Source organism: Triticum aestivum, chromosome 2A, assembly GCF_018294505.1.
Source record: "Triticum aestivum cultivar Chinese Spring chromosome 2A, IWGSC CS RefSeq v2.1, whole genome shotgun sequence".
In the NCBI taxonomy this organism is placed as follows: Eukaryota; Viridiplantae; Streptophyta; class Magnoliopsida; order Poales; family Poaceae; genus Triticum; species Triticum aestivum.
The window spans coordinates 425,336,735-425,408,823 of record NC_057797.1 but is presented as its reverse complement, the minus strand read 5'-3'; the positions used below and the strand labels follow the sequence as shown (position 1 = coordinate 425,408,823).

Genomic DNA, 72,089 nt, shown 5'->3' with positions numbered 1-72,089 from the left:
AGACAAACCCAACATATATTGCAGCAAAGAAGGCAAAACATCTTGAAGATAGCGACACAACCCCAAAGTCTTGTCTTGATGCAGTGCTCAAGTTACTTGAGACTAACAGTCAGACAAGCTCACAGAATTCGTTGTCTGAATCAGTTCGACTTCTTCAGTCCCAAGTTCTAGCAGAAAGGCATTCTGCAACTCAACTTCGACTTGAAGTCCTATCTCTAAGAAATGTTGCGGAGAACACCAATGAGAACCTCATCGCTAAACAGCTACACCTAGAAGCTATGACCGACATGCTAGGCTGGTCTCACAGCCTTGCTCAGCAGCTTGCGCAGCAGTTCCCCCGCAAGGCTAACCTTTCTTGAACTGTCTTGGAAGTGGTCTCGGTTCAGTATTATTTTGTTACGCTGCAATGGTGCCCAGTTTTTGTAATCTGCTTCTTCGTTGCGCTTTATGATCACTGGTGGCAAACTTCGATGCCCAGTGGATGTAATATACCTTAAATCCTTTATTGTATAGTGTAGGTTTATTCTTAGTTACTATGCTGTAATTTCTTTATTGTATAGAGTAGGTTTGTTCTTAATTCCTACTAGTTACTGCCATCATTAGCTATCTGGAAAAAAATCAGATGTAGTCGACCGGACCGAAACATTTGACTCTAACGGGCCAGGTTTTTAGCGGGCCACAATTGGGCCGGCCTGCATCTTTCTTGGGCCCGAATGATTGGGGCCTTCACACATTGCGCCAGGCCCAAACTTACACCGGCCTATATTTTAGTTGGGCCTTTTGTCGACCCAGCACTTAGTTTGGCCCAGGTAGCGTTGGGCCATTAACAGGCTGAATATTGTACTGGCCTGTCACGGCCGAGATGAAACCACGGGCCTTTAGCATGCCAAAATGCATGTTGGGCCTCAATTTTCACTAGTCGTCGACGGGCCTTCAGCAGGCCGAAATGTAGACCGAGCCGTTTTGGGCCCAGTTAGCTCATGGGCCGTTACCAGGCCGAAACATATGTCGGGCCTTAGTTGGCCCACTGATATCATGGGCCTTTAAGAGGCCGAAAGCTTAGCACATGCATCAACGGGCCGAATTACGCGACATGCCTTTAACAGGCCCAAAGTCACGTTGGGCTTAACTGTTGCCACCTTTAGCACAGGCCGTTAGTGGGCCCGATGTCCCGTCGGACCATATATGGACCATGGGCAGCATGGGCCATTCCCAGGCCGAAAGTCACACCGGGCTGAAATGGGCCCATGTCTACATCAGGCCTCTAACAGGCCGAAAGTCACTGGGCTGTAGTTGGGCCCAAATATTCGGCGAACAATTAACGGGCCAGATCTGGCTTCGGGCCACAAATGGGCCCAAATATTGGGCAAACAATTAACGGGCCAGATCTGGCTTCGGGCCGTAAATGGGCCCAAATATTGGGCGAACAATTAACGACCAGATCTGGCTTCGGGCCGTAAATGGGCCTTTATTAAGCAGGCCATTATTGGGCTAGCCCACTAGTACCTGATTAAGTTCTATGGGCCTTTGACTGGGCCGGCCTTTTAACCTATATGGGCCTCTATTGGGCCCAGCCACGTGTCGACGTATCATAGGCATATCTCCTCCAATGGACGGGCGACATCTGGCCCACTGACGAGCTGACAGGTGTTCCCTTCGGCCAATCAAAATTTTACACGTGGAAATTTCCCATTGGTCAGGGCTGTTAACGGGTTATCGGATCCAAAATCCGACCCGATAGCTTAACGGCGTTCCGTTATGGTGGATGCCATGTGTTGGTCACCCTTGACGAAAGCACTTCTGTGACGCATGATTTTTCATCATGGAAGTGGACACTTCCGTGATGATAATTTTGGTAATGTCATGGAACACTTCTACGACAACACATGTATGACTATCTTGATTCTGACATAAAATCGTCATGGATGTACATGCATGACAAAAAACGTGACCTATTGTGACAAACATGTATCATCACGGAAGTGTATTTTTTTTGTAGTGCATGGGCCGGACTGATGGGTCGTGAAGATACAAGATAGAGGGCATTCCCCCATGTCCGGATGGGACTCTCCTTTGCATGGATGGCAAGCTTTGGCATTCGGATATGAAGTTTCCTTTCTCTGTAAACCGACTTTGTACAAACCTAGGCCCCTCCGATGTCTATATAAACCGGAGGGTTTAGTCCGTAGAGGCGATCATAATCATACAGGCTAGACGTCTAGGGTTTAGCCATTACGATCTTGAGGTAGATCAACTCTTGTAACCCCTATACTCATTAAAGTCAATCAAACATGAAGTAGGGTATTACCTCCATTAAGAGGGCCTGAACCTAGGTAAACATCGTGTCCCCTGCCTCCTGTTACCTTCGATCCTCACACACACAGTTCGGGGCCCCCTACCCGAGATCGGCCGGTTTTGACACTGACATTGGTGCTTTCATTGAGAGTTCCACTATGCCGTCAACAGAAGGCTCGATGGCTCCTTCGATCATCTACAACGATGCCGTCTTCGGGGAATCTTACCTTCCCGGCCAGATTTTTCTATTCGGTGGCTTCGTTCTGTGTGCCAACTCAGTTGGCCACCTCGAACAGATCGACAGCTACGCCCCTGGTCATCAGATCAGTTTTGGGAACCTAAACTATGTCGCTGATATCCGAGGAGACTTGATCTTTGAAGGGTTCGCGGCCCCGATCACAGCTCTGGCCTTAGATCCGGAGCAAACCACCAGATCCGAAGATGGGAGTTTGGAGCCCACCGAACTCTTTGTCGCGAACCGCATTACTGAGGATCTGGAGGCGATTGTGTCCATGGCGAATTAGGGATTAGACCGGATTCCCCCTATCATTGAAAGGCTGGACTCGTCCCCGGATTTCGAATCCGAGCTCTCGAAGTCCGCGCCAAGCAAGCATGGCCAGGAGGCCTTTGCCCCGGCCAGCCCCACGGACTCTTGTTTCCCTATAAAAACCTCGCTATTAAACAAGGCCCTGGACTTAATGCGATCCCTCGCCATTACAGAGGAATCATTTTTAAACTACGCCCAACCCGGACTAGGGGTTGAGAGCAGGGAATTTTACGTCCCACCCACCACCCACTTCATAGCCACTGTCGAAGGTTTAACTGACATGATGGACTACGCCTCTGAAGATATCGACGACATGGAAGACGAACAAGGCCAAGACCCGCCGATTACCGGACGTTGGACGGCCACCTCCACATACGACGTATATATGGTGGACACACCCAAAGAGGATGATGATGCAAACAAGAAAGATCCGGAAGAGGACAAACCTGGTGAGGCACCACCGAAACGTTGACGCCAGCGACGCCACTCAAAATCGCATTGTGGCAAAGACAGTAATACCGGCACCAGAGACGATAACACTCCAGAGGGTGCCGAAGAGCCCGAAGCCCCCGTCGAGCCCACATCTGAACAAGATGATGTGGGAGAGGGGAAAGTCAACCCCGACGATACGGTCGAGAATGGGGACTCGGAAGACAGTAATTATCTACCGCTCTCTGAAGACGATGTGAGCCTCGGCGACGAAGACTTCATCGTGCCAGAGGAACCACTCGAGTAGGAGCGCTTTAAGCGCCAACTAATCGACACTGCATGAAGCCTAAAAAGCAGCAGATACACGCAACGACAGATGGACTCGGGTCCTAGCCGCCGAAGAATATGGCCTTTAGCACCCAACAAAGAGTTATCCGAAGTGTCGGCTATTACCACAATTTGACGACGAGGCCATTGGGCCCATACCGTCAAGACACGACCGTGCTGATGAACCAGACCGACCACCACACGGGCGAGATAAAGCGGCAACCTACGCCGAACACCAACCCGCACCGCCTCACCGCACAGGCAGAGAGACAGCGGCTCCAGGATGCACCTACGACCTACGGCATGACCTGGACAATAGAGCAGGCCAAGCCAGATCAATCTCTGGATCATGTGGGCGTGCCCCAACGCGAGAGGACGGCCATCAGGCCTGGTGCGATAGGCACAACTTCACATGGGCCGAAAACCACATATGAATGTCATCCGAACTCCGCCGAGACATCGCCAGATATAAAGCCGCCGCACACCCCCTATGCTTTAAGGATGAGGTAATGGAGCATCAGTTCCCAGAAGGGTTCAAACCCGTAAACATTGGATCATATGACGGCACGATAGATCCCGCGGTATGGATCGAAGATTTCCTTCTCCATATCCACATGGCCCACGGTGACGATCTCCATGCCATCAAATACCTTCCCTTAAAACTGAAGGGGCCAGCAAGACACTGGCTAAATAGCCTCCTAGAGAACTCCATTGGTAGCTGGGAGGACCTGGAAGATGCCTTTAGAGACAACTTCCAAGGTACCTATGTCCGGCCTCCGAACGCCGATGACCTCAGTCACATAGTCCATCAACCCAGAGAGTCAACCCGGAAACTCTGGACCAGGTTCTTAATTAAAAAGAACCACATTGTCGATTGTCCGGACGCCGAAGCCCTCGCGGCCTTTAAACACAACATCCGTGACGAGTGGCTCGCCCGACACCTCGGCCAAGAAAAACCGAAGTCCATGGAAGCCCTCGCCGCCCTTATGACCCGCTTTTGCGTGGGAGAAGATAGTTGGCTCGCTCATAGAAGCAACAACACCAGCAACCCTGGCACCTCCGAAGCCAGAGATGGCAATGGTAGGCCACGACGCAACAAACACAAGCGTCCAATCAACAATGCAGATACCGAAGACACGGCGGTCAACGCTGGATTCAGTGGTTCTTAACCCGGTCAGCAGAAGAAACCATTCAAAGGAAACAAAGATGGCCCATCTAGTCTGGACCAAATACTAGATCGGCCCTGCCAGATTCATGGCACCCCTGACAAGCCTGCCAATCATATAAACAGAGATTGTTGGGTCTTCAAACAAGCCAGTAAGCTAAACACCGGGCATAAGGGGAAGGGCCGCCTAGAGAGGACGGCGATGAAGAGCCTCGCCAACCGAACATAGGGGGACAAAAGAAATTTCCCCCCGAGGTCAAAACGGTGAATATGATATACGTCACTCACATCCCCAAGCGGGAGCGCAAGCGCGCACTAAGGGACGTCTATGCCATAGAGCCAGTCGCCCCAAAATTCAACCCTTGGTCATGTCCGATCACTTTTGATCACAGAGACCATCCAACTAGTATCTGTCATGGAGGTTCAGCAGCATTGGTCCTCGACCCTTATCGACGGATTCCATCTCACACGAGTCCTTATGGACGGCGGCAGCAGTATTAACCTGCTTTATCAGGACATTGCCCGCACAATGGGTATTGATCCGTCAAGAATCAAGCCCACCAGAATCACCTTCAAAGGAGTGATACCCGGCGTAGAGGCCCGCTGCACAGGTTCCATAACACTGGAGGTAGTCTTCGGCTCACCAGATAATTTCTGAAGTGAAGACTTGATCTTCTACATTGTCCCTTTCCGCAGTGGCTATCATGCACTGCTCGGACGAACCGCTTTCACCCGCTTCAATGTGGTCCCGCATTATGCTTACTTAAATCTCAAAATGCCCGGACCCCGCAGTGTTATAACAGTCAGTGGAAACAAGGAACGCTTCCTCCGTACTGAGGAGCACACTGCGCCCTCACAGCTGAAGTATAGGGTGGCCTTATCAAGCCGAATACTACATCGACAGTCAAGCCACCTGACATTGTCAAACGAGTCTGGTCTACCTTGCAGAATGACAGTCTGGCTCGTCAAGAGCTAGATTAGCAATTCAGCCTCCGTCATAGCCCCAACTGGATTGCGGCATATGTACCACGCATACATAACTACGCACTAAAGATACCATGGGCAAGGACGGAGGCATATTAAAGTCCACAATACGGCTCGATCCTACCTGGACCCTCATATTCTTCCTTTCTTTTTCATATTTTAATTTTTTCCAGGTTCTTTACAACCCACTTCACTTTTCGATGGTACCAAGGGCCCTTTTCCAGGCCCCTTAAGTGTACTCGATCGTCCATCCTCTCAAAGGATCACACATCAACGCGAAAAGCAGCGCAGACGTGCGGCGGAGTATCCAAAGGATCTTCAAGATCACCTTTTCATTTTTTAGGACCTGTATACAGCTTTCCCTTGTTCTCGGCGCGTAAAATAGCCTCGAGGCCTATGGCATCCTCTGTAAAAATACGTCTTGACATATCAATCAGGCTATAATGGAAACAGTTTTCGCCCAACCTATTCGGTCTTGTCTTATCTCCTAAACTGTATTCCCTCTTTTCGTCTGATTGTCATATACACCTCGGCACGACTTAAATCGCCAGGGCCTCTACCCAGCCACACATATTTTTCAAAAAAGAAGTGCGGACACTTTATAGTACACTTCGGTATCCCGAATATGGCGTTATATGCATCAGCTTCGAATCATGTCTTTGGTCAATAGTTGGGTTGCCCGGCTCCTGGTGGTTACCACCTTACGTTCCGCTTGTTCATCTAAGGTAGTAAATGGAGAATTACTGCGATTGAGTTTCTGGTTTGCCCGGTTAAACACCTTAGTAGAGAAAGCCAAAAACTGACTGTCATGGTACGACGAGAGTTGGTCAGCTATTCGGTGACTAAGTACAAATCTCTTGTGATTTCTTTCCGTATTATACGAAGGACGGGCTTCCACCCGGTCAGGCATCTAAAGCACCTAAGTTAGGAGAACCGAACAACACCAGGGGCTACGCCTATAATCTCATTGTCGAACTCCTATGGCTAAGTGAGGGTGATAAAGCCACACAGTCTGATTGCATGGTTCGCTGCACTGACACCTCCTTCAAGGACCAAGACGTTGGGTTAATTGTGCTCATGTGCTATTTCGAACACCCCTGTATATCTACGTGGGGGCTGAAGCCGATAACTGGCAAACTTTCATATACAGCAAATGGCCGCACAGGAGGAAAATAATCTAAGATAAAAACAAGCAAACATATTATACAAAAGTCTTGTTTCATAATACAAAGTTCGGGCAGCCCGGATACATCCATTCAAAAATAATATCCTTCAAACACTGGCCCTGTACAATGCGGGATCCTTCCAGGACTTCATCAAAATACCGCTACAGTGTGCAGTGCTCCTTGCCTGCGGGTGGTCCCTCGGTTGCAAGCTTGGTGGCATTCATCTTCTCCCACTGCACCTTGACACGGGCGAAGGACATCCGGGCACCTTCAATACAGACCGGCTGCTTTACGGCGTCAAGACGAGGGCAGGCATTGACTAGCCACTTCACGAGTCCGAAGTAGCTGCTGGGTATGGGCTCGGCTGGCCAAAGACGGACTATAACATCCTTCATGGCCAATCCGGCCATCCTATACAGTTCGGTCAACTACTTCAGCTGATCACTGAGGGGCACTGGATGCTCTGGCACAAGGTACTGCAACTAGAAAAACTTCTCCGTTGAGCTCTCCTCTTCGGCTCGGAAGAACTCTGCAGCATCAGCAACACTCCGGGCAGATCCACAAACGCTCCTAGAGAACTCCAAACCCGGGTCAGTAAGATGTATCTTCTCCTTACAAATTTGCTTTGCATATTAAAGGCCTTACCCACTGCTATCTGCCTTGCCTCTTGGATCTCCCGGCAGGCGCATTGGGCTTCAACCCGGGCCTCCTTCACGCTTTGGAGGACTTAGCAAGTTCGGAGTCTTGATCCGAAACCTTGCGCTCCAAGGACTCACATTTGCTTATGGCATCCTTCAGCTCTTGTTGGACTTCACCCAACCTCGCTTCATGTTTTTGGTGGGCGGCTCGTTCCTCCTCCGCCTCCTTTTTGGCTTCAGCCAGTGTGCTCTTGAGGGATTCGACCTCAGAAGCATTCACTATTAGTATAACCATAAAACTTAGCAAGATAACCAATCAGAGCTCATATCATTTCGGGTATGTATAGGTATCGCATACCTTACTCTTCCTCAAACTTCTTATTGATGTGGATGAGCTCTTCATCGGCCCGTGCTACCTCTTGAGCATGTGTTGGTTTTCCCTTCAAGAGGAAAGCGTGATGCAGCATAGTAGCGTAAGTATTTCCCTCAGTTTTTGAGAACCAAGGTATCAATCCAGTAGGAGGTAACACGCAAGTCACCTAGTACCTGCACAAACAAACAAGAACCTCGCAACCAACGTGATAAAGGGGTTGTCAATCCCTTCACGGTCACTTACGAAAGTGAGATCTGATAGAGATAATAAGATAAATATTTTTGGTATTTTTATGATATAGATTGGAAAATAAAGATTGCAAAATAAACGGTAATAGAAATAGCAAGTTGATATGGAAATAATATGATGGAAGATAGACCCGGGGGGCATAGGTTTCACTAGTGGCTTCTCTGAAGATAGCAAATTCTACGGTGGGTGAACAAATAACTGTCGAGCAATTGATAGAAAAGCGACTACTTATGATAATATCTAGGCATGATCATGTATATAGGCATCACGTCCGCGACAAGTAGACCGAAACGATTCTGCATCTACTACTGTTACTCCACACATCGACCGTTATCCAGCATGCATCTAGAGTATTAAGTTCATAAGAACACAGTAACGCATTAGGAAAGATGACATGATGTAGAGGGATAAACTTGATACGTCTCCAACGTATCTACTTTTCCAAACACTTTTGCCCTTGTTTTGGACTCTAACTTGCATGATTTGAATGGAACTAACCCGTACTGACGTTGTTTTCAGCAGAATTACCATGGTGTTATTTATGTGCAGGAGCAAACGTTCTCGGAATGACCTGAAACTTCACGGAGCGACTTTTCAAAAAATAAGAAAAATACCTGCAAAAGATGAAGGCCAGGGGGCCCACCACCTTGCCACGAGGGTAGGGGGCGCGCCTGCCCCCCTAGGGTGCGCCCCCTACCTCGTGTGCCCCCTGTTGCGTCTCCGACTCCAACTCCACCTCCATATATTGAGTTTCGATGAGAAAAAAATCAGAAAGAAGAAATCATCGCGTTTTACGATACGGAGCCGCTGCCAAGCCCTAAAACCTCTCAGGAGGGCTGATCTGGAGTCTGTTCGGGGCTCCGGAGAGGGGAATCCGTCGCCATCGTCATCATCAACCATCCTCCATCACCAATTTCATGATGCTCACCGCCGTGCATGAGTAATTCCATCATAGGCTTGCTGGATGGTGATGGGTTGGATGGGATCTATCATGTAATCAAGTTAGTTTTGTTAGGGTTTGATCCCTAGTGTCCACTATGTTTTGAGATTGATGTTGCTATGACTTTTCTATGCTTAATGCTTGTCACTAGGGCCCGAGTGCCATGATTTCAGATCTGAACCTATTATGTTTTCATCAATATATGATTGTTCTTGATCCTATCTTGAAAGTCTATAGTCACCTATTATGTGTTATGATCCGTTAACCCCGAAGTGATAATAATCGGGATACTTACCGGTGATGACCGTTGTTTGAGGAGTTCATGTATTCACTATGTGTTAATGCTTTGTTCCGGTTCTCCATTAAAAGGAGGCCTTAATATCCCTTAGTTTCCGTAAGGACCCCACTGCCACAGGAGGGTAGGACAAAAGATGTCATGCAAGTTCTTTTCCATAAGCACGTGTGACTATGTTCGGAATACATGCCTACATTATATCAATGAACTGGAGCTAGTTCTGTGTCACCCTAGGTTATGACTGTTACATGATGAACCGCATCCGGCATAATTCTCCATCAGTGATCCATTGCCTACGAGCTTTCCATATATTGTTCTTAGCTTATTTACTTTCCCCTTGCTATTGCTATCATCACTAAAAAATACCAAAAACATTGCTTTTACTACGGTTACCTTTTGCCCGTTACCACTACTATCATATTACTTTGCTACTAAATACTTTGCTGCAGATATTAAGTTTCCAGGTGTGGTTGAATTGACAACTCAGCTGCTAATACTTGAGAATATTCGTTGGCTCCCCTTGTGTCGAATCAATAAATTTGGGTTGAATACTCTACCCTCGAAAACTGTTGTGATCCCCTATACTTGTGGGTTATCAAGACTATTTTCTTGCACCGTTGCCGGGGAGCATAGCTCTATTCTTTGAGTCACTTGGGATTTATATCTGCTTATCATTATGAAGAACTTGAGAGATCCAAAAACCAAGATCTATCCCTCAACTACGAGGGAAGGTAAGGAACTGCCATCTAGCTCTGCACTTGATTCACCTTCTGTTATGAGTAAGTTTGCGACACCTACACCTGCTTCAGCTATTCGTTCTGATATGTCGTATGTTATTGATGATGCCACTTCTGCTATGCATGATACTTATGATGAAACTACCTCTATGCCCGATACTACTATGCCACTTAGTGATTTTCTTGATGAACAAATTGCTAGGGCTAGAGAGATTGAAAATATTGAATCTGATGATACTGATGAAAGTGATGATGAAGAATCACTTGTTATTCCTAAGGGTTATGTTTTTGATCAAGAATCTTCATTCGCTATCTTAGCTTGCGAAAATAGAAATGAACTTAAAAGGTTATTAGCTAAATGGAGTAAGCAATCTCTAAGTGCTAGAATAAAACCTGACCCTGCTTTTGCTACTTCACCTATCTGTGTTACTGATAAGGATTATGAATTCTCTGTTGATCCTGATATAATTACTTTAGTTGAATCTGATCCTTTTCATGGTTATGAATCTGAAACTGTTGTGGCACATCTTACTAAATTAAATGATATAGCCACCCTGTTCACTAAAGGTGAGAGAACTCGTTACTTTTACATCCTCAAAATATTTCCATTCTCATTGAAGGGTGATGCTGAGATATGGTTTAATTCTCTTGATCCTGGTTGTGTGCGTAGTACCCAAGATATGATTTATTACTTCTCTGCTAAATATTTCCCTGCTCATAAGAAACAAGCTGCTTTAAGGGATATATATTTTTTTATGCAAATTGAAGAAGAGAGTCTCCCACAAGCTTGGGGGAGGCTTCTCCAATTACTTAATGCTTTGCCTGATCATCCTCTTAAGAAAAATGAAATACTTGATATCTTTTATAATGGACTAACCAATGCCTCCAAAGATTACCTGGATAGTTGTGCTGGTTCTATTTTTAGGGCAAGAACACCAGATGAAGCTGAAATTCTATTGAACAATATGTTGACAAATGAAAATAATTGGACACCTCCGGAGCCAATTCCTGAGCCTATTCCTAAACCAACTCCGAAGAAGAGGGGTATTCTATTTCTCAGTCCTGAAGATATGCAAGAGGCAAAGAAATCTATGAAAGAAAAAGGTATTAAAGCTGAAGATGTTAATAATTTACCTCCTATTGAAGAAATACATGGTCTTAATTTACCGCCTGTTGAAGAAACATATAATCCAAATCCTTGTCCTATTGAAGAAACTCATGGTCTTGATAACCCGGCACAGGTAGTAAAGGTAAATTCTCTCTATAGATATGATAAAGCTGAAATCCCATTTACTAAGTTTGCTAGCCCATGCTTAGATGAGTTTGATAAATTTATGGCTAAGCAAGAAGACTTTAATGCTTATTTTGGTAGACAATTAAAATACAATTAAAATATGCTTGAACACTTGGGTGATTATATGGCTAATGTTAAAGGTGAACTTAAACTTATTAGTAAACATGCTTCTATGGTTACCACTCAAGTAGAACAAGTACTTAAAGCTCAAAATGGTTTGCTCAATGAATTGAATAATAAGAATAATGATAATGTTGTTAGAGTGGCTACTAGAACTGGTAGAATGACTCAGGAACCTTTGTATCCTGAAGGCCACACTAAGAGAATTGAGCAAGATTCTCACAGAAATAATATAGATGCACCTAGTCCTTCTAAAAGGAAGAAAAAGAAAAATGATAGGACTTTGCATGCTTCTAGTGATCCTATTGTTGAAACACCTGAGAATCCAAATGATATTTCTATTTCTGATGCTGAAACACAATCTGGTAATGAACCTGAAACTAGTGATAATGCTAATAATAATGTTCATGATGATGCTCAACCTAGTAATGATAATGATATAGAAATTGAACCTGTTGTTGATCTTGATAACCCACAATCAAAGAATCAACAATATGACAAGAAAGACTTTGTTGCTAGGAAACATGGTAAAGAAAGAGAGCCTTGGGTTCAGAAACCCATGCCTTTTCCTCCCAAACCATCCAAGAAAAAGGATGATTAGGATTTTGAGCGCTTTGCTGAAATGATTAGACCTATCTTTTTGCGTATGCGATTAACTGATATGCTCAAAACCAATCCTTATGCTAAGTATACGAAAGATATCATTACAAATAAAAGAAAGATACCGGAAGCTGAAATTTCCACCATGCTTGCTAATTATACTTTTAAGTGTGGAATACCAAAGAAACTTGGAGATCCAGGTGTACCAACTATACCATGCTCCATTAAAAGAAATTATGTTAAAACTGCTTTATGTGATCTTGGAGCCGGTGTTAGTGTTATGCCTCTCTATTTATATCGTAGACTTGATTTGAATAAGTTTACACCTACTGAAATATCTTTGCAAATGGTTGATAAATCAACTGCTATACCTGTCGGTATTTGTGAGGATGTGCCTGTAGTAGTTGCAAACGTTACTATTTTAACGGACTTTGTTATCCTTGATATTCCCGAGGACGATAGTATGTCTATTATTCTTGGAAGACCCTTTTTGAATACTGCAGGGGCTGTTATTGATTGCACTAAAGGCAATGTCACTTTTCATGTTAATGGTAATGAGCATACGGTACACTTTCCGAGGAAACAACCTCAAGTTCGTAGTATCAACTCTATTGGAAAAATTCCATCTATTATATTTGGAGGTTTTGAATTTCCTCTTCCTACTGTTAAGAAGAAATATGACATTCTTATTATTAGGGATGTGCATGTCCCCGTTGAGGTAACATAGTGTTATTCGAAATTTCTCCGGTTCCATGTTATTCGGAATGAGTTCGTTAACAAGACTTGATCAACCTTGTTAGTGGATTCCTTTTGATGATCATGAGATGGATGAAACTAGAAGGCACAACCCTCTGTACCCCACTTTTACTTTCTGTTATTTATATTAAATAAAATTAAAATAAATATTTTTCTGTCTGTTATCCGATTATCCGTACAATATAAAAATACCCCGAAAATAAAAGTTCTCCAAATGCCCTGAAACTTAAATATGATTTTTTTTCTAGAATATTTGGCACTAAGAACACAGCAGGGGGGCCAACCACCTGCCCATGAGGGTGGAGGGCGCGCCCTACCCCCCTGGGCGCACCCCCTGCCTCATGGGCCCACGGTGGCCCTCCTCCACTTATCCTTTCACCCATACACTTCTTCTTCCTCCCACAAACACGAATATCCAGCTCAAACCCGAGTCCAAGCTCGTTTGCTGCCATTTTCGATCTCCTTGCTCAAAGCACCTCTCACAAAACTACTTGGGGAGATTGTTCCTTGGTATGTGACTCCTCCGTTGGTCCAATTAGTTTTTGTTCTAGTGCTTTATTCATTGCAAATTTTTGCTGCTTAGGTGACCCTGTTATTGAGCTTGCATGTCAAATTTATATGGTCAAAAGTAGTTTTGATGCATGATATAGGCCCTAGGCACTTGTAGTAGTAGTTGCTATCAATATTATTGAGTTTGGTTTACTTTTATTTTGAAGTTACTAAAAATTTCAGAATTTTTCAGAAAATGATGAGGAGATTATTGAGGGGCTCGTCGAGCCAAAGCTCGAAGGAAAAGGCACCGAAGCCTAAGTATAATTTGTCGCGCACCATGGAGATTCGGGCGTGTGAATGGCCTTCTGATGATTTCTTGAGAGCAGCCGATATCTATGAAGATTTTCATGAAATGGCTAGGAATGCAGGCCTCACCGCTTTCCTCCACGACCAATGCGATCAGTATCTCTTACTCACAAATACCTTTGTGCAAAACTTTCATTTCCATTCTAGGAACTCGCCACCTACGGTGGAGTTTCATTTATATGATGAGCATAAGGAGATGTCACTTTATGATTTCTGTCGGATTTGTTTAGTCCCTTTTGAGGGCAAGACAGAAGAACCACATCGTGATGATGTGGAAGGGTTTATTGACACTATCACTGTAGGGGAAACAAGGAAGGTTTCTGATGCACGAATCACTAGCATACATTTTCCTGTTTTACGTTACTTTGCATTATTTGCTAGTCGTTGTTTAATTGGTCGCGGAAACTATGGAAACCTGAGCATCCCTGATAGTATTATTCTTCTCCATGGTTTATAAAGTGATAACACTTTTAGTATGGGCGGTATTATTGCCAAATGGTTAAGTCTGAACCATACCAAAGGCCCTATCTTTAGAGGCATCTATGTTTCACGCCTAGCTGCACATTTTAACATACCTATTAGGCATTTTGAGAAGGAAGAAAAGGTGTTGCCTCGTGTTTATCTAGATTATAAAAGTGTGGTGGCACATGATTTTATTGTTAAGAATAGGATAGGAGAGCTTAAATATCAATTGTTCTTTAATAAACATCATCCTGAGACTATTACTCTGCTTGCTCCTTTTTTGTTTGATTTATCTTCAAGCACGTACCTTGTTCCGTTGAAGGCTATTCAAGCCTACCAGAACCCTGCACCAGCTGAGGAGTCAGAGCCGGAACCACAATTTGATCCCTCACGACAGTCTAATTACCAGTGGGATCCGGAGATGATTGCCAGCCAGTGGCAATCGGAGCCTTCTTCTTCCTCATAGCAGTACGACCCCAACTATTATTATGGATATCCACCAGGCCAGCTGTGGCCATAGACCAACTTAGGCCAAAATCCTAAGCTTGGGGGAGTACGTATTTCCCACCGACATTACATTTATGTTCACACACTCATTGCTAGATGTTGGTGCTTATACTTTCTCATTGTATCATCCATGCTAGTTTATTTTCCTTTTTATGCTTTCCTCTTGTGTGTTTAATAAACCTTAAGAAAAACAAAAAAAATTAGTTGTAGCTTTTAATTAGTTTACTTTCCATGCTTGTAGTAGTAATTAAAAAGAAAACTCAAAAATATTTCCTGTTCTTCTTTTGCTTGTTGGGAGCTTTTCCGTGTAAATAGTTTTATTTCTTTTCTTTTCTTTCGGGGTCGATAGGATAAGACCATAATTAAATTATTGAAATGGCTCTTATATGTATTATTGTTTATCTGACAAAAGAGCTCATATTGCCTTGTCTTCTTCTGTTTATTGAATGCTTGCAGATTCCAGCTTAGTCCAATGCACGCGCACTATTATTATTATTCACACCATTCGATCGTGCAAGTGAAAGGCAATTATGATGATATATGATGGACTAGCTAAGATGAGAAAAGCTGGTATGAACTCGACCTCTTTTGTTTTTGTAAATATGATTAGTTCATCGTTCCTGATTCAGCCTATTATAAATAAACATGTTCGCAATAACAACTAGAGATCATAGTTTCTTGTGTCATGCTTGATTAGCTATGAGTTATAATGGTTTACCTTGCGTGCCAACATGCTATTGAGATAGTTATAATGTGGTATGATAGGGTGGTATCGTCCTTTGAATGATTTAAGTGACTTGACTCGGCACATGTTCACGCACGTAGTTGAAACAAAATCAACATAGCCTTCACGATATTTATGTTCATGGTGGATTATATCCTACTCATGCTTGCATTCGGTGTTGATTAATTTTAATGCATGTTCATGACTATTGTCGCTCTCTAGCTGGTCGCTTCCCAGTCTTTTGCTAGGATTCACTTGTACTAAGCAGGAATACTGCTTGTGCATCCAATCCCTTAAACCCCAAAGTTATTCCACATGAGTCCACTATACCTACCTATATACGGTATCTACCTGCCGTTCCAAGTAAATTTGTATGTGCCAAACTCTAAACCTTCAAATAAATATCCTTTTTTGTATTCTCGAATAGCTCATGTATCAACTAGGGTTGTCCGTATCTTCCATGTTAGGCGGGTTATTCTCAAGAGGAGTGGACTCCGCTCCTCACTCACGAGATAAATGGCTGGTCACCGGGATGCCCAGTCCCATGCTTTATGCAAACTAATTCAAAATAATTGCAAACGAAACTCCCCTTGGAACTCTTGTTAGTTGGAGGCACTCGTTGTTTCGAGCAAGCCATGGATTGATGCTTGTTGGTGGAAGGGGGAGTATAAACTTTACCATTCTGTTTGGGAACCGCCTATAATGTGTGTAGCATGGAAGATATCGCCATCTCTTGGTTGTTATGTTGACAATGAAAGTATACCGCTCAAAATATTATTAACCTCTATTTCAAAACCGAGCTCTAGCACCTCTACAAATCCCTGCTTCCCTCTGCGAAGGGCCTATCTATTTACTTTTATGTTGAGTCATCATCCTCTAATTTAATCGATGAAGAGAACAGAGTTTGGGATGAGCAGTTACTTAATGAATTGTTTTGGCCCATTGATGTGCAACGTATTCTGAACATTCCCTTGGCCCTGGGAATGATGAGTGATTTTGTCTCTTGGCACTTCAATAAGAATGGTATTTTCTCTGTAAGGTCAGCTTATTATGAAGAATGGGAACACCAACATGGACAAAAGTTGAGGACGACAAACTCGGTTCAATCCTCAAGTACTAGTCCTATTTGGAGAACCATTTGGAAATTATGTGTGCTGGCCAAGATAAAAATTCATGTGTGGAGAGCTTTACTTGGAGCTATCCCTTGCATGGGGGTTCTAGCTAACAGACATATGATTACTAGCTCGCAGTGTCCTCTCTGTACTGCTGATTGTGAAAGTATCAAACATGCCCTCTTCTTATGCCCTAGGGTCCAGGAAGTATGGCGCATTCTGGGGCTGGGACATATGGTAATTGAAGTATGTGCTGCTGCAGAGCACTAGCTGATTTATTTTTGTCCAGGAGCAGTTTGCAGCCTTCGATGTCAGGGGTCCAACGTAATGAACTAGTGGCCACTACTGTGTGGTACGTGTGGTGGGAACGACGTCGCTACGTTCATGAGGATCTCCTACAGGACCCAGCCAGATCAGCATAGGCCATTGCTGCATTAGCAAAGAATTTCACGAGAGCGAGATAAAAGAAGGCGAGGATTAGGAGACATGGCTGTGAGAAGCCACCTGAAGGCACTGTGAAACTTAATATAGATGTTGGTTTTGATCTGGATAGTGGCTCCGGGAGTACAGGAGCAATATTACATGATGACATGGAAATTTTCATGGCTGCTTCATGCGGTGATATTTCCTTTGCGGAGGACGCGGCGACGACGGAAGCAAGGGCCCTGAGAGATGGGCTGTTGTTAGCAAATGATCTGGGATGCAACAAACTATACGTCGAAGCAGATTGCATGGAGGTGATTGAGGTTATGCACAGCGGCGGGAACTCCCTCGGACCGGCGGCGGCCATCTATGAAGAGTGCTCTTTCTTAGCTCGTAATTTCAGTTTTATAGTATTTAATCATTGTCCTAGGGAAGCCAATATGGCAGCAGATGTTTTGGCTAGGAACTCGGAGACATCTCGAACTATTGTTTGGAAGACCGAGCCTCCAGGGCTTCTAGTGGATGTTTTATTGAACGATGTATCCTTATTTTTACATGAAATATAAACCGCCATGATGGCTTTCCCTAAAAAAAAGAGACTAACATAGCCGGTTGATAGGACACTTGAATTGTAAGAGTAGTCGGTTAGAGTTAGTGAGTGCATTCGCGAGCAAAGAATTTACCTGTCTAAAGTGTTCTATGTGAAAGAAGCGGCAAGAAGCCGGGTACAACGCTTTTCGGCCATTACAACACTAATCACTAGAATTAGAAGCCGCACACACCACGCGTACTATATGACATGCATCATCTAGACCAACCTCATGCCAATGACAATGAAGCAAACCATAGAGCAACCAAGCCGCGTCACAACCAACATCGAAGACCTCTACAACATGACCAAGACCCAAGACAACACAAACCAACTTACCCCCACCCATTGCGCAAGAGAAAGTCAGCAAGTGGATGGCAGGGCCTGGGCAGACCTAGAGAAAGAATTGTCGAGAGAGTGCTGGCGACGATGTACGTTGCGCCCCGAAGGCCCACGCCCAGAGCAGTAGCTGGCACAGATGGTGTCTTGTGTACGTATTTATTTTATTGAAGTCAATTTACCTTTGTGATGTATTATCTTCTACTCCCTCCATTCACATATATATATATATATATATGATGTTTTGAATATTTTAATATGGACTATATACGACAAAAATAAGTGAAACACACAACGTGTCTATATATGCCTGATTCAGAAAAAAAAATTAGAACGTCTTATATTTGTGAATGAATGAAGTATACGTGATAAAAAGATGTGTAGCCCATCAAATTACTGCTTGTATTTCATTGATTTGTAAGTGTGGTGCCTTCCATGCTTGCTTATGTATATGGTGTTGGCAGATCATTAGATGTTATCAGAAGAAAATTATGTTGCCTGCAATACTAAATTTACAACCTAATGTACCATGCTTATAGTGCTACTTAATTTTTTGTTTGAACATCACAACATAATAATTTATATATTGTTCTGCAAGGAAAAAAACATATGTTGTTACAAGGCACTACCAGTTAGCAATCCAAGGCAACGGTTCCCGGCGCGGCGAAGTACGTGTATCCATCTAGTATATATTATGCTGATCTGCAATCCCTTATAGTGAAGCCATAGTGAAACTTGACACCAAGAGGCAAAGCTAACGATTTGAGGGAAACAAGCCATTAACAAAGTCCCATAAGGCCAGAAGGCCAAGTGAAGAACAGCAATAAAAAGTGGACTTGCAGGTCCTATATAAAGTCATGTACCACAATGCACCACTTAGGCTATGTATGAAATCACTACAAGTCACTTCCACAGTTCCACCTTGATGAAGAAGCCCTGCTCCAGCATATAGAGTTTGTCATAGATTTAAAACACACTCTTTTGGCCCCTCAGCTGTAGAAGCTACTTCCATGTCTGCAGAAATACAAGAATTCAGAAATAAAAAAAGCTGCTTACCATCGACTAAAGGCCAACAAGTCTAACTCTCCAAAACATTAATAACTAGATGATGCTCCGCACGTTGTTGCGGGAATATTTACAATATATTTCAATGATATTGATTTTATGGAATGAGAATATTAGGAGAAACAATATAAGAGCTAAAACTAAAAATATATATATGATTTATTGTGTTTGATTATTGTACTTTTGTAAAATATCATGCATGTTTGCATGTTGAGATGAACCTTTTTCTATGACTCATTGAATGTTGAGGTGGCCATTTTCTAATGCATGTTGCTTGATGAGGTGTCACGCTTGCATGTCGAGCGAAATAGGTTAACGGGAGCTTGCTATTTAGATATAGAAGATAACCTATTGGCAGCAGCTTTGCCCACACATGCACAAAATCATTAAGAGAAGACAAACTTGCTACTATTCCGGATGGGAAATAAACCCTTTGTTTCTTGAGCACAAATATCACCGTCAAAGAAATTCTAGTGTATGAGAAGCCATGCATCCATATCGTTACGACTTAGAAAGTGATATACTACTTTGATTGAAAATGTAAGTGCCAACTGAAAAATCAAGGCGGGATACCTGGAATGTAGAAGCTCATGTAGGCGCAGACTCTCCCAAAGTCATCGAGCACCTTCCTGACCCGGCCTGACTTGAGTTCAATCATGTAGACGCAAGCAACGGTGCCAACAAAAATGGTATCAGTGCCCTCAGCAAAGCCGACCACAGATACAACGGGAATCCAACTATAGTATTTGATTCCGTTAATTGAGTGTGAGAGGGCATCTCCAGAAAGCAGCGTCTTGAGATCGATTACCCTGCGTTGCGTCCATATCTCTGCTCCCCCGGCGCCAGAGCCAGTCTCCCTTGCCCACAGGGTTATGATGGTGTTATCCACAGCGGCGAACCCCAGGCCTCCCATTACACTTGGCCAGCGCCTCCAACACGTACAGGCGGGCTGTCGTAAGTTGATACTCGATGGTGTAATTCTCGATGCCGCGGAAGTAGAGCGCGTCTCCCACATGGACGCTAGCCGCAAAGTGGGCACTGGCCTCGGGGTGATGAAGAGAGGTGATGTCGTTCCACGCGCCAGTCTCCGACGAGTACAGGCGGGCGGAGGTCACCCCCTTCCCCTTGTCGGTGGATACGAAGGCCACACGAAAGGGCCCACCCTCGCAGCCGCAGTGGTCGCAGCCTTCCGCGGCACAGAGCACCGCCGCTGCGTAGTCGACGTAGTCCTCCGGCTCCGGCGAGGGCTGCGGAACACGGCGTTGGTCGTCCGTCATGGGTTCCCAGACGACGAGGTCCAAGGTCCCCTCGATGCGCGGGTTTGTGGTGGCGAAGAGGGCCTGGCCGTGGCGGCAGTCGACAACCAACCAACATGGAAGGACGGGATCCACAACGCGAAAGACGGAGGTGGGGACGAATCGGGAGTAGTAAGGTTCATCGCCTTGCAGGATTTGGAGGACGCCCAGCAGGTGAGGTCTCCGGTGGAACTCGCGGTACCGGCGGCGGAAGGCGGGGCCGGCGACGAGGCGACGCCAGGGTTTGCAGACGAGCGACGCGCGCACGAGGCACGCGGGATCTTCCGGCGGGAGGCGGACAAGGATTTGCTCCACGAGGTCTTCCATTAGCGACGACGCCGACATGGTCGCAGATGCGCTTGTCGCGCGATGGAGCCGAGGGCTTTTGGTAGTCTCCACCTGGGATTGGGTTTGTGTACAAAAAATAGGGTAGACATATTTTATACCTAACTAGAAGAATGCCCGTGCGTTGCAACGGGGTCACATTAATTTTAAAAGTTCAATATCAATTATGTTAATATTACATTGAATATTCCCATACATATTAAGTGACATCGACGACCTTTTTTACCATCAAATTCTCACACACACACACCCTCTCCCTCCCTCTTCCTTACTCTCTCTCCCCCTCTCCCTCACTCGGAGGTGGGACGAAAATAAACCCGAAACGGAGACTACCAACTGAGACATTAGGAGTAGAGATCATTTAGTTGATAAGAATAAATAGAAAACGGTGTTAAAAAGGAGAAACAGATTAGAATACATTGAAAAACCAAAAGGACGATGTAAAAGGGGATTCGCCCTGCCCCCCGGGCCTTGCCACCAAACCGGCTCAGCGGTCCAGTCCCCACGCGGTCGTCTTCTCCTGTTCCCCGAGCCGCATCGCTACAGAGACGGGCTCCCGCCCGACCACCTCGCTGGCATCGAAGGGGAATGGATAAGGGTGACGCCCTGCCTTCCCTACCCCATGGCCTCACTCCTCCTTGACGCCCCCTCCCAAATCCACTTCTCCTCCTCGCTCGCTCGATCCCGTCGATCTGGAAGAAGTCAGACGCCACGGCCACCATGACCGACCCCGTCCACATGGCCACTGCCGTCCCTGCGGGCTAGGAGCTTGTCGAGGAGCTCTGAATGCCTTCGCTACTTCGTCTGCGCCAACGAGATCAAGTCCAGCACCCCCGCATCGATGTCGCTGCCGTCTTCCTCAACCTTGGGCCACCGCGACATTGCCGTTCGATCCGCGCCGCCCCGAGCTCCCATGTCTTCGCCTAAGGCGCCATTGACACCGCCATGATCTCCTCTTGCCTTTCCCTTGTCTCCCCTCTCGTTTGCTCTCGTTAGGTATTTCGCCGTGGCCGAGAACCGCCGTCCGCCATGGCCATTGCAGGGGTAGCCACCGAGCTCCTCGGATTGACCCCGTGGCACATGCCCGCTCCTATGCACGCCCATGCCCGAGCCTGCCGCTCTTCTTCCGCGCCCGCGGGGCCACTCCCTCTCCATGCCCACGCCCGTGCTACACCGCGTCGGTCGCGCCCGCCGCTGCCGTCGCGCTCGCCGCAGCCACCGCACCACTGTGCCCCACGCGACACACACCCTGGTCGCGCGCCACACTCTCGCTGGCTGCGCTCGCCCCGTCTGCTGCCCCCCTGCCTCGCGCCGTCTCCAGTCATGGCCATCTTCTGCCGGCCGCCCCCTCAGCCTCGCCTACTGCGTGTTGCTTCATGCTGCTATGCGCTGCTCTACCGCTGGTACGCTGCTGCACCATGCCCTCGACACCGCCGTGGACAAATGTGGCGGAGGGATTGTTAATGGAGTAGGAGAAGGAGGTGGCGGAGAAGTTGTGGAGAGGCAGGAGGTCTGGGGCGGTGTCACCTGGCTATGGTGGAGGTGTTTATCCGACAAGGAGCCGGAGTGAAAGGAGAGGTCACAATTGAAAAGAATCACAAAAAAAATCATAACCCGGAGATCTCAGTTCAAAAAAATGCTAATATCGATGGAAAACATAGAAAATGTTTGTTGTTATCAAGGAAAGGTAAAAATTTAGGAAAGTTAGGATTTTTGAACTGATTTCTATGCAAATGGGGTTTTATTGTTGGATAACGTGATATCAGTACCTGCCCGTTTGTGACGTGTCTGATTAGGAAAGTTTGCAAATGTTAAGAAACTATTTATTGGGAGGAAAGTTGTGACGTGATGACGTGTCTGTTATTTGTTTCCTAAAACAAATTTCACTAATAAGTTACGAAAGTTAGATTAAAATGTATTATTTGTTTCCTAAAAATCTGTTATTTGTTTCCTAAGACAAATTGAACCAATAAAAGGAATCAATTGATTTGCATAATTTAAGGAAGTTAGATTAAAATGTATTATTTGTTTTCTGAAAATCTGTTATTTGTTTCCTAAGACAAATTGAACCAATAAAAGGAATCGATTGATTTAGATAAGTTAGGAAAGTTAGATTAAAATGTATTATTTGTTTCCTGAAAATCTGTTATTTGTTTCCTAAGACAAATTGAACCAATAAAAGAAATCGATTGATTTGCATAATTTAAAGAAGTTAGATTAAAATGTATTATTTGTTTCCTGAAAATCTGTTATTTGTTTCTAAGACAAATTGAACCAATAAAAGGAATCGATTGATTTGCATAAGTTAGGAAAGTTAGATTAAAATGTATTATTTGTTTTCTAAAAATCTGTTATTTGTTTCCTAAGACAAATTGAACCAATAAAAGGAATCGATTGATTTACATAATTTAAAAAAGTTAGGTTAAAATGTATTATTTGTTTTCTGAAAATCTGTTATCTTCCCGGCCCAGAACGACGGAGATGCCACATGATAGTATGGCACCAACCCATCGTCTGTGCGCTGACGAGTGACAACAGAGACGACTGAGCCTGAAACTTAATCTGAGTACGAATAATCAACAGTGACGGCAACTGTTGCGGGCTTGTGGCGAGGTACCCTCACCTAGACAATGATCTTTGGTCGGAGCGCAGAGGTAAGTGGTGTTGTTGGCGACATGCAGGTCGTCCACTCAAGAGGCGGCGCTGGATATTAATGGAGATCGTGCAGGCAGACAACGAGGTGGGGTGGTTCATCTGTGCGGCCTGCTTCCGATCCAATCTGCGATATTCCCCCATGTGGATGCGACCCCATCACGTTGCCATACAAAACGATATAGGAACCATGATTAGATAAATATACAATGATCAATTGGACTATATTAGAATTGGAGAGAGAATGAATATACAGGAAACATGCAGGTCGAGCAAGCCAGCCTTTCCTATGGTCGTCTTGTTCCTGCAGATGTTAAGCTAATACCGAATCCAATGTTTAAAACCAATCAATCCCTAGTCTCTTTCTCTGCCAGCGAAAGTTAATCTCTGGCGTCCTTCGTCCAAATTGAATTATATCAAACTGAGCAGGACCGACATAATTATGGGAAAGCCATATAAGAGAGATTAGTGGGAAGGAGAGGATTACGTCCCAGATTTTCAGAAGAAATGTGTGTTAGTGTTAATAGGAAGGAGGGGATAGTGTCCTGATTTTTTTACTGGGGAGATGTGCATTAAAGGAAAGATAGATTGTGTCCTGATTTCCTGCATGAAAAAAGAAAACCGGAAACTTGGAGAAGATCGAGGGGTGGGGCTGGCTAGGGGGTGGAGGTGGGACGAAAAAAACCAGACAAAAATAAACTGTAGAGATTAGCCCATGATCATTAGGAGTAGAGATTAGCTCTTTCACCTTGTCAGACAGTCCCTTCAATCCAAGAATATACAACATCTAGAAGAAATAAAACCAATGACATAATTAGTAAACAATTTCAGCGACAAAAGGATAAACAAATTGGATTTTTAAAACAAAACCTGCACCTGCACAAGTATATGTTATATTAACAAAAGTGCAGATCCCGTCCCACTCTTCTTCCGAATAGCAATCTTGGTGAGTGATCTCGACCGGGTTCGATTGGGATGGCGTGTCGTTCCTCCAGGAGTGGGTGCTGAGAGGAAGGATGGCAAACCTCCATTGTCAATTGGCCGGAGCTACATCGTCATTTGGATCAGAGCATGGACGAAATGGAGATGGTAGAGGTTGAGGAATTTGTAGGACGTGAGGGTTTAGGGTGGGCATCACGAGAACTCACCCATATCTTGGGAGACGGCAGACCCGAGGTGCAGTCGTGTTCGTGCTTCAGGGGCTGCCACGTGCTGTCCTCGCTGCCATCGCCTGTCGATGCCACTTCAGCGCCACGAGCATGGGACTGAGGGACGAAGGGAAGGAAGCGAGCTAATGACGTACCTATGTTTGGTATGTAATACCCTCCATTAAGAGTAGATATTTTCTTAAAATCGGTTATTTTGTTTCCTAATTAATGTGATTGAGCAATTTAAGGTAAGGTTAATTAATTTAGATTTGATTTAGAGATTGATCGTGATTGATTCTTTCACATAAAGACATTACTAAAAATAACTTGCACCAGCATGGAAAGTTATGATCCGTTAAGATTTTTTTCGTTGTGTGAGAGGGTGATGCGAAACTAAACCGGTGGGGTGGGGGAGGGACGAAAAAAAACTAGCAAAATAAAACGGTTGAAAGTGGTGGGACGAAAATAAACCGTACAAGGCTACCAACTGCTCCATTAGAAGTAGAGATAACGACGGGAGTTTGGGCGTGTGCGGGACTCGATCGCGGGGTTTTTCTTAGTTTTTCACGGCTGAGGGGGAGGTGGGAGGAAGTACCAAAGAAGTACCAAAAAAGACCGGATGAGGTGGGACGAAAATAAAACCCGGAATGCGACCTACCAACTGAGACATTAGGAGTAGAGATAACCATCATAATTTACCATCCATTTTGATTTTGTTGTTAATTGATTATACTGTATATACCAAAATTGCAGTAGAATCCGTATCTATTTTAAATAACCAAAGTAATGATACTAGTTGACTTACCAAAGAAGAACATGATGATGTAGGCCTTGGCATACCTCGCATCAAGATTCTGAAGGATTTTAGAGCATCTTCAACCATTGTGCCCCAGGAGGTGTTTTTTCCGCCTCCTGAAAGGCACCGGCGGATTTTTTGTTCTGGGAACGACAAATTTTCCAGTCGTCAACGCCCTCCCAGCGCAGGCGACTCCTCCCAGATGGTCGTCGTTGCCGACATCGTCACCTACTATGGCTGGAGAGAGGTCACCGTCATCTACGTCGACAACGACTACGGCTGCGGCGTTGTCGACGCCCTCGGCGACGCACTCGAGGCCCAGCGCGCCAAGGTCTCCTTCAAGGCGCCCTTCCCTCCGGACGCCGACGCGGCCGCCATCGCCGACCTGCTCATGCGGGTCACCATGATGGAGTCCCGCGTCTATGTCGTCCACGTCAACCCGGACTCCGGACTCGCCGTCTTCGCCGCCGCGCGCTCCCTCGGCATGATAGCGTCGCGCAGCAGCTCGTCCTCCTCGGCGCCCGCGGCGACAACACTTGCGACTCCACCGCCACCTCCATGTGCGGCTGACCAAGAGGAAGAGCCACCGCTGGAGCTGCGCCCGTGTGCTTCTCCTGCTCTCCGCGCGGCCCAGCTCCCCTGCTGCAGCTTGCAGGAGACCGTCCTCCGGCGTGTTCGTGAAGCCCAGCGGCGGCTCCGCGGCAGGGCGTCGACACGGCTCGGCGAGGCGGAAGCAGGGCGCGCGCGGCCGGGCGTCGAGGTGGCGGAGAGGAAGCAGGGTGCGGCGTGAGTGCTCGTCGAGGAGGAAGCAGGGCGTGGAGATGCACCCGGGCGCCCCCTCACGCCGGCGAGCCTGCGAAGCATCCGCCCGAGGCGACCTCGTCAAGCACGCCGGACGCCGGCCACGCGACCTCGCTGCCCTGCACGCCGGACGCTGGCCTCGTTGCCTCGTTGGCGCGCTCGAGAGAGGGGGGCATGGGAGAGGAGAGAGCAAAAGAGAGGAGAGAGGGTGTGGGCACGTGGGTGGGGCCCAGTGTTGACACCTGATTTTGGCACAATGCAGAATGCAATGGAGATGGCCTCAAATGAAAAAATATTCTAAATAAGAAATTTCACATTGCCGAGTGGAACAACTTTGATGTTTGGACCATAATCATTCGGCATCATATCAAAGACCAAAACTACACTCAGATTGTCATGTTTAGGTGTTCTGAGTGCTTTTTGGTCAAGTACGCCTCCAGGACAATCTCGGATGAAGGAATGCTCTACATGAATTGTCTTCGTCTCGTTGAATCGGTTGATTTTGATATAAAAATTATTTCAATCCGAGTTCGTATGCAAAAGTTAGAGCTATCTGGATGCAGCCCTGTCAAGAGGCGAAATATGACGCGGAAGACCAGACATGTCTTGGCAAGTGTCTGATGTAATGCGTGAGTGTTTTGGCCCAGAAGATGGCCTCGAATCGGAAAACGTTCAACACGAAAGTTTTTCGTCTCGTCAAAACGGTCAACTTTGCTTTTGGACACATTTTCATCCGAGGTCGTTTACTGCCTCAAAAACCTTGCCGGGGGAGAGCTTGCCGCCGTGAACAGTAACCTACCGGGGGAGAGCTTGCCGCCGTGAACAGTAACCTGCCGGGGGAGAGCTTGCCGCCGTGAACAGTAACCTTGCCGGGGAGAGCTTGCCGCCGTGAACAGTAACCTGTCGGGGGAGAGCTTGCCGCCATGAACAGTAACCTTGCCGGGAAAGAGCCTGCCGCTGTGAATAGTAACCTGCCGGGGAAAGCTTGCCGCCGTGAACAGTAACCTTGCCGGGAAAGCTTGCTGCCGTGAACAGTAGAAACTATCGAGGCCAATCCGACCAGATGCTGAAGATGGGATCAAATACTTATCTAGATGGCTTCAGATGAAGAAGTGTTCAACATAGGAGTTGTTCGTAACGTCGAAAAAGTCAACTTTGCTTTTGGAGTCATCATCATCCAACGTAGTATACAACCTGCAGAGACGCTGCAAGAGTCGGACGGTCCAGTCAGCTACATGAACGAGTCCGACTCGAAATTAGAGATGACCCCGTGGAGTATTCAAGATGGCCTTATTTGGAAAAGTGATCAACATACGGATTGTTGGCCTCGTCGAAGCACACATAATTGATATTTGAACCGTCTCCATCGGAAGTCATATGCAGATTCCACAGCCCACGCAAGGAGCAAGACAAAAGATTGGACCAGATTCGGGCTGAATCTGAGTGGGACCAGAACTAGGATTCTAGGACGTGAATTGATGTAATTTTCTTGTAAGGAAAGCCTAGATAAATCCTTTGCTTGTACGGGAAGTCCAGCCGCCTCTTATATATGTTGGAGGTGACGGCCGATTGAACAACACACAATCGAACAAATCAATATACTACTTTTTCATCTACGTTTTATCTCTCCACTGTTTTTCTATCTCGTTCTTCGCTGTTCTTCGTGTTTGAGAGCTGTGAATGTTGGAAATATGCCCTAGAGGCAATAATAAAAGTATTATTATTATATTTCCTTGTTCATGATAATTGTCTTTTATTCATGCTATAACTGTATTATCCGGAAATCGTAATACACGTGTGAATACATAGACCACAATATGTCCCTAGTGAGCCTCTAGTTGACTAGCTCGTTGTGATCAACAGATAGTCATGGTTTCCTGGCTATGGACATTGGATGTCGTTGATAACGGGATCACATCATTAGGAGAATGATGTGATGGACAAGACCCAATCCTAAGACTAGCACAAAAGATCGTGTAGTTCATTTGCTAGAGCTTTGCCAATGTCAAGTATCTTTTCCTTAGACCATCAGATTGTGCAACTCCCGGATACCGTAGGAATGCTTTGGGTGTACCAAACGTCACAACGTAACTGGGTGGCTATAAAGGTGCATTACAGGTATCTCCGAAAGTGTCTGTTGGGTTGGCACGAATCGAGACTGGGATTTGTCACTCCGTGTAAACGGAGAGGTATCTCTGGGCCCACTCGGTAGGACATCATCATATGCGCAATGTGACCAAGGAGTTGATCACGGGATGATGTGTTACGGAACGAGTAAAGTGACTTGCCGGTAACGAGATTGAACAAGGTATTGGTATACCGACGATCGAATCTCGGGCAAGTAAAATACCGCTAGACAAAGGGAATTGTATACGGGATCGATTGAGTCCTTGACATCGTGGTTCATCCGATGAGATCATCATGGAACATGTGGGAGCCAACATGGGTATCCAGATCCCGCTGTTGGTTATTGACCGGAGAACATCTCGGTCATGTCTGCATGTCTCCCGAACCCGTAGGGTCTACACACTTAAGGTTCGATGACGCTAGGGTTATAAAGGAAGCTTGTATGTGGTTACCGAATGTTGTTCGGAGTCCCGGATGAGATCCCGAATGTCACGAGGAGTTCCGGAATGGTCCGGAGGTAAAGATTTATATATAGGAAGTCCTGTTTCGGCCATCGGGACAAGTTTCGGGGTCATCGGTATTGTACCGGGACCACCGGAAGGGTCCCGGGGGCCCACCGGGTGGGGCCACCTGCCCCGGGGGGCCACATGGGCTGTAGGGGGTGCGCCTTGGCCTACATGGGCCAAGGGCACCAGCCCCAAGAGGCCCATGCGCAAGGAAACTTGGGGAGGGAAGAGTCCTCAAGGGGGAAGGCACCTCCGAGGTGCCTTGGGGAGGATGGACTCCTCCCCATCCTTAGCCGCACCCCTTCCTTGGAGGAGGGGGCAAGGCTGCGCCCTCCCCCTCTCCCTTGGCCCTATATATAGTGGGGAAAAGGAGGAGCAATCAGACCTAAGGCCTTTGGTTGCCTCCCTCTCCCTCCCGTGACACATCTCCTCTCCCGTAGGTGCTCGGTGAAGCCCTGCAGGATTGCCACGCTCCTCCATCACCATCACGCCGTTGTGCTGCTGCTGGATGGAGTCTTCCTCAACCTCTCCCTCTTCCCTTGCTGGATCAAGGCGTGGGAGACGTCACCGGGCTGTACGTGTGTTGAACGCGGAGGTGCCGTCCGTTCGGCACTTGATCATCGGTGATCTGAATCACGACGAGTACGACTCCATCAACCCCGTTCACTTGAACGCTTCCGCTTAGCGATCTACAAGGGTATGTAGATGTAAACTCTCCTCCCTTTCTACTCGTTGCTGGTCTCTCCATAGATAGATCTTGGTGACACGTAGGAAAATTTTGAATTTCTGCTACGTTCCCCAACAGTGGCATCATGAGCTAGGTCTATTGCGTAGATTCTTTGCACGAGTAGAACACAAAGTAGTTGTGGGCGTTGATGTTGTTCAATATGCTTACCGTTACTAGTCCAATCTTGTTTCGACGGTATTGTGGGATGAAGCGGCCCGGACCGACCTTACACGTACTCTTACGTGAGACAGGTTCCACCGATTGACATGCACTTGGTGCATAAGGTGGCTAGCGGGTGCCAGTCTCTCCCACTTTAGTCGGAACGGATTCGATGAAAAGGGTCCTTATGAAGGGTAAATAGCAATTGGCATATCACGTTGTGGTCTTGCGTAGGTAAGAAACGTTCTTGCTAGAAACCCATAGCAGCCACGTAAAACATGCAACAACAATTAGAGGACGTCTAACTTGTTTTTGCAGGGTATGCTATGTGATGTGATATGGCCAAAAGGATGTGATGAATGATATATGTGATGTATGAGATTGATCATGTTCTTGTAATAGGATTCACGACTTGCATGTCGATGAGTATGACAACCGGCAGGAGCCATAGGAGTTGTCTTTATTTTTTGTATGACCTGCGTGTCATTGAAGAACGCCATGTAAACTACTTTACTTTATTGCTAAACGCGTTAGTCATAGAAGTAGAAGTAGTCGTTGGCGTGACAACTTCATGAAGACACGATGATGGAGATCATGATGATGGAGATCATGGTGTCATGCCGGTGACAAGATGATCATGGAGCCCCGAAGATGAAGATCAAAGGAGCTATATGATATTGGCCATATCATGTCACTACTCTATTTGATTGCATGTGATGTTTATCATGTTTATGCATCTTGTTTGCTTAGAACGACGGTAGTAAATAAGATGATCCCTTACAAAATTTCAAGAAGTGTTCTCCCCTAACTGTGCACCGTTGCTACAGTTCGTCGCTTCTAAGCACCACGTGATGATCGGGTGTGATGGATTCTTACGTTCACATACAACGGGTGTAAGACAGTTTTACACAGCGAAAACACTTAGGGTTAACTTGACGAGCCTAGCATGTGCAGACATGGCCTCGGAACACGGAGACCGAAAGGTCGAGCATGAGTCGTATAGCAGATACGATCAACATGAAAATGTTCACCGATGATGACTAGTCCGTCTCACGTGATGATCGGACACGGGCTAGTTGACTCGGATCATGTAATCACTTAGATGACTAGAGGGATGTCTATCTGAGTGGGAGTTCATAAGATGAACTTAATTATCCTGAACATAGTCAAAAGACCTTTTGCAAATTATGTCGTAGTTCACGCTGTAGTTCTACTGTTTTAGTTATGTTCCTAGAGAAAATATAGTTGAAAGTTGATAGTAGCAATTATGCGGATAGTAGAACGCTTATGTCCTTAATGCACCGCTCAGTGTGCCGAACCCCAAACGTCGTTTGTGGATGTTTCGAACATCGAACATACACGTTTTGATAACTACGTGATAGTTCAGTCAAATGGTTTAAGTAGAGGCACCAAAGACGTTTTCGAAACGTCGCGGAACATATGAGATGTTTCGAGGGCTGAAATTGGGATTTCAGGCTCGTGTCCACGTCAAGAGGTATAAGACCTCCGACGATTTTCTTAGCCTGCAAACTAAGGGAGAAAAGCTCAATCGTTGAGCTTGTGCTCAGATTGTCTGAGCACAACAATCACTTGAATCGAGTGGGAGTTGATCCTCCGGATGAGATAGTGATGTTTCCCCAAAGTCATTGCCACCGAGCTGCTAGAGCTTCGTGATGAACTATAACATATCAGGGATAAATAAGATGATCCTTGAGGTATTCACGATGTTTGACACCGCGAAAGTAGAAATCAAGAAGGAGCATCAATTGTTGATGGTTGATGAAACCACTAGTTTTAATAAGGGCAAGGGCAAGGAAGGGATACTTCATGAAACGGCAAATCAGCTGCTGCACCAATGAAGAAACCCGAGGTTGAACCCAAACCCGAGACTAAGTGCTTCTGTAATAAGGGGAACAACCACTGGAGCAGGATTACCCTAGATACTTGGTAGATGAGAAGGCTGGCAAGGTCGATAGAAGTATATTGGATATACATTGTGTTAATGTGTACTTTACTAGTACTCCTAGTAGCACCAGGGTATTAGATACCGGTTCGGTTGCTAAGTGTTAGTAACTCGAAATAAAAGCTACGGAATAAAACGGAGACTAGCTAAAGGTGAGCTGACGATATATGTTGGAAGTGTTTCCAAGGTTGATATGATCAAACATCGCACGCTCCCTCTACCATCAAGATTAGTATTAAACCTGAATGGTTTATTGAATCTCGATCATAGTGATACACATTTTCATGCCAAAAGATATAAGATAGTAATGATAGTACCACTTACTTGTGGCACTGCCATGTAAGTCATAATGGTATAAAACGCATGAAGAAGCTCCATGTTGATGGATCTTTGGACTCACTCATTTTTGAAAAGTTTGAGACATGCGAACCATGTCTATTGGTATATATGCATGAAGAAACTCCATGCAAATGGACCGTTTTGACTCACTTGATTTTGAATCACTTGGGACATGCAAATCATACCACATGGGCAAGATGACTGAAAAGCCTCGTTTTCAGTAAGATGGAACAAGATAGCAACTTGTTGGAAGTAACACATTTTGATGTGTGCAGTCCAATAAGTGCTGAGGCATGCAGTGAATATCGTTATGTTCTTACTTCACAGATGATTCGAGTAGATGTTGAGAATATTTACTTGATGAAACACAAGTCTGAATTATTGAATGGTTCAAGTAATTTCAGAGTGAAGTAGAAGATCATTGTGACAAGAGGATAAAATGTCTATGATATGATCATAGAGATGAATATCTGAGTTACGAGTTTTGGCACACAATTAAGACATTGTGGAAATTGTTTCGCAATTAATACCGCCTAGAACACCATAGTGTGATGGTGTGTCCGAACATCATAGTTGCACCCTATTGGATATGGTGCGTACCATGATGTCTCTTATCGAATTACCACTATCGTTCATGGGTTAGGCATTAGAGACAACCACATTCACTTTAAATAGGGCACCACGTAATTCCGATGAGATGACACCGTATGAATTATGGTTTAGAGAAACCTAAGTTGTCGTTTCTTAAAAGTTTGGGGCTGCGACGCTTATATGAAAAAGTTTCAGGTTGATAAGCTCGAACCCAAAGCGGATAAATTGCATCTTCATAGGACACCCAAAACAGTTGGGTATACCTCCTAATTCAGATCCGAAAGCAATATGGATTGTTTCTAGAATCGGGTCCTTTCTCGAGGAAAAGTTTCTCTCGAAAGAGTTGAGTGGGAGGATGGTGGAGACTTGATGAGGTTATTGAACCATCACTTCAACCAGTGTGTAGCAGGGCACAGGAAGTTGTTCCTGTGGCACCTACACCAATTGAAGTAGAAGCTTATGATAGTGATCATGAAACTTCAGATCAAGTCACTCCCAAACCTCGTAGGGTGACAAGGATACGTACTACTTCAGAGTGGTACAGTAGTCTTGTCTTGAAGGTCATGTTGCTACACAACAATGAACCTACGAGCTATGGAGAAGCAATTGTGGGCCCAAATTCCGACAAATGGTTAGAAGCCATGAAATCCGAGATAGGATCCATGTATCAAAACAAAGCATGGACTTTGGTGGACTTGCCCGATGATCGGCAAGCCATTGAGATAAATGGATCTTTAAGAAGAAGACGGACGTGGATGGTAATGTCACCGTCCATGAAGCTCGACTTGTGGCGAAAAGTTTTTCCACAAGTTCAAGGAGTTGACTACGATGAGATTTTCTCACTCGTAGCGATGCTTAAAGTCCGTCGGAATCATGTTAGCATTAGCTGCATTTATGAAATCTGGCAGATGGATGTCAAGACAAGTTTCCTTACTAGTTTTCGTAAGGAAAGGTTGTATGCAATACAATCAGAAAAGTTTTGTCGATCCTAAGGATGCTAAAAGGTATGCTAGCTCCAGCGATCCTTTTAAGGACTGGAGTAAGCATCTCGGAGTTGGAATGTGCGCTTTGATGAGATGATCAAAGATTTTGGATTTATACAAAGTTTATAAGAAACTTGTATTTCCAAAGAAGTGAGTGGGAGCACTATAGAATTTCTGATGAGTATATGTTGTTGACATATTGATGATCAGAGATGATGTAGAATTTCTAGAAAGCATATAGGGTTATTTTGAAAGTGTTTTTCAATGGAAAGCCCGGATTAAGCTGCTTGAGCATTGAGCATCAAGATCTATAAGGATAGATCAAAATGCTTAATAAATACTTTCAAATGAGCACATACCTTGACATGATCTTGAAGGTGTTCAAGATGGACCAGTCAAAGAAGGAGTTCTTGCCTGAGTTGTAAGGTACGAAGTTAAGACTTAAAGCTCGACCACGGCAGAATAGAGAGAAAGGACGAAGGTCGTCCCCTATGCTTAAGACGTAGGCTCTTCAGTATGCTATGCTGTGTACCGCACCTGAAGTGTGCCTTGCCATGAGTCAGTCAAGGGGTACAAGAGTGATCCAAGAATGGCTCACAGGACAGCGGTCAAAGTTATCCTTAGTAACTAGTGGACTAAGGAATTTTCTCGATTATGGAGGTGGTAAAAGAGTTCGTCGTAGAGGTTACGACGATGCAAGCTTGACACCTATCCGGATAGCTCTTAGTAGAGAGACCGGATACATATAATGGAGCAACAATTTAGAATAGCTCCAAGTAGAACAGTTATTTGGATTAGCTCCAAATAGAGCGTGGTAGCTGCATCTAGGAGATGACATAGAGATTTGTAAAGCACACACGGATCTGAAAGGTTCAGACCCGTTGACTAAAACCTCTCTCACAAGCAACATGATCAAACATAAAACTCATTGAGTGTTAATCACATAGTGATGTGAACTAGACTACTGACTCTAGTAAACTCTTGGGTATTAGTCACATGGCGATGTGACCTGTGAGTGTTAATCACATGGTGATGTGAACTAGATTATTGACTCTAGTGCAAGTGGGAGACTGTTGGAAATATGCCCTAGAGGCAATAATAAAAGTATTATTATTATATTTCCTTGTTCATGATAATTGTCTTTTATTCATGCTATAACTGTATTATCCGGAAATCGTAATACACGTGTGAATACATAGACCACAATATGTCCCTAGTGAGCCTCTAGTTGACTAGCTCGTTGTGATCAACAGATAGTCATGGTTTCCTGGCTATGGACATTGGATGTCGTTGATAACGGGATCACATCATTAGGAGAATGATGTGATGGACAAGACCCAATCCTAAGACTAGCACAAAAGATCGTGTAGTTCATTTGCTAGAGCTTTGCCAATGTCAAGTATCTTTTCCTTAGACCATGAGATTGTGCAACTCCCGGATACCGTAGGAATGCTTTGGGTGTACCAAACGTCACAACGTAACTGGGTGGCTATAAAGGTGCATTACAGGTATCTCTGAAAGTGTCTGTTGGGTTGGCACGAATCGAGACTGGGATTTGTCACTCCGTGTAAACGAAGAGGTATCTCTGGGCCCACTCGGTAGGACATCATCATATGCGCAATGTGACCAAGGAGTTGATCACGGGATGATGTGTTACGGAACGAGTAAAGTGACTTGCCGGTAACGAGATTGAACAAGGTATTGGTATACCGACGATCGAATCTCGGGCAAGTAAAATACCGCTAGACAAAGGGAATTGTATACGGGATCGATTGAGTCCTTGACATCGTGGTTCATCCGATGAGATCATCGTGGAACATGTGGGAGCCAACATGGGTATCCAGATCCCGCTGTTGGTTATTGACCGGAGAACATCTCGGTCATGTCTGCATGTCTCCCGAACCCGTAGGGTCTACACACTTAAGGTTCGATGACGCTAGGGTTATAAAGGAAGCTTGTATGTGGTTACCGAATGTTGTTCGGAGTCCCGGATGAGATCCCGGACGTCACGAGGAGTTCCGGAATGGTCCGGAGGTAAAGATTTATATATAGGAAGTCCTGTTTCGGCCATCGGGACAAGTTTCGGGGTCATCGGTATTGTACCGGGACCACCGGAAGGGTCCCGGGGGCCCACCGGGTGGGGCCACCTGCCCCGGGGGGCACATGGGCTGTAGGGGGTGCGCCTTGGCCTACATGGGCCAAGGGCACCAGCCCCAAGAGGCCCATGCGCAAGGAAACTTGGGAGGGAAGAGTCCTCAAGGGGGAAGGCACCTCCGAGGTGCCTTGGGGAGGATGGACTCCTCCCCATCCTTAGCCGCACCCCTTCCTTGGAGGAGGGGGCAAGGCTGCGCCCTCCCCCTCTCCCTTGGCCCTATATATAGTGGGGAAAAGGAGGAGCAATCAGACCTAAGGCCTTTGGTTGCCTCCCTCTCCCTCCCGTGACACATCTCCTCTCCCGTAGGTGCTCGGTGAAGCCCTGCAGGATTGCCACGCTCCTCCATCACCATCACGCCGTTGTGCTGCTGCTGGATGGAGTCTTCCTCAACCTCTCCCTCTTCCCTTGCTGGATCAAGGCGTGGGAGACGTCACCGGGCTGTACGTGTGTTGAACGCGGAGGTGCCGTCCGTTCGGCACTTGATCATCGGTGATCTGAATCACGACGAGTACGACTCCATCAACCCCGTTCACTTGAACGCTTCCGCTTAGCGATCTACAAGGGTATGTAGATGCAAACTCTCCTCCCTTTCTACTCGTTGCTGGTCTCTCCATAGATAGATCTTGGTGACACGTAGGAAAATTTTGAATTTCTGCTACGTTCCCCAACAGTGAATCCCGAGGCTCTAGGGGTGAGCGAATCGACCTAGAGCAGCCCATAGCCACCGCACTCCCTGACGGGGTCCCTCCCGGGGGTGTGGGGTTTTCTGGTCCGCAAAAGCGCCCGTCGACTGTCTTGTGTATCGCGCTGTCGGTCGGGTCTCCTTCGACGTGAGCTGCGGTGCATCACCCCCGGCGTCGAGGGTACACGTGACCTGTTCGTGTGTCAACACACTTTTTTGGCGACTCCGCTGGGGACGAAGCTTTGAACGGTCTCCAGCCCGTTCTTGCTACGAAGAGATCGTCATCTAGGGTTTGCAATCTACAAAGGTAATATGAATACCCAATTCACATATGTAGATGCAAATAATGCATATGTTGTTGCTAGATCATCTAATGAGAATAATGTATCGGCTAGCCCTAGCTTTATCAATCATATATCCAATTATGTGCAAGGGCCGATGCAACAAAATCTCCATGATTCTACTTCATATAATTTTAGCAACATGCAACATGTGTATCCCAACTCCCATGCATCGGCAACCCCAAAAATATATATGCCGATGAATAACATGATGAGTTTGGGCAATCAAGTTGAAACACCTCTTGTAGGAACTTCCAATATCATGCGACAAAGTGTTTCACCTTTTTATTCATCGGCAACTAATTTGCAATATACTAGTTCAACCATGCCGATGGATGGGAGAATCGGCCATGCTACTACTAGCTATTCGGCCAATTACTCTCAACCGTCATATGCTACATCCCATCTCAGTAATTTTTCAGCACCATACACAACTGTAGATGTTCATAATTCGGCTTCACACCTTCCTGGTCATAGCCGAATAAATGTAAATTTTACAGGAGAGGTTGTGCCCAATATTGTAGAAGATGAGGTAGTAGTGGCTGCATTGAAGAGTTTAGCCCAAAATAAGAGGATTAGTGCTCTTTGCCTTGAACAACATGAAAAGGGGCTATTTCCTGATTATGCCGCAATAAAAGCTAGAGTTTTGCAAGAAAATGAATCTTTGCCAATTGATAAGATTGGCGAGCAAAAATATGGTTTTACAACAATGCATATGCCTTCACCTAGTACTACATCATATTATACAGCCCTACACAATTGCAAAGTTTCGGCAACACCCATGTGCCATTGCCAAAAGAATCTAAAAGCATTGGGGGGAAATCGTATCCGAAGTGGGCTGAAATTGAGAAAAAGATTAAAGCCAATTTTGCCGCTCGCTGCCAGAAACAAAAAGAAACAGAATTGGCTCAAGTGAAAGAAGCATTGCCAATTGGTAGAAGCAATGTAAAGAAAGATGATTCAGAACATGAAAGTGCTCCGGTTGAAAGAGCCGAATCAAGAAGTATATATTCTGAATCCATCAAATGCAAAGAGGCAAGCATTATTGAGAAAGGGCATGGCAAGCATAGCAAAGCGACCATACTTGATTTTTCCAAAGCTAATGGAACCTACTTCCTGCCCTATGAGTTTCGTGACAGAGAAATTGATGAATTTTAAGGACAAGAACAAGTAGCCGAACAAAGTTCGGCCGACAAATTTTTCAATGTAATGATGCACGGAATCAAGAAAAAGATGATGAAGAGGCATTGGTGAGCCATCCAAAGGCGGAGCAAGATATTTTCAAGTCACACCACCATCGTGCTCTCCCAACATATTTGAAGAGGTATGTTTAGCAAGTAATTTACCTATTTTCAGATTTGGTCAGGACTTTATTGTTGATGCAGCTATTAGAAAAATCCTCATAAGTAATTTTGAAAGACCAATGAAGAAGGGTAATTTACTTGCTAGCAATAAAGTTGTTATTGAGCATATCGGTGAACCCATTACGCCATTTATAAAGACCGGTAGTGACTTATTATTACAGCCAAAGCTTTCCCCGTTGCTTTATCTAAAGTTCATATCTATTTGGGTAGCTTTGCTTATTTCATACTTGGCTTGCACTTGGTCTCAATTGAGACATGTGTGTTCTAACTATTTTCATTTTAGAAATTTAAAGCCAAGATTAAATTCTGTTGAAAAAACCGATGCTAGTATAATATCTTACCCAAAGACATCGGAGATAGAGTGCAAAACACAATGCATAGCCAAATGGTGTGATGCAAAATCTGAACTATTCGTTTGCTTAATTCCAAAGCCGTTCTCACAGCAAGATCGGCTAGAAAACAAGAAGTATACCTTCAATTCAAGCATGTGTGATCAAATATTTGACTTGTTGCTGAAAAATAATTACATTACAATTCTTGATCACCATGTTAAGCCATCAATCCAAGGACGAATGTATTGTAAGTTGCATGATTCGTCCAAGCATAATTTTGAGGATTGCAACATGTTTCATCAAATAGTTAAATCGGCCATTGAAAAAGGACGATTGAAGTTTGTTGAAACACCAAGAGATGACCAGTCTATTCCGATTCGTCCCGATGGCAAAAAGTTTTTGCATTGGTTGCTTCAAGCCGATCCATTTAAAGAGAAGGTAAAAACTGCAGGTGATGGGATCAAGCTTTCAAGTAAAGAAGTTGTTGAAGAGCATAATGAACATAATCTTGAGGGTGAGAATTCCATCGAAGCTACAATGGAGATGCCAAGGACTGGGGGGCAGCAAGCAAATCCAACGATCGATGAAAGCAAACCAAAAGAAAACAAAGGCCGAAATAAGGCAAGTGTAAAAGATCAAAAATCACCTTCGCTGAACTATTGGAGAAATATCAAAAGAAGAGTGAAGAGAAGAATGCTTATCGGCCCAATCATGCAAAGAAACCAAGATCACCCCCAAGGCGCAAATATAAGGATCGGTATTGGCAAAGTGAGAGTTTCAATGCATCATATTCATATCCTTATTTTGGGCCGCCAATGCCAATGTCGTGGATGTCTCCCTATGCTCATGTAGATCCATGTTCATCATGGGACAGGTGTGATACAAGGGCACATTCTCCATCTTATTTTAGACCATCTCACCAATATTATGCAGCTCCGAGAAGATCAACATTTGAACAGTCACATGTTAAAGACCGTTTCAATTATAAGGAATCGGTCCGGACACCATGGATGAAAAAAGAGGTGGTCAAGCAAGTCTACCGCGTGAAAAGAGATGGTCATAAGTGTGCTACTTCAGATTTGATCTCAAATAATAAAGAGCCAATTAAATTGTTGACATTGGCTAGAAAAGGCAATGAGATGAAGCAACCAATTATTGAGAGTCAAAGTGCCAAATCTGAAGAAAAGAAGTTGAGAGTGCACAAGGCCAAAAAGGAATCACAGCCGAGATGCCCACTCGGCTTATCGTATTGGCAAAAGAGGGAATTACACAAACTTAGTGCACAAGAACTTGAAGAAAGGAACATGGCATGGGTTCCCAAAGGAAGTGCTCAAAATAAAAATTATGTGCAAGCCTCCATTACAAGAAGTGCGGCAAAAGTGAAGAAGGAAAAGAGTAAAAACTATGAAGGACCAAGCCGAAGGTTTCAACATCTTTGGTCTACACATTATCCATATTCTTCAACTATGCCATTAACGCCTATGCCATGGAATTCGTCATCAGGTGACAATTCCGACTGGAGGAAGCCCATTGTTATTTACTTACGTAATCCGAGTGAAAGGGTGGACAGGGCTGTTCGGCGTATGGCTTTTAAATATACTATGAGGGATGATGATCTTTATCGCCGAACAGTTGATGATGTTATCTTAAAGTGCTTGGATGAGGACCAAGCAAGAGTTGCTATGGGAGAGGTACATGAAGTCATTTGTGGTACTCACTAGTCGGCTCTCAAGATGAAATGGTTATTACGATGTGCTGGGTTTTATTGGCCGACCATGATTAATGATTGCTTCAGGTATTATAAAGGGTGCAAAGCTTGTCAAAATTTTGGTGATATTCAGTTGGCTCCTGCTGCTATGTTACATCCCATTATCAAGCCGTGGCCTTTCAGAGGATGGGGTTTAGACTTTATTGGACAAATTCATCCGTCTTCCTCAAAGGGGCATCGGTTCGTATTGGTGGCAATCGATTATTTCACTAAATGGTCTGAAGCAGTACCTCTCAAGAACATGACACATACGGAGGTGATAAAATTCATAACCGAGCACATTATTCATAGATTCGGCATTCCTCAAACATTGACTACAGATCAAGGCTCCTCTTTCATGTCACACCAAGTTAGAGAATTTGCCGAATCTTATAATATAAAATTGCTCAATTCATCTCCATATTATGCCCAAGCCAATGGACAAGCTGAGTCTAGCAATAAAATTTTAATCAAGCTCATCAAGAAGAAGGTTGAGGATAATCCAAGGAGATGGCATGAGTTATTGTCTGAAGCTTTGTGGGCACATAGGATCTCAAGGCATGGTGCTACGAAGGTAACTCCATATGAGCTAGTATATGGTCAAGAGGTTGTTTTACCGGTGGAGGTAAATTTGAATGCTTTGAGAATAGCTAAGAAAAATGATTTATCGGCAATAGACTTTTATAACTTGATGATGGACAACATTGATGAGGTTGCTGATAAACGTTTGGCTGCTTTGAATGCCATAGAGAGAGATAGGTTGAGGGTGGCAAGGGCTTACAATAAGAAAGTCAAGTTGAGGAATTTTCAAGTTGGTGACCTCGTCTGGAAAGTGATTCTACCGATTGGTTCAAGAGATAGAAAATTCGGGAAGTGGTCTCCAAGTTGGGAAGGTCCTTTTAGGATTACAAGAGTTGTTCCCGGAAATTCATATTTGGTGGAATCAATACAGGGGGCATTGTTACCTCGAGCTCTCAATGGCAAATATTTGAAGAAGTACCACCCGAGTGTGTGGCAGGAAGCCTAAGTAGGCAATGGCCGATATACGATTATCGCCCTTAGCACAAACATGGCCGATACATAATTATCGCCCTGAGAAGAATAGATGGCCGATGGAGTGTTGACATCATCCTTAGAACAAACATGGTGCAAATTATTTTTCGGCATGCAAGCTTTGCAGAAAAACAGGGGGGCCTGTGTTGACACCTGATTTTGGCACAATGCAGAATGCAATGAAGATGGCCTCAAATGACAAAATATTCTAAATGAGAAATTTCACATTGCCGAGTGGAACAACTTTGATATTTGGACCATAATCATTCGGCATCATATCAAAGACCAAAACTACACTCAGATTGTCATGTTTAGGTGTTCTGAGTGCTTTTTGGTCAAGTACGCCTCCAGGACAATCTCGGATGAAGGAATGCTCTACACGAATTGTCTTCGTCTCGTCGAATCGGTCGATTTTGATATAAAAATCATCTCAATCCGAGTTCGTATGCAAAAGTTAGAGCTATCTGGATGCAGCCATGTCAAGAGGCGAAATATGACGCGGAAGACCAGACATGTCTTGGCAAGTGTCTGATGTAATGCATGAGTGTTTTGGCCCAGAAGATGGCCTCGAATCGGAAAACGTTCAACACGAAAGTTTTTCGTCTCGTCAAAATGGTCAACTTTGCTTTTGGACACATTTTCATCTGAGGTTGTTTACTGCCTCAAAAACCTTGCCGGGGGAGAGCTTGCCGCCATGAACAGTAACCTGCCGGGGGAGAGCTTGCCGCCGTGAACAGTAACCTGCCGGGGGAGAGCTTGCCGCCGTGAACAGTAACCTTGCCGGGGAGAGCTTGCCGCCGTGAACAATAACCTGTCGGGGGAGAGCTTGCCGCCGTGAACAGTAACCTTGCCGGGAAAGCTTGCTGCCGTGAACAGTAGAAACTGTCGAGGCCAATCCGACCAGATGCTGAAGATGGGCTCAAATACTTATCTAGATGGCTTCGGATGAAGAAGTGTTCAACATAGGAGTTGTTCGTAACGTCGAAACAGTCAACTTTGCTTTTGGAGTCATCATCATCCGACGTAGTATACGACCTGCAGAGACGCTGCAAGAGTCGGACGGCCCAGTCAGCTACATGAACGAGTCCGACTCGAAATTAGAGATGACCCGGTGGAGTATTCAAGATGGCCTTATTTGGAAAAGTGATCAACATACGGATTATTGGCCTCATCGAAGCACACATAATTGATATTTGAACCGTCTCCATCAGAAGTCATATGCAGATTCCACAGCCCACGCAAGGAGCAAGACAGAAGATTGGACCAGATTCGGGTTGAATCCGAGTGGGACCAGAACTAGGATTCTAGGACGTGAATTGATATAATTTTCTTGTAAGGAAAGCCTAGATAAATCCTTTGCTTGTACGGGAAGTCCAGCCGCCTCTTATATATGTTGGGGGTGACGGCCGATTGAACAACACACAATCGAACAAATCAATATACTACTTTTTCATCTACGTTTTATCTCTCCACCGTTTTTCTATCTCGTTCTTCGTTGTTCTTCGTGTTTGAGAGCTGCGAATCCCGAGGCTCTAGTGGCGAGCGAATCGACCTAGAGCAGCCCATAGCCACCGCACTCCCTGACGGGGTCCCTCCCGGGGGTGTGGGGTTTTCGGGTCTGCAAAAGCGCCCGTCGACTGTCTTGCGTATCGCGCTGTCGGTCGGGTCTCCTTCGACGTGAGCTGCGGTGCATCACCCCCGGCGTCGAGGGTACACGTGACGTGTTCGTGTGTCAACACCCAGATGAAAAGAGAGAAGAGAGGGAGGTGGGAGACTGAGAGTGGGCCAACGGCGAGAAAAAGTAACCGTCGGCACCCCCAGCTTCCCCCAGGTGGCTGGGTTTGGGTGGGTTTGCCGGCATCGTTTTTCTTTAAATCCAGCGAAAAGTAAGGCTTTGCGGAAGTGAGTGGGAGGATTTTTTGCCGCCGGCTCTAGAAAAATGGCTTGGGGGCGTTCCTGGGGGCGCGGCTAGAGATGCTCTTAGAGCATCTACAACTAGAGCCCACATATCCATTGTAAGCGCCCAGGCGGCTTGCCCAGTCACTATCCGGATAGAAAACAATCATTCCATTGAACTTGGCAAATTCGGGCCAAACGCTTGGACTGACCGACATCACTAATACCCAGCCCATATTCGGGGCGGATATGGGGACACGCGGACGCGCCCACCACGCGGCTCTGACAAGCCGACTCATCCCAAATCCTCTCAAAATTGACTAGTCCATCACTTCGACCACCCTCCTCCCGGCTCCATCCTCCATTTCCCGCCTCCACGCAGCCGCCCACCCCTCCTTGCTTGTCGTTCGTGTCGTCGTCCTCGTCCGTCGTCGCTAATGTTGTCACCGACAACCCTGTCCGCCACCATTGTCACGGATGATGCATTGGCGAAATCGGTCAGGCTCCCCGGCGTGGCGGTTCCTTGCAAGGCGGAGAACCTTGCCTGGAAGGACCGTCGGCGAAGGCAACGTGAGCGTGAAGTGGCGGTGAACGCAACTACGAAGATGGTCGGTGATGAGGCATGGGCTTTGGCACGAGTGGTGTGGCGACACATGCCAATCTGTCTGTCATGGCCGCGAGGAAAAACAACTTGTCGGGCGAGCGCGACTCCGTTTCGCCCTCCTAGTGGACGGGCATCCCAGATTTGAGCTTTACGGGAGACTCCACGAACGTGACCACGATGGCCGACTCGCTGCAACTCCAAAGGCATCGGGCGACGTCTGCCAGTGTCGGCTCCGGGCATGCCCACATGTTGTTCGACGGAACAAGACCTGATACAATCTTTGCCTCTCTGACATTTGCATTCCAAGATTTATTTGTTCCACATACCATTAGATCAAACTTGTAGAATGATAGTTAAATTACGATGCAAATTGTAGGACAAATTTTGAATAACATGATAAATGGTGGTCAAGAGCCTTTACAATTTAACATGGGGGAAATCAATTCCTCGACATTTGAAGTTGGGCAAACGTAATGCACAAAAAGAAAGAAGGTAGTGAAGCCAAGAGGTCCGACATTCAACAATTTGAAGATGTTTTGTTGTGTGACAGTTGGTTGAACACTAGTGTGGATCCAATATGTGAACTGAGCAAAAAGGCGAGAAATATTGGGAAAAAATCACAAACTTTATCATGAGTAAAAACATTATGTGAAACCACACCCAATCAATACCAACCGTTTCCCGTGCTCTCACCAACATAGATGGTCCATCATCCAAGAGAATGTGAGCAAATCTGTTGGTTTTCTCATACAAGTTGTTGACCAGAACCAAAGCGACATTAGAGTTCAAACCCATACAACTTAGGCAGCGGCTTTGTACCATCAAGACGAGAACAAGCCATTCGCAATGTCACATTGTTGGATGAAATTGAACGGGAAACCTAAGTGGCAAACTGTTCTCGAGGAGATTAGAAGTGTCATGAAGAAGATGAAGAAAACCTATGGGTCTAGCTATGCTCAATCAATTGGACTAGAGGAGGAAGAAGAAATTGGTGGGGCAAACATATAAGCAGCCATGCCAAATAAAAATCGGCATGTGAAGGGAAACAAGTGGAAGAAGGAGAGGATCGCCCGTGATGGCGCGGTAAGCAAAATGTCCGCCACTTGGACCGGCATTTTTTTCACCAAGAAGATGAAGGAGGAAAGGTACAAGATGTTCATAGATGTGCAAAGAGAGAAGATGAAGTTCGGCCCGGAGAGGTTGCACTTGGAGAATAACAAAATAGAATTGAAGAGGCAAGAGAAGCTGCGATAATGCAAGGAATTTGATCTTGAGAGAGACAAGTTGAGACTTGCAAGAGAAACGAAGGAGTCGAGGATCATGCTGCAGGACATAAACCTCTTGAATGATGAAGGCAAGAAGTGGCTTCTCCGCATGAAGGTCATCAGTAATCGCAACAATTAACGTCTTTGTTCATTCGTGTATCGTCTATCCATATATGAATTACTGAATTTTATTTTGTCATGTAATGAATTGTCGTTTACTTTGTATCGCTTATTCATGGTGCACTTACATTTATATGGATATTTGAATATGGGGAGTGTGGTTATAGAAAAGAAGAAATGATGACGTGCCCGATGTTGTAGATGCTCTAAGTTGGTCCGGCTAGTCATTTTATTGTAGCGCCTTGTACAATGAGCCTCGCGAGGGTTGGATCAATGTGCACTGAAGATCAACGGCAGAACTCTAGATCACCATGAAGAGAATAGGGTGTCACCTTATTGTTTTATCTAACTCATTTGAGTTCGAGTCATGGGGTGACCTGTGGTGCTTAGAGTTTCTTCTACGGAAATATTAACGCCCACACGTGTGGGCGTTTGCATCTCGCCTACACGCGTGGATCCGCGTCCGTTCGTGAGCGTACGAATCTTGGCATGTTTCTAGTGCCACGTAGGACTGGCCTGGTGTGTGGGCGTTCAGCCGGTCGCCCACACGGCCGTTTCACCACACAGGAGGGGCTGGTGTGTGGGCGTTCAGCAGTTCGCCCACACGCCATTTTGCACGCACACACAAGGGTTAGTGTGTGGGTATTTGGCATCTTGCCCACACGCCCTTCTGCTCTCCCACACCCAAGCTGCTAGTTGCCATGTGTTTTTGCACTGCACATGGCAACTGCCCCTAGTGTGCTTTTATAAGCAGGTGGCAACTCTCTTTTTTTACCCGAGTTTGCCATGTGTTTTGCAGGGTACACGGCAACTGCCTAGTGTGCACGTAAGTAGATGGCAACTCTCTTTTACCGAGTTGCCATATGTTTTTGCATGGTACATGGCAACTGCCCTAACGTGCATGTATATGGCAACTTTCCTAACGTGCACGTAAGCAGATGGCAACTCTTCCTTTTTACATGGCAACTGCCCTAGCATGCTTGTGAGCACATGGCAACTCTCTCAACTGCCTAGTGTTAGTATGTGGCAACTCCTAAAGTTATGAAATCATGGCAACTACATTAGATCAGACCATACATGGCAACTGCAGTTGAGCAACCATAGCAACTGCAGTTGTCCGACATGGCAACCGTAGTTCAGCGACATGGCAACTGCAATTAAACGAACATGGACGAGGGTCTGGACCATGGCAACTGCGCGCGCGCGGTGACCGTCACGCGTAGCGTGCGGGACCAGGAGGTACGAGGCCTGACATACGGGCGTGTGGGCGTTATCAACTTTGCCCACATGCACGCGTGTGAGAAGGATCGGGAGGGAGAAAAAGAGGCGTGTGGGCGCTAATTGTTTTGCCCACACGTAAGTGTGTGGGCTTTTCCTCTTATACACCACACAAAATGTGTGGGCGGACTTCCTAACGCCCACACGTGTGGCACTTATCGGCGTCTTTTTTCTATATAAAAGTATGCCTCCAAGAACTATAGTCATCAATGGTATTGTTGTTAATTTGACATAAAAATATTTGACTCATTCAATCACATATATACTATACTTACATAATACTTCTTCAGTCTCATAATATAAAAATGTTTTTCAAGCTCTTATATCATGGGACGAAGCAGAGTAGTAAAGTATTTCTCTTTACCTCATAATCTGTAGCAAGGTACGGCCATTTAGCTAGTAGATAAAGTAAAATTAGGGTCAAAATGTTGTCCTAACAAGCAAGGATCTGTTTTGGAACGGAGGCAAATGGAGCGGAGCATCAAGAGCCCCATCAAGGCATCCGCCATCTCCTTCCCAACCGCCGTAACCATGTCTTCCGACGTGATATTCTGACTCACATGCGGATCCGCGAGGTTGTCTTGTCGCGCCGATGCCTTCCTCTTGGTCTCATGGACCGGCCGCGGCGCCGGCGCACGCTCTTTTTCTTCCTCGGCGTGGTGGACGTTTCTTGCGTCGTGGTGCCGTACTTGGAAGAGAAGGAGAAGGCCGAGGGCGCCGTCAGGGTGAGCCTGGAGTCCGTCGAGTCTCCGCTGCTTGTCTTTGTCGGGCAACTTGGGCTGCACGGGCAAGCTCGGTGACCGGAACGCCCACAGCTGGACGTCAACATGGATCTGCATCCCGTGCTCCGTCACGAAGTCGCCCCAGTCGCCGATGAAGCGGTAGGCGCCGTTGGAGCGGAGGTACCGGAGCTTGAAGCCGAACTCGTTGCCGTGGTCGTCGAAGGCGGTGACGCGCAGGCCGTCCTTGCACTCATGGACAAGGTAGGTCTCCTTGTGGGAGAGGAGACCGGTGATGGGGTGGCGCTCGATGGAGACGCGCTTGCACGAGAAGAGGAGGCGGTTCTGGTTGAGGTCCACGTCGCTCTTCTGTAGGTTCTTGACGCAGACGAACTGCGGAGCCGTGGCGCCGAGCGTCTCGAGGTGCTGCGTCAGCCCCGTGCCGAGGCGCAGCGGCGGCGGGGCGGCGACCCGCGCCGGCAGCGATTTCTTCTTTCGATCCCTGTTCCTATTCGTCTTCTTCCTCTTCTTCTTATTCTTGGCTGGTGCCGTCTCGTCTTCCTCCATGGTCACGTATGCGCCGTCGCGCGCCGCTGGTCGCCTCGGCCGCGTCACGTGTAAGGGTTGCTCGTCGCCGCCGCTCGTGAGTCTCTGGTGTTGGGACGTGGTCGCGTCGGGACTGGACGCGCTGGTGCCAACTTCTGTCACCGTCTGGTATAGTAGGTCCAGGTGGCTCTGAAGTGGAATTAGGCGGGCATCTACCCGTCTCTTCTTGGGTGGAAGTGGGACTAGGAAACAAGAATCCTCGCGGTCGCTACTGTCGCTCGTCGCCCTCTTCTTTAGCGGCAAGAGCGATTTGTCGATGCGTTCAGGATCCGTCGTCGGGGTGATGATTGGCTTCGATTGCGCTTGCGCGGCATCGGCGTCGCCGTGTCGGAGGCCCGACGAGAACGGATTTGTTGGCATGCCAGATCTTCTTCTTGGAATACCTAGACTATATGATTTCCTTGCAACCATGATCGGGGGTGACCAGTACGTATATATGATGATGGATCGGGACTACGAGTCCGCTTCAGACACGCTACGCTACCGTCCGTGGTGCGGGCACCAGGAAAACGAGCAGACTCTAGCCCCGCCAGCTTAGCCAAAACGGGTTCCTTGATGCCACTAGCAAATATACTTTGCAGCCCAAGATCCTATATGTATACATGCACGGAGAATATACAAGGAAACACGAAAATAGAGTACTAAACTCTAAGATTCCTCCATGTGTGTCGATCCACACACCCAAAAAAAGAAAAAATTCCTCCGTAGATGTAGATGTCTCCCAAGGAAATGTGAACTCATTTTTCTAGAACGATGGTATCTTGTTTTCACTTTTCTTTTGGTTAGCTCTGTTTAACCATGCCAGACGAGACATGCAGTAGCCGCTGTGCATCAGTGTGGCGATGGCAGCTCAGCCTGGCCGGCTTGCAATGCATATCGCTATACCGCTCAACATCGGCAGCAAAGCATGCGAAGTGTAAAGTTATTCAGTACACAACACAGATCAAATAACCAGTGAAACGTGCCAAGATAGCCTTGCTCAGCTGCGGCACAAGAGATTATGACACAGAGCAACCACTAAAAATACAAGATCACGTAAGTACAAACACGCATTTGGAAAAGCACAAATCACCTTACACGCATCAGACACCAAACAACTGTCACGCTTGATAAACTTATCACCAGTTCAAGTTACTAGTACAACTTAAGAGAAGATGGTTCCCACAATTCACAAACATTTTAACGACTCTAAGTTTGCATGAAGCTAAACAGGGCCAAATATGGAGCTCACAGATTCCAGCAAGTTACTAACACCATGTAGGGCGAACGAAAATGAACTCTACTTTGATACGGAACCCTCACCATCTTGCACCGTGGGGTGAACATCTGAGTTGTTGCTGCTGTCGCATTTCACAGACAGTGAATCATCTGCTGCCAGTCTCTTCGAACAAGGCTCAGCAGAAATAGGCTTGATATTAGCTCGCTTGATGCCTCTGCCTACAACACCGAGGTCGGTAACAGTACTTCCAGTGCTTCCAGATGTTGCTGCTGTAGACATTGTTGGGGAGTCAAAGCCATTGTTTACTCCACCCATTTGTGAAGAAGTCAAAGATGCAGCTCTTGGCGCCACAGCATTGCCAGCCTTCTGCATAAACCCTGCCTTTGCGGCAATGCTTTTCATAATCTCCTCTATTTCAGAGCTTGGGGTTGCAATTGCTTGCTCCAGGTCTTCAAGCTGAACCAAAAACAGTTCAGATATCTCATTGCTCATTATGATAAACATAAACATTTTCACTCAGACATCAATAGGCTGAAGACGAGAATAAAGTTGATAAGATGAAGGAATCTAGTTTAGTTACCTTCTTCTCAAGGTCAGGCAATATACCAGTAACAACCTCCAGCTCATCTTCAATAGACAATTTCTTTGAGTCTCCATCAGCAGTAGATGCACTGTCACCTTTATCAGCCAACAAGGTTTCCTTCGCTTTTTTCAGGCTCTCTAAACGTGACTTGCACAATGAAACAGCCTTTGCACAATATGGGATCGCATCTGCAATCTTAGATGCCAACTCATAGACCAAACAAATGCGGAAGTGTCTAGCACTGATTAAGGAAATTAGCAAAGAAAGAACAATAGTCTACAAGATAACAGTATTATATAACTGATATTTTCCTCTGGTCACAGTTAATAGCCACGAAGGGGAGCCTTGGCGCAGTGGTAAAGCTGCTGCCTTGTGACCATGAGGTCATGGGTTCAAGTCCTGGAAACAGCCTCTTACAGAAATGTAGGGAAAGGCTGCGTACTATAGACCCAAAGTGGTCGGACCCTTCCCTGGACCCTGCGCAAGCGGGAGCTACATGCACCAGGTTGCCCTTTACAGTTAATAGCCACATTAGACTTGCATGTGCATTTACGTAAGTGAAAAGGTACCCGTGAGACATTCAAATCAGTAGAATTACCCACATCATCCATCAACAACAACAACAACAAAGCCTTTAGTCCCAAACAAGTTGGGGTAGGCTAGAGGTGAAACCCATAAGATCTCGCAACCAACTCATGGCTCTGGCACATGGATAGCAAGCTTCCACGCACCCCTGTCCATAGCTAGCTCTTTGGTGATACTCCAATCCTTCAGGTCTCTCTTAACGGACTCCTCCCATGTCAAATTCGGTCTACCCCGCCCTCTCTTGACATTCTCCGCACGCTTTAGCCGTCCACTATGCACTGGAGCTTCTGGAGGCCTGCGCTGAATATGCCCAAACCATCTCAGACGATGTTGGACAAGCTTCTCTTCAATTGGTGCTATCCCAACTCTATCTCGTATATCATCATTCCGGACTCGATCCTTCCTCGTGTGGCCACACATCCATCTCAACATACGCATCTCCGCCACACCTAACTGTTGAACATGTCGCCTTCTAGTCGGCCAACACTCAGCGCCATACAACATTGCGGGTCGAACCGCCGTCCTGTAGAACTTGCCTTTTAGCTTTTGTGGCACTCTCTTGTCACAAAGAATGCCAGAAGCTTGGCGCCGCTTCATCCATCCGGCTTTGATTCGATGGTTCACATCTTCATCAATACCCCCATCCTCCTGCAGCATTGACCCCAAATACCGAAAGGTGTCCTTCTGAGGTACCACCTGGCCATCAAGGCTAACCTCCTCCTCACACCTAGTAGTACTGAAACCGCACATCATGTACTCGGTTTTAGTTCTACTAAGCCTAAACCCTTTCGACTCCAAGGTTTGTCTCCATAACTCTAACTTCCTATTTACCCCCGTCCGACTATCGTCAACTAGCACCACATCATCCGCAAAGAGCATACACCATGGGATATCTCCTTGTATATCCCTTGTGACCTCATCCATCACCAATGCAAAAAGATAAGGGCTCAAAGCTGACCCCTGATGCAGTCCTATCTTAATCGGGAAGTCATCAGTGTCGACATCACTTGTTCGAACACTTGTCACAACATTATCGTACATGTCCTTGATGAGGGTAATGTACTTTGTTGGGACTTTGTGTTTCTCCAAGGCCCACCACATGACATTCCGCGGTATCTTATCATAGGCCTTCTCCAAGTCAATGAACACCATATGCAAGTCCTTCTTTTGCTCCCTATATCTCTCCATAAGTTGTCGTACCAAGAAAATGGCTTCCATGGTCGACCTCCCAGGCATGAAACCAAACTGATTTTTGGTCACGCTTGTCATTCTTCTTAAGCGGTGCTCAATGACTCTCTCCCATAGCTTCATTGTATGGCTCATCAGCTTAATTCCACGGTAATTAGTACAACTCTAAACATCCCCCTTGTTCTTGAAGATTGGTACTAATATACTCCGTCTCCATTCTTCTGGCATCTTGTTTGCCCGAAAAATGAGGTTGAAAAGCTTGGTTAGCCATACTATCGCTATGTCCCCGAGACCTTTCCACACCTCAATGGGGATACAATCAAGGCCCATCGCCTTGCCTCCTTTCATCCTTTTTAAAGCCTCCTTGACCTCAGACTCCTGGATTCGCCGCACAAAACGCATGCTGGTCTCATCAAAGGAGTCGTCCAGTTCAATGGTAGAACTCTCATTCTCCCCATTGAACAGCTTGTCGAAGTACTCCCGCCATCTATGCTTAATCTCCTCGTCCTTCACCAAGAGTTGGCCTCCTCCGTCCTTGATGCATTTGACTTGGCCAATATCCCTCGTCTTCCTCTTTCGGATCTTGGCCATCTTATAGATGTCCCTTTCACCTTCCTTCGTGCCTAACCGTTGGTAGAGGTCCTCATATGCCCGCCCCCTTGCTTCACCAACAGCTCGCTTTGCGGCCTTCTTCGCCATCTTGTACTTCTCTATGTTGTCTGCACTCCTATCCAGGTATAGGCGTTTGAAGCAATCTTTCTTCTCTTTAATCGCCTTCTGGACATCATCATTCCACCACCAGGTATCCTTATCTTCGCTTCTCCTTCCCCTGGACACTCCAAGCTCCTCCGAGGCCACCTTACGAATGCAAGTCGCCATCTTCGTCCACACATTGTTCGCATCTCCTCCTTCCTCCCAAGGGCCCTCCTTAATGACCCTCTCCTTGAACGCTAGAGCTACCTCCCCCTTGAGCTTCCACCACTTCGTTCTAGCGACTTTGGCACACTTATCCCGCTGGACACGAATCCGAAAGCGGAAGTCAGCAACCACCAGCTTATGCTGGGGTACAACACTCTCTCCAGGTATCACCTTACAGTCTAGGCACGCACGCCTATCTTCTCTTCTCGAGAGGATGAAATCAATCTGGCTAGAGTGTTGGCCACTACTAAAAGTCACCAGATGTGATTCTCTCTTTCTAAAGAGGGTGTTAGCTACAATCATGTTGTAGGCTAGAGCAAAGCTTAAGACATCTTCTCCTTCTTGATTCCTGATGCCATAGCCAAAGCCCCCGTGCGCCCCTTCAAAACCTGTGTTAGATGTACCCACGTGGCCATTGAGGTCTCCTCCTATGAAGAGCTTCTCACCAATCGGTACACTCCTAACCATGTCTTCCAGGCCTTCCCAGAACTCCCTCCTGGTGTTCTCATTGTGGCCTACTTGCGGGGCATACGCGCTGATAACATTGAGAACCAAGTCCTCAACTACCAGCTTGACCAGGATAATCCGGTCCCCACGTCTCTTGACGTCTACCACTCCATACTTGAGGCTCTTGTTGATCAAGATGCCTACGCCATTTCTGTTTGCAGCCGTCCCTGTGTACCACAGCTTGAAGCCGGCATCCTCCACCTCCTTCGCCTTCTGTCCTCTCCATTTGGTTTCTTGGACGCAAAGGATATCAACACCTCTCCTCACCACTGCATCAACTAGCTCCCGAAGCTTCCCTGTCAGAGACCCTACGTTCCAGCAACCTAAGCGAATCCTCCTAGGCTCGGCTAGCTTCCTTGCCCTTCGCACTCGTCGAGTCAAATGCGAAGACCCACATCATCCATGGATAAGAAAATAATAAGGATAACTTCAGCCACATAAATCTTCAGCTAATAAAATACGCACCAGTAAAACCAAGTATGCCGCTGCATCATACCACTACATGGCATACAATGACATTATTATTACCGCAAGGAGGATACAGTTCAACAATTCGACGATGGTCAGGCTCAACCAAATGCTCCAAGATGGCCAAAGCTTTGAAGTAGTCACCAAGTGAGTTGTCTATGTCCTCTGCAAACAAATGTAGGGCCATGAGTATCAAGACCACACACTAGTTTATTGCAGGAATAACTAAGATAACAGAGGTTACCTCTTTCCATGGAGACTTCAGCTAGAGCAGAAAAGATTTTCACTTTCTCCATAGTGTTGTCTGGGTTCTTCTCCACTATTGCCCTTGCAATATCTAACATTTTCCAGGCTAGATCCAAATCAGAATCATCTTCTTCTCCCGCCATCTCATCACCATCCTTGTCACTCTCACCATCTACATCCTCCTGATCTTTCTCATTTGAGTTTTGACCTAATTAATGACTATGTCAGTATTTACCATGGTAGGAAGAAGAGCAAGCAGCAATATAGCTAAAGCAATGATATACATTCATACATAGAATTAATCAGCATAATGTGATCATTTTTTATCAATATATATAGTCAAGAGCAACTAACTAGAATTCTCATGGAAATGTGAGACAGCGATATTCACATTTTGCAAAACTTACATAACACACAACTGCAGAAGTAGGGAACTTGCAAGAACCATGAGATAAGCACGGAGACGGAGGTCAACCCACTTCAAATATAGAACACAAACAGAGTAAGGACTGAGGAAGGGCCAAAGGCAGTTTACAAAGCATAAAACCAAGGCCATGCAAAGTGCACTATTTTAGACGGCTAACTGCAACACATTCAAAGTTTGATGCGCCCATATCTGTCTAATTTGGCATTGTCATCCATGTGTATGAACAACAATGGCAGACATAAATATTTAAAGCTGCAAGGAAAATATCTGACAAAAGGAGAAGACAGGCAGACAGCCACACAACATATTGTTGATCCATAACAAGCTTTTGAATGAGCAATCAAAGCATATATTTTTGCTACCTCTGAAATCACCTGCTATCTATAACATAAACTTGTTTTAGACGTTTAATCAATTAACAAAATCACTTCAATGAAGTGGATGAGAAGTTGAGAACTCAAGAAATAACTATGAACACTGCATACCTCCAAATAAGACCCAGCATTTTGCAGCACATGAGCTCATTACTGATTAACATCTAATTGTGGATAGTCTCCAGTTGGTACAACAAGAGGAATATAAAGAAGTCTTAAATCATAATGACCATAATGTTACTAATATAATAATATGTCCAGATTAATGTCCGTCCTCTGGTGTATAACTGCATCTGAATCTACTTGGGCAAAGGAATAACAACACACCTTCTTCAAGACCACCTTTGTCTGAAGATGGATCGTCATCTTTGACATTGCTGCTGGATGCCTTTGAGTTTCCACTATCTTTATTTGTTATGCTCTTCGCTGGTTCTTCATCTGGTGCACTCTTTGGAACATTACCCAAAGGATCGGTCTCCTCCTGTGATTTGTATAGCAAGGCACATCCATATTTATAATACGTGCTAGCACACTCTGAAGCAAGTTCTCCATAACGTTCAACCCTGGTGACAAGACAACAAAGCCATATTTTTTTTCAGTGTATCATTGTAAAGGTATTAAGGGTACAGCATAAGAACATGAAAGGTAACGTAATCTGAGATGAAATAGACCAACCAGAGCTAACCACCATAATGGTTCTATCAACCATTTTGATGACACAAAGTGTTAATTATGCTCCCTGTTGACTGTCTTTTATAAAAAGGTCACTACTGATTGGTGCTTGCACAGCCTATGAATTACAATTCTGAAGTAGGATGAATAAATTATATAACAGTAAATATTCGTAACTAACCAGTACTGAAGAGGCATGTACACATTTCTCAAATAAGATAGCACCTATGCCTCAAGTAATTACACTTAGATTTAATGCTCATCCTAGTACACACATCAAGCACCAATTGCCAACATAACCTCACAGTCAAGGGGCCTCAGGCCAAAGCAAAACAACCAACAGGACAAACCACATATAAAACACTGCAAGTACAAGCTGAATCTACAGAACACATCTAATCAGTTTCCAGTAGGTGAATGTTCTAGCGAGGTGCTAACTATGTGCAATGTTGCTTGTTTACAATGACTAATGGTGCCGGTCAGAAGCACTAGCCAGTGCTAGAGAGCCATATAGACATTCTTATGGATATAATACATACTCCCGAAGATGTTCCCATCGCAACTCACACATGGCACATCACAACAAAATGGGGAAATCCATATAATTGCTGCCAAATAAGAGTAGGCTCATTGAACCGAATAATCATCTCTCACATCGCATTGCGCTCCCCGCTGAACACATAAACGTAAATACCACAACTGGTGATCACCTTCCTGTAGAATCCCTTAAACCCTGGTAAACCCACCCACCAAACTACATAAACCAAAAGCTCGACAGACCTACCGCCGAAGTAACTAGACCAGAAGAGCAATGAAACAAATGAACATTAAGCACACGATACATCCATAGGGGAATTTCCGCCGGGCTAGGAGTCGGATCGGTGGGTGGGAGGAACCCTAACCTGATCTCGAGGGCGCGGCTGAGGCAGTCGACGGCGACGACGAAGTCCCCCTCCTCGATGGCCTTGGACCCCTTGTCAAACAGCTCCTCCGCCCGCTCTAGGGTTTTCTCCTCTCCCCCCTCTTTCTCCTCACCGCCCGCCTCCTCCTCGCTAGGGTTCGGGAGCGGTGGGTCCTGGCGCTCGTCTACCGGCGCCACGAAGTTATCGGAGGAGGAGTCCATGGGCGCGGGGGGGGGGGGGGGGGGGGGGGGGGGGGGGGGTATCGTTCCCTGTCGGCGCCGGAAGCTGCGGGTGGTGGGGAGGGAAGGAGCGGGAGAAGGGGCAATGAAATGGGGAATGTTTCGGGGAGACGCAGCGCCAATTCTGGGTGACGTGAGGCATCTGCCAGGGGGGCAGCTTTTCGGAGTTTGGACTCAGTTGGTCTTGCAAAACTGGGCCTTTTAGGGCCCAGAGTGTACGGAAAATGCCAACGGAGGCCGAGCTCCAATGAGCTCGTTTTCAATTTTTATTTTTTTAGAGCGCGAAAAATTCCAAATTTTTTTTATTATTTTATTTTTTGCGGGGGAATTCCAAATTTATTTTTTGAACACACATGCACATGTATACTATGTATATGCAAAATTTCACAGTATAATACGTTTACATGTGGCGTACAGGAAAAAGACAAATACACATTTTTAATGGGCCTTTTATTTTTTTATTGGGCCAGAAATTTGTTATTTTTGTACAGCCTACAAATCACAACATTTTTCGACGAAATTTAACACGTTCTTGCGGAATACATATAAGTTTTCATGGTATTTTTTCAGATTTTTTGGAACTTTTAAGTATGCTTTTTGATTTTTTTTCAAAATACCGAGCTCACTGGAGATCTGCCTCCAAAAATCCGCACTCCCAGAGTGTAACCAGATGTGCTCAAAAAAATAAATGCAAAGCTAATTTTCACCTCCTCCTTCCCTCGTTACAAGTGACACATCACATGTGCGCCATTTTTCATAATTAGAGAATTTTGATGAAATTTCTTCCCTCACAAAGGAAGATATGGTGGTTTCTTTAGGACGTGTACAGCGCGCAAACATTGGCTGGGGGGACAATGAAAAGGGGATGGTAGGTTTAAATTCATTTTTTTCCCAAAAATTATTTCAAAAATCAAATTATAATGAAATATTACTGCAATAAAAATGGATGTGAACAATTGAGAAAAGTGTGCTTGTTTCAATGGCTGGGGGATGGGCGCTCACTTATTACCGGTTGGGCGAGGCCCATGTAGGTGAGTGCTCGCTGGCGCGGGAGGTACGCCAAGATAAACACGGGAAACACTCCCTTAGCGCTCGCCAAAGGCGATATAAAGCACTGCTCGTCAATCTCTCTACTTCATATTCGCATGTATTAAACAACACGTGTGGCTCATGAACTGCTCCATCCCATCCACAACCCATTTACCAATGTCACACACGCAACCTTTTGTTGCTTCACGCCCCCTCGGCTCCTCTAGCACAAATGCATGAGAAGTAAACGAAGCTTTGGTGAAAGAAAATGATAAAGCAACTAAGTATTTACGCTTGCCTTTAGTTTCCTTGCTATGCTTGAAGTCACTCCATTTACTTCATCCCATCATAGTGTAAAACGTTCGATTAAAGTTCAACATATTGATGTCAGCCTCAAACCTCCCACTTCTTGAGTACACTAGTTTTTTTCCGTATAATTTGGGATTTCGAATATGTGAGGTACCTTCTTTCAACAACAACATCATAAGGTGAATATGAATCTGCGAGAATAAAGCTCCTCGTTTCTTATGTTTTAGTATGTTGTTTGTTTAGCCTAAAACGATATGTTGTTTTCTTAGGATGTGTTACTATTCAAAATTTCAGATAAGTCATGGCATGGCAAGGATTTAGTGCTTCACACCTTCAGCTAGATTTGTTGTACAAGCATCCGACAAGATTTGGTAGGTAACCTACCCATATGTTAACTGAATATGGTTTTTGCTTACTCAATAGTGTCCTGAACATGGAAGCTTAAACACCCTTGAATAAAAGAAAAGAGGTCCGCGTTATAGTGAAGGAAATATGCCCTAGAGGCAATAATAAAGTTGTTATTTATATTTCTTTATATCATGATAAATGTTTATTATTCATGCTAGAATTGTATTAATCTGAAACTTAGTACATGTGTGAATACATAGACAAACAGAGTATCACTAGTTTGCCTCTACTTGACTAGCTCGTTGAATCAATGATGGTTATGTTTCCTAACCATAGACATGAGTTGTCATTTGATTAACGAGATCACATCATTAGAGAATGATGTGATTGACTTGACCCATCTGTTAGCTTAGCACGATGATCGTTTAGTTTGTTATTATTGCTTTCTCCATAACTTATACATATTCCTATGACTATGAGATCATACAACTCCTGAATACCGGAGGAACACTTTGTGTGCTATCAAACGTCACAACGTAACTGGGTGATTATAAAGGTGCTCTTCAGGTGTCTCCGACGATGTTTGTTGAGTTGGCATAGATCGAGATTAGGATTTGTTACTCCGATTGTCGGAGAGGTATCTTTAGGCCCTCTCGGTAATGCACATCACTATAAGCCTTGCAAGCAATGTGACTAATGAGTTAGTTGCGGGATGATGCATTACGAAACGAGTAAAGAGACTTGCCGGTAACGAGATTGAACTAGGTATTGAGATACCAACGATCAAATCTCGGGCAAGTAATATACCGATGACAAAGGGAACAATGTATGTTGTTATGCGGTTTGACCGATAAAGATCTTCGTAGAATATGTAGGAACCAATATGAGCATCCAGGTTCCGCTATTGGTTATTGACCGGAGATGACTCTCGGTCATGTCTACATAGTTCTCGAACTCGTAGGGTCCGCACGCTTAACGTTCTGTGACGATTTGTATTATGAGTTATGTGATTTGATGACCGAAGTTTGTTCGGAGTCCCGGATGAGATCGGGGACATGACGAGGAGTCTCGAAATGGTCGAGACGTAAAGATCGATATATTGGAAGGCTATATTTGGACATCGGAAAGGTTTCGAGTGATTCGGGTATTTTTCAGAGTAGCGGAGAGTTACGGGAATTCGTATTGGGCCTTAATGGGCCATGCGGAAAAGGAGAGAAAGGACTCAAGGGTGGTCGTGCCCCTTTCCCATGGACTGGTCCGAATTGGACTAGGGAAAGGGGGCGCCCCCTTCCTTCCTTCTCCTTCTCCCTTCCCTTTTTCCTATTCCATGTGGGAGGTGGAATCCTACTAGGACTAGGGAGCCCTAGTAGGACTCCACACTTTGGGCACGCCCTATGAGGGTCGGCCTCCTCCTCCCTCCATCCTTTATATACGTGGCCAGGGGGCACTCATAGACACACAAGTTGATCATTGATCCCTTAGCCGTGTGCGGTGCTCCCCTCCACCATAATCCACCTCGGTCATATCGTAGCGGTGCTTAGGCGAAGCCCTGTTCCGGTAGCATCATCATCACCGTCATCACGCCGTCGTGATGACGAAGCTCTCCCGTGACACTCAGCTGGATCGAGAGTTCGTGGGACGTCACCGAGCTGAATGTGTGCAGATCACGGAGGTGCCATACTTTCGGTACTAGCATCGGTTGGATCATGAAGACGTATGACTACATCAACCGTGTTGTCATAACGCTTCCGCTTACGGTCTACGAGGGTACGTAGACTACACTCTCCCCTCTCGTTGCTATGCATCACCATGATCTTGCATGTGCGTAGGAATTTTTTTGAAATTACTGCGTTCCCCAATAGTGGCATCCGAGCTAGGTCTATGCATAGATGTTATATGCACGAGTAGAACACAAAGGAGTTGTGGGCGTGGGTATATGTATATTGCTTGCCGTTACTAGTTGAATCTTGATTCGGCGGTATTGTTGGATGAAGCGGTCCAGACCGACATTACGCGTATGCTTACGCGAGACTGGTTCTACCGCCTTACTTCGCGCACAGGTGGCTAGTGGGTGTCTGTTTCTCCAACTTTAGTTGAATCGGTTTCAATGAATAGGGTTCTTTTAGAAGATCAAAAAGCAATCACTATACCGCGTTGTGGTTTTTGATGCGTAGGTAAGAACGGTTCTTGCTCAGCCCGTAGCAGCCACGTAAAACTTGCAACAACAAAGTAGAGGACATCTAACTTGTTTTTGCATGGCATGTTGTGGTGTGATATGGTCAAGACGTGATGAGATATAAATTTTTGTATGAGATGATCATGTTTTGTTAAAGTTATCGGCAACTGGCGGGAGCCTTATGGTTGTCTCTTTATTGCATAAGATGCGAGCGCCATATAATTGCTTTACTTTATCGCTATGCGATAGCATTAGTTGAAAAAGCAATAGTTGGTGGGACGACCATGTGACGACACGTTGCTAGAGATCAAGATGATGGAGATCATGGTGTCGTGCCGCTGATGATAGAGATCATGACGGTGTTTTGGAGATGGAGATCAAAGGCACAAGATGATGATGGACATATCATGTCACATATTATGATTGCATGTGATATTTATCCTTTATGTATCTTATTTTGCTTAGTTCGGCAGTAGCATTATAAGATGAGCTCTCACTAAATTTCAAGGTATAAGTGTTCTCCCTGAGTATGCATCGTTGCGATAGTTCTTCGTGCCGAGACACCACGTGATGATCGGGTGTGATAAGCTCTACGTTCACATACAACGGGTGCAAGCCAGTTTTGCACATGCGGAATACTCGGGTTAAACTTGACGAGCCTAGCATATGCAGATATGGCCTCGGAACACTGAGACCGAAAGGTCGAGTGTCGTGGTTTTGTCACGGCAGTTGTCCTTGTGAAAGGACTTAGTCGTGGAGCCATCGCTACGGGTTAGCTTAAAGGGGTTTAAAGCAGACAAAGGACGTGAGAGTTTATACTGGTTCGGCCCCTATTGATGAAGGTAAAAGCCTACTCCAGTTGTGATGGAATTGCTAGGGTTTCGATGACCAGGGAGCGAATCCGCTTTGCCTGGCTCTCGAGTTGTTGTGTGTTGTCCCTAAACCACCGCCGGGTCGTCCCTTTATATACATAGGTCGACGCCCGCCGGTTTATAGAGTCCCGAGGCCGGATCATAAATGTCTCCGGCTCGGTCTCTACTCCTAACTTATCATACAAGCATACATCAATATCGTTTTATGTCTACAAGCCTTAACCCGCCTTTGGGCCTTGGGCCTTCATGAAGCGCCATCATTCATGTCTTCATGGGCTTCAAATAAGATAATCATCATGAGGATAACCCAGCCTCTCCTGGCCGGTTTATGTCCAGTAGTAATATCCCCAACATTAGGCCCCAGATTGATTTGAACTTGTTCATGTCAATCTTCAACACTTAGAAGAATTCCTCCCTTTGCACCTTCACATAGATCTTGTAAACCGCCGTGACGTCATCCTCCATATTTGTAGTAAACCGACATGACGTCATCTGTTCATTTAAAGCCGAAGATACCCTTTCATTTATGAGCATCCAACAATCGAAACGACGATCTCATTATATATCCATTTATTTGGGCTCCTCGATTCCCACGCATGTTGCTTATCTCTTTACCCTTGTAAATAGGGCCGAGGGCCCCTTTCCCTTTCTTTCCTTTTCCTCTCCATCTCTTCTTCCTCCTTGCGACGCCCTGCACCCGAGCACCGCCACCGTCGTCGAGCTTCACCTCTGCCTCACCATTGGCCGCTGCATCGACCTAATCGCACCAGAGAGACGCGGCGCACCTCCACTGCCTCAACAGCCGTTGTAAGCCTTTCCCTTCTCTCCTGTGTAGACCCACTTAGGGTTCATACGGGTTCATGGCGCTCTCTTTGTGTTCTTCATCAGTCCATAGATAGCAAACCTCAGGCTTGACGCGTTCAGTGGCTATGGTAATCCTTATTTCCGCCATCAAACCAAACCTTAAACACATAAGAACTTGATCTGGACCTTTTGTGAACTGCTTCAGGACCAAACTTTTTTTAGTCTAGATATTTTTTCTTTTCCTGACTTACGGCAGATCCAAAATTCCAATGCAATCTTGTGAAACATGTTTTTCCTCACTTAGTCATTTTTGCCTTAGATCTGCATCTTCCTTATCTACGTAGGCGGTCTATCCTTGTAGAAAGTAATCTGTCATATGCCATTAGTCCCCTTGTAAACCGCTCATCGCTTTACCATTTATAACGCTCTGTCGTAGGCGGTTTATAACTACCTCCGGTTTAACAATTATACATGCTTGAATTCCTTTTTTCTCAACCTGTTATACTTTATGCGTTGTCATTTATGAATCATAACCGGCAGTAATCTTTTCCAGCTCTTCAATTGCACAATTGCAATGGCCTAACAATTCTATTCCTGTAACTGGGTTCCTTCCCGGGTTACTGAGGAGCAACTGAATGTATGTGTCAAAATTGGCACCTTACCGAAGAAGAATGAAATCCACTGGTGAGTTCCCAGTCCAGAAAATCCCCCTACCCCCAGAGATGGCGAAGTAGTAGTGTTTGCTGATCATATGGGTCGTGGTTTTAAACCGCCCGGATCCAAGTTTTTCCGGGATGTACTTGCCAACTTTCAGATCCACCCTCAAGACATTGGACCCAACTCTTTATCCAATATCTACAACTTTCAGGTGTGTTGTGAAGCCTGTCTACAAGAAGAGACGACTTTCGAGTTGTTCTGGGATTTCTTCCACTTAAACCGTCGCACTGAATTCGTAGACGGGCCCAATACTGAACTCAGTGGCGTCTCCATTCAGAAAAGGAAGGATGTTAGTTTTCCTCACGCCAAACTTCACAGTCACCCAAAGGATTGGAATTATACCTGGTTCTATTGCAAGGACACTTCTCCTGAGGATGAGAACCCTTTGCCGGGTTACCATGCTCACCGGCTTGCCAACACTCATCCGCTTCCGCAACGACTTAAGTGCCAAGGAACGGGCCTCGTATGCACCATAACTCGCCAAGCTTAGAGCTTTCATGGCCAACGGTTTAACAGGTGTGGACTTTGTTCGTTGCTGGCTATCCTGGAGTATCTTGCCGTTAAGTCGCCGCTCCAGTTTAATGTGCGAGTATACCGGCGACGTAAAAGACTCCCGTCATATTGACATTCAGCTAACAGATGATGAAGTTACTGAGTCTGTCAAGAAAATGCTGAATGAACCGGAAGCTGTCTGTAGCAAGACCGGGTTAAGTCCCTTTTACACACAGAACAAATCGCCCGCTGTAAGAATTGTTTTGCTTCCGCTTTATACCTGATATTTTTTAACTGTGCAACTTTTAATACCCTCTGCCTATCTTTTAAACAGGGTGATGACCCATTCTGGAAAAAGAAACCTCAGGAGAAAACGGTTAAGGCTCCTCGTCAAAAAATGAAGGCTATTAAGGAATCTTCCAAGAGGAAGGCAACTGAACCAATCGGTTTAGATCTTGATGACAACCCTGATGAACCGGACGCAGAGGTAGAACTCGATTCCCTTGGTTCACTTTTCATACACCTCATTGACAATGATATTTATCAGGATGACGCCGAGGGCAGCCAAGCTAACGACGCAGAGGTAATTATCATTTCCTCCGGTTCAGACCCTCTGCTAACACAAAAAATCTATCAAGCAATCCGGAAAGTAAGATTTTCTCACCCCCTAGCTTACTTGGACCCAAACTTTCTTTTGAAGAAGCAGCAACACGAAGCACGCCGCACAACCCGTCATATTGGCCAAGTAATCACTTCAACCGGTCTGCCAAATACTCCGGTTCGAAAGCGCCAATCTGAGGTCTAAAATACTTCCAATACTTCTTACCCCAAGGCGCGTTGTTTCCAACAGCCTCTTAATCCATCCAATTCGAATCATCAGGGAACACCACCTTCATCATCCGGCGAGTCAACTGCCACACAGCTTCCACCCCTCAAGACCGTCCCTGGGTAAATGCCTTAAGCTGTCTCTTTTTGACGCTTTACACTTATATGCTTATACTGATATGTATATCTTTTTATTTCAGGGCCAAGGCCAGACCCAGTAAGAAGGGTCGTGTAGACAAACCGTCTGATGACCATGTGACAGTTGAACCGGCGACAATTTCAGAACCGAAGAGAGCAACTGCTGACGCCACACTTGATGACCTGCCACCGCTAGATCATGTTTCTACTGAACATGTAGAAGTTGATACCGCAGTGCAAGCTGATAAACCGGCAAGTCCAGTCCGTACTGATGATGGACTGTCTAGTCCGGTTAAGGCTACTGATATTCCACCAACTCCAATAAAGGCTGCTGGCGACAAGGAAGGTGAGGTTATCATTACTGGCGTTTGCCACACCTCCCCTGGACATCCTGTTGTATTAGCAAAACATAGCGCCAAAGAAGAACGTGCTGCCATGGAGAAAGGCAAATGGAGCACCGATTTATCAAGCTATGCCCACCTTAACGCCCAGGAGCTCCATTCTGGTTTTCTGAACCGTCTGTACACAAACCATGACTACGAAGCCGGTTTAGTGAATTTGATGAAGGAACGTTATGAAGTAAGTACAAATCCTTTTCTCTCTTAAGTCCAATCGTAAGTACCAATTCCAGTAGCTCCCAAGGGCCGATTTATGATAGTAATCAAAAACCGAGACTTCATAATACCACGACTCTGCATACTTATCCTCCAAGGGTCGGTTGATCCTTTTTAAAATGAACCGATACTTTAGCATTGTAATCTTGTAACTTTCGCCTGTGTAGTCCCCAAGGGTCGGTTTATCTTTCCAAGGTGAACTGAGACTTTAAGCACTGTTACTTTGAGCAGATGTACATTAGCCCCCAAGTGCCAAGAATGATGCTTGTATTACACTTGGGACTTGAAATATTTTTCTAGAACGAAGCGAGTAAGCATTAGCCCCCAAGTGCAAAGTGCATAACTTGTTATACGCTTGGTACTTTCAAATATATACAACCCATTGATGATATGTCTTTCCTTTACAGGCTGAGCTGAGCAAAAAGGACGCCCAAACCGCTGATCTTCAAGAGAACGTTAAATCTCAGCAAGCGGAGGCTTCTAAAGCCAAGGAAGAGCTGACCAATGCCTTAACAGCCATGGAGAAGCTGAAGGAAACCTTTAAGAAGGAACGTGCAGATTGGGAAATGGAAAAGGCTGCTTTAGCAAAGAGGGCCAAAGACGCAGAAGCAGCCCTTAAACCGGTGGTCGAAGAATTGACCGGTTTAAAGCGGCAAATAAACGCTATGACCTCTGCTGTATTTGGTAAGTATCCTCAACTGATGTTTTCAAGTCCTTTTACCGTATCAATTACCGGTTTACTGATGGTTACAATGTCACAGGGACCCGCATTACCCATCTGGGCTCTGACATGCGGATGAAGCTGAAGGCTGCCTATACTTTGATAGAGCAGCTGTATTCCGGATCCCAACGGGCTATTTGCACTGCTGCTTATAACATACCTCCTCCAACGCTGATAAAAGAAACCATCGAGAAGCTGTCAATGTTGCCTACCCGTTTGGATGAAGTTAAAAGATTAGCTGCAAGGTCAGGCGCGCTGACTGTGCTAATCCGGGCCAAGGCATGGATTCCAGATCTTGAACCGGCAGATATTGGCCAAGGCTATCCCGGCGTAAAGGAAGACGGCTTAGAATTCAACAATGATGATCTCCGAAGGCTGACAAGGGAACTGTGACCCATAGCGAGCAAATTGGTGGATGAAACGGATCTGTCTCATTACCAGCCGGTTTATGATGCTGATCAAAAAAGATATCCTGCACCAACACATGATGTAGAAGATCTTGTTCCGCCAATTCGTAAGCACACTTATGCCCCTGACATTGATCCTTCCACCCTTATAAGTGAAGAAGCTGTGTTCCAAGCTTTAACTAGAATCGATTGGACAACGATTGATTTCCAGCCACTGGGTAGAGAGGAGGAGGATGCACCGACTCAAGATGATCCTCAATCTTCAAGTCGTCCTGGTGATGAATCCTGAACTGGAGGCCGGTTTAGTCTGTCGCAGCCTACCATTCTTACTAAAACAATTATCCAGTGTGGGCATTAAAACGCCTTGTAATAGGCTAGTTCAAACACTTGTCTGTTATGCCATCGAGCATACTTGTTTTGCTTGATACTGATAACTCATCATGCTTTTGGGATCTTTATTATATGCATAATCCGCAGTGGCTGTATTTTAACTTGTTACTGCATACAAGAGATTGAAGGGGTCCTGGCGGTTTACCGCTGGACGGGTCATGATGCCTGAAAGTGCTAGTGATCGACTAGAGGGGGGGTGAATAGGCGATTTTTATGAAAGTCTTCAAAACATGGAAGTTTCGAAGACAAACGATAGAAATAAACCTATTACCACGCAGCGGAAGGTAGACTACACTAAGCAATCCATAGTCAAGCATTCAATAAAATGAAGGCACAAAGACTAATAGCAGCTAGGCAGTATAGATTAGGACGGAAGATAGTATGAAGCCAATCAGAACAAGCAGTCACACAGTGAAGACAAATAGACAATGCAAACAGGCAATGACTTCACAAGGACCAATATGCAAATAAAGAGATGGGAAGGATAGAACCAGTGGCTCGTTGAAGACAATGATTTGTTGGACCAATTCCAGTTGTTGTGACAACTGTACGTCTGGTTAGGGAGGCTGAGATTCAACTCAGAAGACCGCGTCTTCACCTTATTCCCCTTGAGCTAAAGGACACCCAGTCCTCACCCAATCACTCTGGTAAGTCTTCAAGGTAGACTTCCAAACCTTCACAGACTTCGTTCACCGGTGATCCACAATGACTCTTGGATGCTCAGAACGCGACGCCTAACCGGCTGGAGGATTCACAGTCCTCAAGTGTAATAAGTCTTCAGATCACACAGACAGGAAGACTTCAGTGATGCCTAACACTCTTTGGCTCTGGGTGTTTAGGGCTTTGTCCTCGCAAGGAATTCTCTCTCAAAGGCTTCGAGGTGGGTTGCTCTCAAACGACAAAAGCCGTACACTAACTCTGAGCAGCCAACCAATTTATGGTGTAGGGGGTGGGCTATTTATAGGCACTAGGCAACCCGACCTGATTTGTCCGAAATGACCCTGGGTCACTAAGGAACTGACACGTGTTCCAAGGGTCAGATTTCAAACACACACGGCAACTTTACTTGAGCTACAAGCAAAGCTGACTTATCCAGCTTTGGATAAGATTTGCGCTTATTGTCTTCGCTCGAAGACATTGGATTTTGGTTAAGCATCACTTCAGTCATTCTGACTGGTTCACTTGGACCCCACTTAACAGTACGGTGGTTCCTATGACTCAACAAAGAAGAAAAAGAACGACGAAACAACTAAGTCTTCGCGCTCCATAGTCTTCACGCGATGTCTTCTCTTGTCACAGTCTTTAATGTGAATGTCTTCACATACCACCTTTGACTTCAATGTCTTCATACTTTTTAGGGGTCATCTCTGGTAGGAAAACCGAATTAATGAGGGACTTCTACCTGTGTTATCCTGCAATTCTCACAAACACATTAGTCCCTCAACCAGGTTTGTCGTCAATACTCCAAAACCAACTAGGGGTGGCACTAGATGCACTTACAATCTCCCCCCTTTTGGTGATTGATGACAAACTGGTTGAAGTTTTCAACGGGGAATAAAATATGTGAAATTGTAAAGGATAGGGTATTGTCTTCATAAGTGGCAAAGGCTCCCCCTGAAGATGTGCATATAAGTAATTTGCTTTTGGAATGCAAATGCACATGGCAGGTTGTACTTGTGGAGATCCTCTTCAACTTATGATGACAATTCATCATGCATGATTTGATATAACGAAGATAATGACATGCTTAATGAAAAATGGACGTCTGCAAAATGACTTCACGCGGAATTTATCGTCGCACATGCGGAATTTATCATCGCATCACATAGTGTCGAAAAAGGTAGCAGACCACCATCAAGTTTAAGTGTTACAACACAAAAAAAAGAACCAAATGAATCAAAAAAGAGAGTTGTAAGCACTTGGCAAAAGTAGCAAAAAGTAAAGCAACCACCCATATGGACCCGCTTGAAGACTATAAACTCATATGCTTCTCCCCCTTTTGTCAGTAATGACCAAAAAGGTTTGAAAACATAGAGCTTCTACTCGTTCCCATGAGGTGCAGGCGAAGCAGCAAGGTCATCGTTGAGGTCCGGTGGTGCAGAAGAACTTGGTGCAGTGTCAACACGCGTTGAAGTTGGAGGAGGTGAAGTGGCATCATCTTGGTCATCAATGACTCTGGCATTCACCGTCGCAGCTGAGGACGAATAGTCAGAGTCTTCAAGTGAGGGAGTCTGACGCAAGCGAGCATTCCTTGGAGGAGTTGAGTCAAACTTGAATCTTTCTGTGAAGCCATCGTCTTGCAGAACGGCTTCAGCACTAAGCAATGTCAAACTCTTCCAAGATCTCCAACAGGTTTCATGTGTAACAAAGGCATTCTTGGTGGAAAGATTGCGAATGTGATTGACGTCCACCAAGAGGCTTTGCATCTGACGCTTAAGCCAATTATGATGCTTATACTATTTCTGATGTAGCGCGACGAGAAGCTCTCGGTCATTGAGAACACGAGATCACTTCTGAGGCCTTTGGGCAATGGTGCTTCCAGTGGCGTCAATTTGAGCGCGAGGGGCACGTGTGTTACCAGCCAAGGGATAAACACGAGAGACTGCCTGAACTCCTTCAATGGGCTGGGTGAAGCTTTGACGGTCAGCATTGTGAAGATAAATCGGATCCTTAGCAGGCTCTGGGTAAATAGCTTCAACAGACAGATCAACCTCTGGCAAGAATACAAGATGATTGCGCGCAGATGGCTGATAGTTGAAGGCAGAGTGCAGCTTGATAAGACGCATTACCCATGGAGCATAGAACTTCAAACCAAAAATGTCGGAGCCAGATGCAGCCAATTGTCTGATGAAGAAGTCTTGAGCATTGAAGTTGATGCCATTGAAGATATAGAAAACCAAAATCTTCATTGCTCCTTCAAGCTTCGCTGCAGATGAATGTCCTTTGACAGGCCATAGAGTTTTTTTGACGATATGGTAAATGGTGTGAGGCGGATACTCTAGGTCTTCAACAAAGAATTCAGATGGGTAGTCAGCGTCGTGAGGCAAAGGCTTCATCATGCTCAACATTTGGCTCATGTTGGGTTCTGGCTTCTGAAAAATGCTCTCTAAAGCATTCTGGTGTTGTTGACAACCTGGTTCATAGTATTCACCAGGAGTGGGCAGGGCTGTGAGCTCAATGATATCAAGAGCTTTGGCCTCATGATGGACATTGCCTATCATCCACTCAAGGACCCAAGTCTTTGGATCCCTGTTGTATCCTCGAATGTGAAGAGTTGCATAAAACTGTAATAGAAGCTCTTCATTCCAGTGTTCCTTGTCTGTGACAAATTGCAGGAGTCCAGCGTCTCTGAAGCAATCCAACGCTTCTTCTAGACAGGGCAGGCCAGCTATAGCTTCAGTGTCGAGACGCATATGTGGAAATATGTGCCCTTGATTGTATAAGACGCATGAATAGTAGCTGCGCTGCTGATAGCTCCAGAACCGATCCGATGAAATGCGAGGTTTGGAGTAAGGGTTCTTGGCGCTATTGAAGAAGGTGTTATGTGCCATGAAGCCATTCACATTGAAGACCCCAGGTGAGGTTGTAGTGCCTGGGAATCTTGGAAGTCTTGGCTTGGGCTTCTGGACTTGAGGCCTGTGCTCGACATGATAGTCAAATTGTGGACTCGCAGCAGGTGGAGGAACCAGAATGGGCCATCAGACCATAACAGGTTGACCATGATCAAATGCCAGCTCAACAGTATGAGGTCTTGGAGGGGATACATGAGCATTGGCATTTTCGTTGACATGGGCTGCAAGTGGCACAATAGCTTCAGGAGGAATGATTATGCCTGGTGCTGCATTGGCTTCAGGGGCCACATTGGCTTCAGGTGCTTCATTATTGGCTTCGGGCATGACGACATCAGTGTCATCAGCAGTGTTGTTGTTGATGGTGACGTTAGCTTCAGGCGCCACATTAGCTTCAGCCATGACAACGTCATTGGCTTCAGTGTTGATGTTGGTGGCCGCCTCAGTATTGGTAACCTCCACTTCAGGAGCTGGAGGGTCGAACACGTTCTCCTCGAGAATAGCTTCATGAATGGCTGGTGGTGTAGCAACTCTTTCTTCATCACGTGGTGCTTCTTCTTCATCGGCTGATGCAGCCGGAATATCTTCAGCCGTTTTGGCTTCAGACTCAGAGGCATTCACAGTTGGAGTGGCTTCTGGAAACACATGACGTGCAATAGATTGGTGGGGCACTTCTCCTTCTGGAACGCTTGGAAGAGTGACTTGGGGCCTTGGTCCTTTGCGAAGCCTGCGTAACGTTGGCAACTCCTGTGGAGATGGAGTTGGCTGGGCCTCAAAGTCATTGTCATCTTGCACTGGTGAGGTGACTTGTGGTTGGGGAGAACTTGGGGTGTCTTGTTGTTGTGGGTGATCAGCCCACGATGCATCCTGGGCAGTTGGCGTCAGAGGACGACCAATGCTGATGAGCTCACTGTGCGTGAGCACAGGCGATGATACCAAATTGTGCTCGATCTGAGGAAGGACTTCATCATCTTCAACATTGTCGTGAGGATCAATGCCTTCAGCTGCAGTGGGATCAACAGCTGGATTGTCTTCAGCTTCAGGAGCCTCTGTGGAAGCAGGCTCATGAACTATCAACTGGCGCTCTCGATGTTCAGACACAGGACGAGCAACAGAAATTGGCTCAACAAGAAGGGGCTCTGTGGGAGCAGCCCGGTCTCTCTTCTTTGTTTTCCTTTTCTTGGTTGGGGGAGCATCATCAGTGGTGGCTTTGGTCTTGCACTTTCTGGCTTTGGCTTCAGCTGCTCTAGTTTTCTTGAATTCTGAAGCCACTGTGGGGACCTTAGGCTTTGAGCCTATCATACTAGCTGGGAAGACAATGTGAGGTTCTTCCTGCCTTGATGCTTCTAGTTCTGCCACAGTTGGCTTCTTCTTTTTCTTGGTAGCCATTCTGGGGTCGATGCCTGGCCGCCCCAAGGCCTTGCGCTTTTCAGCTTCATTGTAACCTTGAACACATTTGGCAGCAAGATACTTCATACGCTCACGAGAACCTTTTGCTTATTCTTGTTTCTTGTGGAATGCCTCCTTGAGCTCATGCATCATGACCTTGAAGTTTTGAATGTCTTCAACATTGAGCTTGTCCATGTGCTTCTTGAACCGAGCCTTTTCATAATCGATCTTATGCTTCAACTCAACAATTTTCTAAGCTAGAGCCAGCTCAGGAGCAATGTCTCCATGGAAGGCGACCCTGAGGCCAATGGGAAGCTGAAGATCATCAAAGCTGACATTTGGGCTATCAGACCACTCATCAATAAACTTGTTTAATATTTCCACATCAAAGAGAGGAAGATCATTGAAGATTTCCGCCTCTTGCTTGCTCTTGATCAACTGCTCAAGAGCGTCATCGCCAAGATCGTCGTCGTTGGACAGATCAATGGCGTCATTCTCGTTTCTCAAAACAGTAGCAGGGGTCAGTGCTTGACCAGTGGGTTGCATGGGCTTTTTCGACTTGGCAGACTTGGAGATGCGTGAGAGATCTTCAGACTGCACACTAGCTTCAGGAGGTGCAGTGGCCAGAGGCTTCGCCCGTGAGACCTTTGGTGCAGATGAGGGCTTTGAAGCCTTTGGTACTGAAGAGGGCTTTGAAGCCTTGGGTTTCATTTGCTTCACAGGCTTCGGTGGTGTAGGCGCTTCGTCAGAATCAGTGTCATCTGTAGGTTGATCCACGTCTGCCCCTTGAACCTTTATGTGTGTGATGAGACCTTCTAAGTTGTAGAAGGGCCCAACCAGATTGGGTTCAGCTTCGCGTGTGCCATCAACACGTGGCGCAGAGGGGCCTGGGTTGAAGTCTAATCCCAAAGACTTCTTGTTTTCCTTGGCCGAGTTCTTTGCAAACTGATAGTTGCGCTTGAAGAGATTATCTTCTTGACACCATAACAGAGAGGATGGGTCGGCATTAGCAGGCTGAGGTCCACGAATCATGCAAGGGTAGAAGCCTTGAGCAATAGCTTCAGACTTCGACTTGGGCTGAATACCTTTGTATATTATATCTCCCCAGGGGCCCTTGATGGCACTCTTCTCAGCATATTCATCGGTGACGAATCTGTACTTGAACCATTCCTCTACCCAATGTCTTCGAATCCATTGGATTCGATTCTTGCGTTCTCCATAGGTCTCTTCTGGATCTGACTTGTATAGCTCATAGAGATCCGGTGGTAGGTCCTTAGAAGTGTTTCCACGGTGTTGTCTGCCGCCCTTCCTGACTGATTTTTTTGTTGCCATGAAGTTTAGACTGAAAGGCTTCAACACTGTCAAAGTCTTCC

General features: G+C 45.7%; 3 protein-coding genes across 3 annotated transcripts; all 3 read right to left on the bottom strand.

Annotated features, from left to right (window-relative positions):
• Window positions 1-18,614: 18,614 nt before the first annotated feature.
• Window positions 18,615-20,180, bottom strand: LOC123185358 (uncharacterized). Its single transcript, XM_044597250.1, has 2 exons — window positions 19,568-20,180; window positions 18,615-18,943 (listed from the first exon to the last, which is right to left on the bottom strand). Exons 1-2 carry the CDS (start codon window positions 20,007-20,009, stop codon window positions 18,888-18,890), a joined length of 498 nt encoding a protein of 165 aa, XP_044453185.1. The 5' UTR covers window positions 20,010-20,180; the 3' UTR covers window positions 18,615-18,887.
• On the bottom strand, window positions 20,015-20,686 carry LOC123191698 (uncharacterized). Its single transcript, XM_044604341.1, has 2 exons — window positions 20,134-20,686; window positions 20,015-20,032 (listed from the first exon to the last, which is right to left on the bottom strand). Exons 1-2 carry the CDS (start codon window positions 20,632-20,634, stop codon window positions 20,015-20,017), a joined length of 519 nt encoding a protein of 172 aa, XP_044460276.1. The 5' UTR covers window positions 20,635-20,686.
• Window positions 20,687-48,672: 27,986 nt separating this feature from the next.
• On the bottom strand, window positions 48,673-55,925 carry LOC123188885 (protein HGV2). The gene is made up of 6 exons (XM_044601163.1): window positions 55,678-55,925; window positions 54,431-54,666; window positions 53,301-53,510; window positions 53,131-53,221; window positions 49,388-49,625; window positions 48,673-49,263 (listed from the first exon to the last, which is right to left on the bottom strand). Exons 1-6 carry the CDS (start codon window positions 55,896-55,898, stop codon window positions 48,868-48,870), a joined length of 1,392 nt encoding a protein of 463 aa, XP_044457098.1. The 5' UTR covers window positions 55,899-55,925; the 3' UTR covers window positions 48,673-48,867.
• Window positions 55,926-72,089: the final 16,164 nt, after the last annotated feature.

Bases quoted from the DNA above. Each gene is read 5' to 3' on its own strand.
- LOC123185358 (XM_044597250.1), bottom strand. From the start codon at position 20,009: ATGTGGGAGACGCGCTCTACTTCCGCGGCATCGAGAATTACACCATCG. The intron at 18,944-19,567 runs GTATCCCGCCTT...GTATTTCTGCAG, and splicing joins CATGAGCTTCTACATTCCAG to ACATGGAAGTAGCTTCTACA.
- LOC123191698 (XM_044604341.1), bottom strand. From the start codon at position 20,634: ATGTCGGCGTCGTCGCTAATGGAAGACCTCGTGGAGCAAATCCTTGTC.
- LOC123188885 (XM_044601163.1), bottom strand. From the start codon at position 55,898: ATGGACTCCTCCTCCGATAACTTCGTGGCGCCGGTAGACGAGCGCCAG. The intron at 49,626-53,130 runs GTATCCTCCTTG...AATCAGTGCTAG, and splicing joins CATCGTCGAATTGTTGAACT to ACACTTCCGCATTTGTTTGG. The intron at 49,264-49,387 runs GTAACTAAACTA...TTTTTGGTTCAG, and splicing joins TGCCTGACCTTGAGAAGAAG to CTTGAAGACCTGGAGCAAGC.